Source organism: Gossypium hirsutum, chromosome A07 (genome assembly GCF_007990345.1).
Source record: "Gossypium hirsutum isolate 1008001.06 chromosome A07, Gossypium_hirsutum_v2.1, whole genome shotgun sequence".
Classification (NCBI taxonomy): domain Eukaryota; kingdom Viridiplantae; phylum Streptophyta; class Magnoliopsida; order Malvales; family Malvaceae; genus Gossypium; species Gossypium hirsutum.
In genome coordinates this window covers 94,318,505-94,388,771 of record NC_053430.1, presented here as the reverse complement: position 1 = coordinate 94,388,771, position 70,267 = coordinate 94,318,505, and the positions used below count along the sequence as shown (strand labels likewise).

Sequence of the window (70,267 nt, the reverse complement as noted above, 5' to 3'; positions counted from 1 at the left end):
CTTTAATCCCTCAATTTTATTAATACATCCTTCTTCTTTTTTCTTTTTTTTCTCTCTTTTTTTTAATTCTATTTATTTTTACTTAGGAATATATTGAACCTTTTGATGCGAAGAGAGATGACAGCCAAGCACCCCACCCCAGTTATTCAACCCAACACATTCCTAATTTTTATTTTCTTAAGAACATATCGAACCTTTTGACGCGAAGAGAGATGACACCAAGCACCTCACCCCGGTTACTCAGCCCAACACATTCTTAAAAATTAATTATGGTTAGTGGAGTTTTACCTAACACGTCTACAACCGTTTGATGCGAAATAGGATGACAACCCAAGCACCTTAGCCCGATTACTCAGCTAGTCACGTCTTAAGCTGCACTTATAACCACAGAAACATTATTATTATTAAACGAAATTTTAATTTTTGGAGGACTTAGGAGCAACAATCAAGTGTCAAAAATAAGTTTTAGCAACAACCTTAATAGTCATGAACATATTTTAAGCATGAAATTGTATTAAGTGTCATCTTTGTATTTAGACTTAATCAAATTTACTAAAAGTAAAATAGGGTTAACTCTATTAATCAAAATTATTCAACCTAAAAGAAATAAAACAATGGAGATGCAATCAAACAGGCAAAATCATAAATAATTCAGTAGACAAAAATCATGCGTGTAAGTCAAACAGGGGGCAATTCGTGGTCAAATTCTTGGGCATGAAAAGAGGCAGATATTCTTTAAAAAAAATTATATGGGCAGCAAAAACCAAATCATCATCTAAAATGACAGAAATAATGAGGAATGTCTCCCCCTACTTAAAACACATAGTCTTCAATATGGAATAAATAAAATAGGAGAAAAAAGTGTAGAGGAACTCCCCGTAATTAATGTCGTTCGCGTATGACTTCAATGAGATTCGGTAGTTGCTGTTTGGCTACAGGGTTGTCTCTCCCTATCTTCGTTTCGGTTACCTAAAAGAAGTGAATTTTATTAATATCTGAAAATAATAAATGATAACATAATAAGATAAAATAAAAGTAAAAATAAAAATTGGTTGCCTCCCAATAAACGCTTGTTTAATGTCGTTAGCTCGACGCCGTGAATGGTTCTATAGTGGCTCTAACTGAATCTTTTCTACCGTGTAGGCTTGAAAATTTTCGTAAAATGGCTTCAACCGTTAGCCATTGACTACGAACCGCTTCCCTGTTTCTTCACTCTCTATTTCAACTACACTATGTATGAATACTTGGGTCACAACAAAAAGTCCTTGCCACCGAGATCGAAGCTTACTTGGGAATAGCTTTAATACGGAGTTATAAAGCAAAACTATGACTCCCAACTTTTTTTGTTTTTTTTTCTGGGGCTCTATCCCATTGTTTGTCAATAAATAAAGTTGTGCTCCAGTTCTACTGGTAGATGAACCTTACAAAGTCAATAGTGGGATAATGGCCCCTTATCACTGGATCAAAAGGAGTCATTGGCGAGATATTTTGTTGGTGAAGTATTTTTTTTAAAATGATTGATTTGTTTCGAATTCTGCTAATGTTTTTTATGGTTTGTATACGATGATGAATTATTTTAATAAGTGCTCTATGATTGTTGCAAAATGGGTCAGATTGATCAAAGCTGATGTGTGAAAATAGAAAAAATTCGTTTCAGAAACTCCACAACAGTTTTAGCATTATCATTGCGAGTAGGCTTTGCTTCTATCCACTTAGAAACATAGTTTACTGCAAAAGTATATACGTTTCCACGAAGAAATAAAGGGGCCCATGAAATGATGCCATACATCAAAGCTCACATAATGAATTGGGGATAGAGGCATTTGTTTTTTTAGTGAGTTACCTGTATGTTGATTTATCGAAGACTTACAAAAGTTTATGCGTGCGAAAAATTGTGGGATATAGCACACACTCCAATACCTTGTGAGCTGTCCGTTTAGGGCCGAAGTGACCTTATAAGCTTCTGTATGACAAAAGTAAGGATAGAGGTTACCTCAGTTCTGGGAACACATCATCGTATTATCTGATTTGAATAGTGTTTCCACAGTATGGGTCGTCTCAAATGTAATACCGAGCTTCCCGTCTAAGCTTGTCCTTCACGGAACGTGCTAACTCAGTAGGTAACGATCCTGTGGTTAGAGATTAACTATATTCGCATACCATAGATAGTGAGCTCGATCGAAATAAGCTTTATCAGGGAACTCATCTTATAGAAATCACCAAATAGAGTTTTTATCTACTCAAGTGGTCAGCCACCAGGTTTTCACATCCCTTTTTGTCACGATTTCGATGTTAAATTCTTTAGCAGCAGAATCCATATATGACATTGGTTTCGCCTCATTCTTTGCGATCAAGTACTAAGAGCTGCATGGTCAGAAAAAATAATCACTTTAGATCCCATAAATAAGATTAAAATTTATCTAAAGCGAATACAACTACAATAGTTCTTTTTCCGTATGGTGCAGTTACTTTGTGCAGCATTAGGTTTTTGAGGCATGCAAATAACATGAGGCTTTTTGTCAATCTTTTTACCTAACACGGCCCCCACACTGCATTCTCTTGCGTCGCACATAATTTCAAAAGGGTAGTTCCAATTTGGTGCTTGCACTATAGGAGCGTCACCAACTTCTGCTTGAGTGTATCAAATTCCTTACATTTTGGGCCGAATTTATTTCTATCTTTCTGCAAGAATCGCATAATGGTTTAGCCACTTTTGAGAAGTTTTTATGAAACGCCTGTAAAATCCTGCATGGCCAAGAAAAGAACGAATTTCCTTACAGTGGGGGATATAGCAAAGAATTAATAATGTCAATTTTGGCCTTATCGACCTCAATTCCCTTGGCAAAACTATATGACCTAGAATTAGACCCTTGTTTTTTATAGTTCAGACAAGATTAAATCTATGCACCTATTAAAATGTCAGGTTTTTAAGCATTCATCAAAAAATTCTATATACAGTAAATCATCCATAAAACTTCATTATTTTTCCACATATGAGAAATATACTCATCATGCATCTTGGAATGTGGCTGGTGCGTTTCAAATTCAAATGACATATTTCTGTATGCAAAAGTACTGAATGGCATGTAAAAGTGGTCTTTTCATGATCTCTGGTCGACTGGAATTGGAGAATGGTATCCATCAAGCACAAAAGGAGTTTTATTATAAGCGTTCAGCTTTATCTATAAAGGATAGGAAATTTTTCTAGTGTAAGAGTTCAACTTCTGTATAATACAGCCACCATTTTGTATCGAGTTGTATAAGTCACCTGCATTTTTCTTTACTTTACACTCGTTTTTGGCACGACTTGACGGACTTACCATTGTTGTTAGAAGGGTAGATTTGTCAGTATCTAGCACTTGTTATTATTTTTTACTCCATCTATTCGAGTTTAATCGCTTTGACTCTCGCTTTTACGTTTTCCTCCAAGTAGATTCTGTGTGTGCATGTCAAGGGGCTTATTCCTTTCAAATCGGCATTATCCAACCAATCGCGTCCTTATGAGTTTTTAGTACCTGGATCAAACTTTCTTTTTGAGCTTAGAGAGTTTGTTGGAAACTATGATTGGTAGGGTATTACATTTCCCCAAAAACGCATACTTAAGATGTTCGAGAAGCGGTTTCAATTCCAATTCTGGAGCCTGCATAATAAAAGGTAAAGTTTAGTATTTGATGGAGACAATAACTCATTAACAGATTTATAGTCATCAGATATAAATTCAGATTTATCTCATAATCGACTCAAAGTCTCATCTACTAATGAGTCGATTATGTCGACACGATTTACGCTCAAATTTCGCTGGATGACTAATGACGTCATAAACATTAAACTTCATGATCTCTCCATCAAATTCTATCGTAAGACTTCTACTTCTACATCGATCTTAGTGCTAGCGGTACTAAGGAAAGGTCAGCCCAACAGAGGTCTGAAAATCCAGTAGTGTTATCCTCCTTCATCTTTATCACAGAAAATCTGCAGGGAAATAAGTTCGTTAACTTTACCAGTACGCCCTCAAGGACTCATTCGGGGTGTACAACGGACCTGTCTGCCAACTAAATTATAACACCTATTTTCTTCAAAAAAACCCGCGTCAAGTGATTCATAAATAGAATAAGGCATAACATTTATGGAGGCCCTAAACCACACATGGCCTTCTTGATCCCCAAATGGCCTATTTTGCATGGTATAACGAACATACCCCTATTTTTGTATTTTACCGGCATTTTCTGCTGTAGCACTGCGAATACATTCTCACCAACACTTACATTTTCGTTACTTGTTAGTTTTCGTTTGTTGGTGCAAGCTCCTTGAGGAACTTGTCATACAGCGAAATCTGTCGGATGGCATCCAGCAGTGGTAAATTGATCTCGCCATTCCTGAATGTTTCGAAGATCTCTTTGTATTCCTTACTTTTTCGACACAAATTTAATCATCCTAGGAATGAGGGTTGGATTTCGGTAATGGGGGTTTCGCTCGGATCTGTTTGTCTTTTTTGGATTTTTCTTAGGTGGTTTCTTGGCCAGGATTTCTGCCAGGAATTTATTCCAGTACCTTTCCACTTCGCAGCGTCACTACATTTGTGTTTTACCTCAGGTTTGGTTTTGTTTGTGATGGCAGCTTCCCTTGAGAGTTCAATCTCTCAATTTATGTGGTCCACTCTCTTATGGATGCCTCGGTTTTTTGTTGGAAATCCTTCGTCTCTCTTTGGAAATTAAGAGTTTGCTGTTGAAAATCAAGGACATTAGCTGTTAATTTATTGACCATTGGTTTCTAGAGATTTACCTGAATCTCGAGGCTATTTGGGGAACGATTTTGGTTTGACTAGTTAAATCGTAGGTTGGCCTCATAACTTAAGTTGGGATGATCCCTCCATCCTGGGTTGTAGGTATTAGCGTAAGGGTCGTATCGCCTTTGTAGTGGCCCAGGAAAATTTCCCACAGCATCTAAATGAGCCATAGCATCATCATTCAAACTGTGACATGTATCAGTTGTATGTTCAGGGATAGCACATATTCCGCATAACCGAGCTATCTTTGTTTTTTCTGCAACAAGAGAATTCAAAATATTAGCAATTCTATCAATCTTATCTTCTAAGTCGAATTACTTAGCTGGTGAACCTTTCTAGGGGGTTCAGGATTGGCCCGAAATTACTGAGATTTGCAGTCATTGTGGAGATTAAGTCTCATGCTTGTTGTGGAGTCATGTTGACCAACGCTCTTCCACTAGCGGCATCTACCATATTTAGCTCCATGGGTTTCAAGCCTTCATAAAAGTACTAGAATAAAGACTGTTCTGTTATACTATATTGTGGGCAACTTGCACACAACTTCTTAAATCGCTCCCAATAGTCGTACAGAGACTCTGCGTCTTTTTGCCTTATTCGCACGATTTCTTTTTTAACTCGGCTGCCTGGACGCTGGGAAAAACCTGTTGAGAAACAAACGAGACAATTCAGCCCAAGTCGTTACAGATCTAGGAGGTAAATAAAATAACCATTCCCTAGCAGAATCTGTAAGGAAAAAGGAAAGCACACAGTTTAATTTGATCCTCAATTACCCCTGAGTTTCATACTAAGGCAAACCATATGGAATTCTTTCAAATACTTGTGGGGATTTTCGTTCTGTAACCCCTGAAAGTTAACATTAGCTGGATTAAGCCTGAATTTAATTCAAAATTAGTATCCATAGTAGGATACACATGCATAATGGCGGTTCATCAACCCTAGCGTTAAACCTTCTTCTAGGAATTACTTTACATTTTCGCTTTCAAAATTTTGAGTAGGTTTTCATTAACCTAGACTCTGCTTCGTCGTCGATTCTGATTTCTGGCGGTGGATTACTTTGAGTCTTAACCACCGGTGACTGCTTTTTCTTTAGCTTTGTTTCCTTACAATTAGCTCTCGCAATCTTTTCGATTTCTGAATCAAACGCAAGAGTTCCTGGAGCAGATCTGGTCGTAAGAAACAAAAAACAAGATTAGTGTTTTACCGATCCCCGGCAACATCGCCAGAATTTGATGCGCGTTGAGAGCACCAAAATATCATATTCCCTGTAAAATAGTAAAAATAACAGTAAAGGGGAAGTAGGGTTTAATTCTTAGGGACCAGATTGTACAAATGCTCGTTTCTTGAAATCCTGGATAATTTCTTGGCCAAGAAAACCTGCGTTCCTGAAAAATAAAAAAATAGAATTAAGAATCTGAAAAAATAAAAACAAAATTTAAAGTGAATTGAAATTGCGAAATTAAATAGATTACAGAAATTAAAATGGAAAAAATAAACAAAGTTTGAAAATAGAGAAAGTTTCTTATGTGGCGAGATTCCAGCCTCTGGTTGTCTCGTTTCGCCTTGGGTTTTTAAGTAACTCTTCTCGAGTAGGATAAGCCAGTTATAGTGGAAGAGGACGCCTACGACCACTAGCTCCAAGGATTTAGACTTAAAATTTGGCAGAGCCTGACTCTAGCCAATAATCGCTTTTGTGGGACTATCTTCTGCTAGATCATCACTTCCCAACGGTGAATACTACGTCGTTTTGTGTCTTGGATTCGACAACATTTGATGCAGAAAGCCAATGAACCGACTGTGTAATCTACCCAAAACGTACAAAGCAGTCATTCCTTGCACAAGTTGAAAAGATCACCTATTAAGGGACATGGACGGAAGGTTAGGCCCATAATGCGGAGAAGTGATGAATACCTTGTTGAGAAGGCTAAGCGTGAGTTCTAAGCCTCATGAACCTTTTTGGGGAATTTTGACAACCTTCGGCTAAATTGGTTTAGTGGCTCATGATTTTTGGGAAATAAATAAATAAAATAGATATGGGATTTTTATTGAAGAAAATATGAAGAGAACAAAAGACAGAGTTTTTGGGAGAGGGAGTGGTTACAGAAAAAAGAGATGTCAAATATGTGCCACTCCATCCCCTATTTATAGTACTAGAAAATCTAGTCTATTCCTAATGAAATTCTAAAAGATAAATACAAATAAATAAAGATAATTAAAGATAAATGAAAATAAATCCTAGAATTAATCTAAATAAAAATCCTTAATAATTATCCTAATATAATTGAAATTAAAATAGAGTCTTGTGCTATAAATCTCTTCTTTTGCATTTTAGTCCTTGGTCTTCCATGTTTGCATTTTTGGCACCACTTCTTTCTTTCTTTGCATGCTGGCCCATTATATCTTCAATTTTGTAATTTTTGCCTTTAAATTTCTTCTTGCCTCCAATTTAGTCCTTAAAAGATAAAAGACCACAAATAATCCAAATTAGTATGATCATACTCAAAATAAGCATGCAATTAGCACGTAAAATATGTCGTTCTAGAGTATTATCAATATGATAAAGATAAAAGAGAGGTGAGAGCTGTTAGTGAATACTCAGGAAAAACAACTCAAAAAACACCAATAAAGCTTACTTTGAAGCAGATTTCCATCAAGATTGAAGATCTCTTTTTGATTTCTCTGAAGTTTATTATGAGTTTCTTTGTTTCTTGTAGTTATATTGTCTTTGGAATGTTTTTATTTACTAACATGAACTAATTTTTCAAATACCTAGAGAAATGAACCCTAGGATGGATTCTATTATTTGATTTCTATTTTTTACGTAATAAAAACTTAGATCTTGTTGTGAATTATGTGAGCTTAATTCTTGATTTGATATCTCTAGACTATTGATTCATGTTTGATGTGCTTAAACCAAATGAGGAATAGACCATGTTTAAGAGTAGATCTAACGTAATTGACTGGAGTTGCATACAATCCTAAAAATAGGACGACATAAATCTACTAGATTAGATTCAAATCTAATAGGGTAATCCATAGATCGAGTTAATGTGATAATAGGGGTTTTAATTATAAAGAAATTTCAATTAATCAACCTAGAGTCAGTTGCTCTTAGTCTGGAAGAGAGATATTAGCATAATTTAAGGATTTCTACATATTAAGATACCAAGTGAAGAAATTGCATAATTTAGATTGATAATGATAGATGAAGTCTAGGTGTATTCTTTCTTAGGTATTGTCTCACTTCTTTGTTGTTAATAGTTTATTTTCCTAATTTGTTATTTGACCTGTTCTTTAGTTGATTAATTTAGTTAGTTTTAGTTTTAACCAATCACTCCAATCTGTCGGTTAAATAATAGAAAGATGGTAATTACTAGTACTTTTAGTCATTGTGGGAACAATATCTTTGCTCACCCTAGCTATACTATTAATTGATAGGTGCACTTACCTTAGTCGAATTTTTAGTTGGTTTACGACTGCATCAACACAACAAGAGCTTTAGCCTTAGCATCCATAGAATATTACAATTGACTCTATTGCAACTCAACACAACATATTAGATTGATTGCAAGCACTTAATATGATAAGAAAATCAGCCCCGGATAATCCAAAGCGGCATGCAAAATTGGCAAAAGATTTAAACATCCACCAAACTAGAGAGAACTACAACAAAACCATCCCTAAAAGCACTTGTAAAGCAAGACTACTTGCATAAGCAAAACTAAAAAACGCGCTATAAGAGCAGCCAAAAATTTCTAAAAGTGAAAACTTATTAAACAATAAAACACAACAAAAAAATAAAACTTAAGACAGCATAAGTCCAAACCAACTTGTAAAATCATTTATTATTCTAAAATACTCTCAAACTTAAATAGAAGTAGATACTTTCATAATTTTACATGTTCATTCCATAGTTTCTTTAATAATTTTGGATACTCAACTATACTTTTTTATAATGATAGGGTTCAAAGTTCATTATATCTACATTACCACAAATTTTTAAAAAATAATTTACAAAATTCTAATAATATTATTACAATTTTTTATTACCAAATATTTATTTTCATAATAATTTTAAATATTAATTACAAAATTCTACTATAAACAGTGGTGGAGCCAAGGGCTGGTAGGGCTCGGCCTCCCTAAAATGAAAATTTTTCCATTTAAATCTTTTATAATTTGTAAAATTTTAAATCAATAATGATAAAATTGCACTTTAATCTCCCAAAAAGATAAGAATTTAATTTAGTCCTTTAAAAACTATAAAGATATAAACTATTAAAATGATGAAATTACATTTTTACTATCGTAAAAAATATATAATTTAATTCCGACTCCTAAGAAAAATTTTCTGACTTCGCCACTAACTATAAACCAACACTAATGGGATATTTTGTATACAATATAAAAGAAATTCTTAAGAAAACCCTAAAAAACTAGAAAATTCCAAAAAAAAAACAATAGAAGTTCATTCCGAAAATAATATTAGGGTTTACATCCAACAGTTTTCTGAAGAATTTGTTTCAAGTCGTGGAAGGCCTACTACTTTGGTTTTATTGAGTTTTTAGTACTTTTAAATTTTGTTTGGATTTATTTAAGCTTGTGTTTGCCATCACTAAGCAAAATTAAATTAACCAGCTCCGATCATGATTCAAAATTATCATGCTAATAATTGGCAATATATATATATATAGTTTTGAAGTCTTAAAAGGTTTTGAAAAAAAAATTAGATTAAGTTTGGATAAAATAGTAAGGTCCTTTGAAATATAGGTTAAGCTTAAGTTTCAATATTCAAGGCTCAAGTCTAATTTTACAGTGAGCAAAACTCCATTCGACTCGAAAAAATTGAAAAAAATTTGAATTTCAAGTTAATCGAATTGAATTATTTGAGTTATTCAGTTTTTTAAAGTCAACTCAAATATGTAGTTCAATTTTTCGGGTTTGAGTTAAGTTGAATTTTATAATTCGAATAACGCAAATGACAGATTGCTGTAAATACTCCTTTGCTCCATATTAATTTCGAAAATGAGCACATTGATTTTTTTCAACAAAAAATACATAAATAATTTTTAAAAATTCTAAATATTTATAAAAATTCCAAATTTTCAATTTTTTAAATTATAAAAACAAAAAATTCTAAAAATATGTGTAACAATGCTTAAAATTTGAGTAAAAAATTCCAAAATAATATTTTTGAGGACCTAAACAAATAAATTATCAATTCAAGCTTATCATATTAAAGTATCTTATTTTCTTTTTCAAATACATATGGTTTCATATTTATGTGATCTACCATAGAATTAATTATAACGTAACAATATTTTATTTTAACATTTTAATTTAACTCGAACAATGAATCTCGTTTCACTCAACTCGATTTGAAAAAATTTCAAATTAGTTGGAATGATAAAATAGGATTTGTTAACTCAACTAACTCGAATTTTTTTCACTCGATTTGATTGAACGCTCGCCAACTTGTTTTCAATATTGCAATATATTATTATTTTACTTTTGATAAATTATATCACATAATAAAATCTATAATAATATATAATACTATAATAAATTATGTTATTTATGTTTAAAAATATAATAAAAGAAAAGTTAAAATATGTTATAAGTCCATGTACTCTTTGTAATTTTAAAATTAGTCTCTCTACTTTTTAGATTTTAAAATTCAGGTCTAACTGTTAACACTATTAAAATTATTTTGTTAAATTTAGATTCGTTACGTTATTTTTTATTTACATTACTAACAAGTTAATTTTTTTTTAAATTTCAAAATGTTACAACAACAAATTTAATAATAACAAAAAGTGTTAACAAATTAGATCTGAAATTTGAAATCTGAACAATAGAAGGACTAAATTCCAAGAAATGAAAATGTAATGACTAAATTCCAAATTTGATACAAGTACAAAGACTTATGGCATATATTAAACTAAAAAATACATATATAAATTATTGAATGTTAAATTAAAATAACGTAATTTTTTAAGAAAAATATAAAAAAAAGTTGAATTAGATATTTATTAGTAAAATTAAACAAAATTTTTCTTTCTCAACATAATGATTTTTGTTGTGCTGGACCTGAAGGATTAATGCTTGAACTCAAGCTTTCCCATAGCAAGGCAATCGATCCCAATTCCAATCCCTTGCTAGATATTTGCCAGTTGGAGCTTGAGCTATCGGTTGAGCATCTTTTATTTTTTTTACACAGGCAAAAGCAACAGATCAAAGAAATACTAGTGCCAATCTGCAGCCGACGAATAATTCAACTTGAAATTAAATCACTTTTTAGAGTTTGGCAACTAGTATCATTTTGCCCAAGTTAAGCATTAGATTTGGCAATTATTTCTATATTGGGATCCAAATTTTTTTTGTCCAATTAAGTTAGAACTTGGCAATTATTCTCATATTGAGGCTTTAGGTCCAAGTTGGTCCTTGAATTTTCTTTAAAACCCTAAACTTTAGGTCCTAATATGAGAATAATTGTCGAGTTTTACCACTAATATAAAAGTAATTGTCAAGTTCAGAAACTAATTTAGACAAAAAAAAAGGGTTCAAGTTCTAATGTGAAACAATTGCTTCGTTTAGGTCCTTATGTTGGACAATTGCTAAGTTAGGTATAACTTGACTAAGGTCCTAATGTTGGAACAGTTGTCAAGTTAGGGTCTAACTAGGATAAAAATAGTTTAGGCTCCAATGTAAAAATAATTGTTCAGACTTCAAATAGTGATTTATTACATTAAGAAAACTTGATAGAGCTTTTTGAGTATCTAGTTCTAAGTGAGCTTGAATTTAGTTCCATTTTACACTTTCATCTGCATCAAATCTCTTTCATTATCAATTAAGTAATTTAGAGTAGTGGCAAAAGACTTGCATTGACTCAAGCCTCTTCATATTTAATCTTGAAGGTAAACCTTAAACATCTTTTACTCAACCCTTGATTAAAAAAAGAACATTATTTTCATTAAGTATATATTAGCATGGTTTTTTATCTATCTTACGCGTTGGGGTAATTATTTTGGACTAAATGGTTAAAATTTAAAGGTTTCAATATGCTTCCAAGTTTTCCTTCTTTATGTATATTTGGAATTTGTTATTTATTTTTTATATTTTTAAGAATTTAATCTTTCTATTTTTTGAATTTAAAGATTCAGATTCAATTTGTTAACACCTTATTAAATTTATTGGTGTGTTATCTTAAGATAGTATTTTAATGGATTTAAATTTAACAAAAAAAAATGAACAAGGTTAATAATTCTTTAAATTTAGTTTTATACAACTTCGTGATTTTTTTTATAGGATTAATATTTCAGTGGTTAGGCTTCATTCATATAAATTATATGTGTTAAATTTGTCGTAAATTAAAATATTTTAACTATTAATTTTAATAACCTCTGAATATATATTAATATAGACAATATTTTAAGTCATTATAAAAGAGGTATCAGATTAATTAAAAAAATTATTTGTATAATAAGTATAAATATATTGATAAATTCAACGGTTGAGTTGTTAAAATATTAATCATATAAAAAAAGTAATCGAACAGTTACAGTAATGTAAGTGGATTTTTCGTCATACATCTATACTATTACTTAAATTTTTTATTGACTTATTGTCACAAGTCAACCGAATATCGACTTGGTTGAGAAATTACAACATTACCCTTATATATTTAAAATAATTTATATTATTGTAATAACACTTATTTTTTTATATCTTTTTAATAAAATCAATATAAAATTTGAACTTTGAACTCATGCCACTATTATTTATAAAACAAATATATATACCTTATTTATTATTCTATTTGTTTATTGAATAACGTAATATCACTTCACTCGTAACAGAAAGGAAAATTGTACTACTGTCACAATACATCAATTAAAAATAATATGTATAGTTAGTTTTTTCTAAACTTGACATTTTTTTCTTAATTTCGTACTTAATTTTGATTTTTTTTTTAATTTAGCATCTAAATTTGACATTTTTTCTTAAGTTGATACTTAATCCTTTTCTGTCTAATTTAGTACCCAAACTTGACACTTTTTTGGTCCAATTTGGTACCTGAACTTAACCCTTTTTCCTAATCTGGTACTTAATCTTTTTTTGTTCCATTTGGGTCAAATGTTTTACAAATTATTCCAATATACTAACAATGTTATTTTTTACGAGGTAGCAAAAATAATCAGATGATATGATTTCTTTTTTTTTTTGTATTTTATATGTTCAATTTCTTTGAGTTTTAATTAATTATTTATTTATTTTATTAATTAAAAATAATGAATTTCTTTTAATTTGGGTTTTTAAAAATCTTATTTTTTTTCTTATTTAATATTAATTGGTTAAGCATAGCTCAATACCTTTTTTTTAAACAAAAATTTCCTTTAATACTAACAATATTTTTGTAGTATAACAAAAAAATTAACACTATTAATGTTTTATGTAATTTGTACAACATTTAATAAATTTAGGTACCAAATTAAACTTAAAAAAAGCTTAAGTACCGAATTAAAAAAATGTTAAATTCAAATACCAAATTGACCAAAAAAAATGTCAAATTAAAAAAATTATTGAATTCTGATACTAAATATTATATTAAACTTTTATTATTCTATTTGTTAATTGAACCACGTAATATGACTCCACTAGTAACAAACGGAAAAGTTGTACCACTTTCACAATACATCAATTAAGAATCACCCTAATCTCTCCTAATTCCTTAATTCAATGCCACGTGTACTCCACCCAATAATTCCATACTCAATTGCTCAAATCATGCATGCTAAGTAAGATTTGACATTTGACTGATCTCCCAATCATTTTGTTCCACCTCAAATCTCACACATATATATATGAAAGAAAAATATAAGAGTATATATTTTATTATTAATCACATCATATAATAATTTAATTTAAATTAATTTAAGAATTAAATATAAATATAATATTTACTTTTTATCGAATTCGTAGGACAAAAAATGAGAAAATAATGTCATCTTATTTTATTTATTTGTTATTATATATATAATAACATAAATACACATTATATATATAATAAAATCGAAATTTGAAATAATTTTAGTGATAGTTAGTTTTGAAGCAGTTTTAAAAATATTTGTCACCTATTATATAATGACACGTCAACATGATTTGATTTCGTAATCAATAATTATTAGTGAAACATTATAACAAGTTAAAAATATTTATAAAAATAATTAAGTGCATTTCAATTAATACATGCAATTGGCCCGTGCATTACACGAGTATGTAAACTAGTTTAATCTATATTCTATAATAGTGAAAAAAGTAAATGACATAATTACTTAATTGACCTTTTAACTATTTAAAAAAGTTATTTTAGCCCTTACACTTACGTTGTGTTAGAGTTTGTGTGACTTAAATCCCGTCACTTGTTGAAAAAATAAATACTGTGGCAAAATAAGGTGATCAGTATAGAACTACACTTCTTTTATTTGACATTGACTAGAATAGAGTTTTTCAACATTTAAATAGATATACAGGCGAAACTCCTCTTGTATCATTCAGTTTTCAATATGAGTGACTTTCTCTTCCTCTGCATGTGATTTTTCCCGAAAATGATTTCACGTAAAATCTATGTGTTTTATTTTCGCTTTCTTATTGTTTTGTGATCGTTCTATTGCCATTATCAATGTCTATTATAACACGTTGTTTGTTAAATCATCTCAAAATGGATGGAAAAGTTAATTTATATTAACTTTGTTGGTGTAGTATACACGCGGATGTCACGTGGCAATTAGTTATTTTTTTAGAATTTAATATTTTTTCGTTTTTAAATATTTTTATATGTTTTTTTAATTTTAAAAATAATTAATTACTACATAGTATACATGTGACAACCTACGTGGATTATCAATTCTTTCATTTATTTTAAGGTGATTTGATAAACAGTACAAATTTAAAAGCTAAAAAATGGTGGAAATTAAATAGAAAGCTAAAAATTTCTTTTTTTTTTTAATAAAATTAAAACACCAAATAAGTTTAATCTCAAAGTAAATGTTATGCTGTTAATCTCTTATTACACGGCTTTATCCTCACTGAGAACTACTTGGCTAATAAAACGGCAACGCATTTGTACTAGTCTCTCTCACCGCATGTCTTTTCAGTCAACGACGTGATAGTGGCCTTTTCTCTCCTTTGTATTGCCACGTGCAATCCCCGCACAAATTGTTAAAGCCTACACCCCCCCTACTATCTTCATCTTTCTTTTCCTTCCTATATATTCCCCCGCCATTACTAGAAAACTTCAACTTAACAAAGAAAAAGAAAACACAAAAGAATCAGAGTTAAGGGGAGGAGGATACCATCTTCATGGAGGCAAAGAAGGAGGTTCCGGTTCCAGTTATTGAGTTGGAGAGTGAAGAGTCATCGACGGAGGAGGCGGAGGTGGAGTCGCCGAGATCGGTGGTGGTGGAGATGAAGAAGAAAGTGGAGAGAGTTCATAGTCTGGTTTTGAGGATAAGAGAAGAGGAATCACATCTTGGCGAAGATCTTGTCAGCCGTGACAAAGAGAATGAGAATGACGTCGTCGTCGTAGTTCGTGGAGGTTTCTATGAAAAACGACGACGTGGTGTTAACGTGGTTCTTGCCTGCTCGCCTCTCAGCGGCAAGAACAATGTTAAAACGCCTTGCAGTAAAGCTACTTAAATCTATTACCTCCATCAATCAATCAAGGTTCGGTTTCTTTTTCGAATTATATTTCAACTTTTTCTTTCTTCTTGACCTGTTTGGATGTTGAGAAAACTAATTTTTATTTATTAATTAATTAATTTTAAATTATGGCAGGGAGTTTTTTGAGAAGGATTAGTTAAGGATATCAAGGGGAAGAGTCGCGGTTTTAACCTTAGATTGAGAAGTGTTTTAATCTTTAGATCATAATGTACAAAACAGTTTCAAATGTACAATGGAACCGTATCAACAGCTGAGCTCACGAAAATAGTTCGAAGTAATTTCTTTTCTTTTTTCTTTTGTAAATAATTTCGAAATTTCTCGTTCTTATCATAATAAAATAACCTAATCGTGGAATTCAAAATTTTAAATAAGCTTTATAAGGTTTAATCATCCAAAATCATTGATGAACTCTTTTTCTTTCTCTTACTGTTACTTTAAAACAAAAGTAATTGCTTATCTTGTTTTTCTATCTTCTTTTGGATTTATTTTTCTGTATTTCTCAACGTTTGTAGTTTTTCTACCTTCATAAATTGATTTTTTTTACAATTTTTTAGCTTTAAGGTAAAAAATTCATTAAATTTTATTGACAACTTTCATCTATTTGAATATTTATTGATTAAAAAATAAATTAAGTCTATATGTTAACGAAACTATATCATTAACATGATGATGTTAGAATAAATTTTAATTTTTATGATAATAAAAATATAATTTTAAATAGTTTATATTTTTATAATTTTTAAATAATTAAATTAACTTTTTATCATTTTAGGAGATAAAATATGATTTTATATTTGTTAATTTAAAATTTTAAAAAATTTAAAGAGTCTAAATAAAAAAAAAAATTATTAAGGAGGCCAAAGCCCCTGCTAGCCTCTCGGCTACACCCTTGATGTGGGTGAGAAAAATAATAAGAAGCTGTTACATGACATGTAATGTTGACATATATTTTAAAAATAAAAATATTAAACTTGTATGGAGCAATGGTTAAAGTTCTTGTTAGGCATATGTTTAGTACGAATTCAAACTGTGTTATCCTCACTCTGAATATAATATTAAAATTTTTATCTAAATTTAGACATATATTTATCCAAGTTTATCTTTGTTGTAAAATAATTTTATAATTTTTAAAAAACATAAATTTTCATTTTTAAAAATTTAAATTTATTTTCATGATTTATTTGATGATAAATTTCCTATTTTATAATTTTCTCACATGACTTATTGATTTTTGTGTTTTTAAAATTGGGGTAAATTATAAATTTTCGCCTCCAAATCTTTAGTGTGTTTTTTGAACTTGGGTAAATGATAATTTTCATGTTTTTGGTTGGTAGAGCATATAATTTTCTTGAATTATTGCAAAAAGAAAATGTTTGTTTTTTTTCTTTTATGCATTATATCATCTAAAACACGGAAGGGAAGGTGTTTGAATATGTTAGTATTTGGCATTGTATATGTCAACAACTTGATTTTATTAAGCTGATATTAACCAACCAAAAACAAGAAAATTATCATTTACCCAAGTTCAAAAAACACAAAAATCGTCTTGTCATGTTAGAAATTATAAATTAGCAAATTTCTAAAAAAAAATCATCAAAATAAATTTCAATTTTTAAAAAATCTTTGAGAATTTATTTTAAAAATATTATTTTCGAAATTATAATAATTATCTAAAATTATTTAAATAAATTACATCCAAAATAAATCTTGAAAAAACAATTCATCTCGCATTATTACTAATTTTTATAAATGTTATATTTTTTAAATATATGTTAATGTCTCACAACTATATATTTATTCATATCATATATAAATTTGTCTATGGGTTGGGTCAATTGGTTCGGCTCGAAGGCCCGTTCGAAAAGTGGGAAGGTTTAGGAAAAATATATAGGATTGAAAAATGAGCTTGGGCAAAAATAATGCCCATTTAGAAAACGGATTGAGCCTTTGGTAATGATTTCTTGGCCCGAGCCTAACCCGACCCAAATATGAAAAAAAACCTTGTTTTTTTTTCACTATTTTACTACTATTTCATAATTATGTTACTACTATTTTGTTGTTATTATTTGAATATTGTATAACTTTTATTTTATTGTTAATTTTGTTACTATTTTTCACATTTGCTTGTTAAGTTATATTTATCTTAGTGTTCTTTAAGTATACATATTTTTTAAATTTATTTTTAATTTTTTGGAAAATATTTATTTTAATATTTTTAGTATTTTTGATGTATTATATTTTTAAATAATATAAAAAATTAATATGGGTGAGTTAGGCTGGGCTCGAATTTTAGTATTTTATCCAAGATAGGCTTGTGCAAAAATTTTGGAACATTTTCAGGCCAGGACAGGCCTAGCAAATAGACTTAAATTTTTTGTTAGGTTCGGCCTCACCCATGTACACCTCTAATCGTATATCATACGTTAATTTTTTATCGTTTATCAGCATTCAGTAATAATCAAACTGATTAACAACAGTTTCCATTAGTAGACAAGCTTAATAATATTTTCCACGAAAACTCAATTAGATGGAAACTTTTGATAAGAGTTTTTTTTTTTTTAATACTTTTACCTTCTTCTTTTTTTTTTAATTCTTAAGCTTTTATGTAAGGTTTAATTCAACAGAAAGCATTTAAATTATTGAGTTTATCTGAATTAAATATTTAAACTATTATTTAGCTGATTTGGTTTAGATTCGGATACTAAAGTTGATGCTTCTCGTTAGTGTCAAATTAAACAAATTTAATCATGTGATTATAAAAATTTTATTTTGATATTGATATTAATATTAAATAATAATAAAATTATCTCCCCCACCCCGTCCATCGTCCCTCTCCCCTTTGGTAATATTTGTCTAAAATTTCTAACCAAATATCCTCGTGGAAAATGATTGAGTAGTGATTAAGTAGTTAGTTAAAACTCCGATTCAGAGGGAGAGGGACGAGGCTGACGGGAGGCGGTGGACAAGGTGGGGAAGGGAAGGCTAATTTTATTTGTTTATTTAATATTCATATAAAATTTTATTTAATTATATTTTAACGAGATTATAACATGATGAAATTTAATTGACTGACGTGTTTTTTTTAACGACACTAATGATCAATAATAACTTTAGTAAGAGAATCAAAATTTAGATGTTGTGATGAACCAAAAAATAATTTAAATACCTAACTCAAATAAATTTAATATTTTAAGTTGAATTAATAAAGTATATATATATAACTTACTACAATTACTTCTCTGATTTAGGTAAGGGGCTAAACTCCAGGTAATCTTTGTCTTAGCTTAAGGCTTTACTGGGCTGTAAATGGGCAACGTTTAACCAGAGGCTTTGAAAGGCCCAATATTATTATGAGATTTTGTCATGAGAGAAATAAATTACATTTAGAAATGCAAATAAATATTATTATACTTAAAAGGCGAAAATATGCTTGTAGCTTTTTTGAAATTTGACGTTTGATTTTTGAAATAAACAGGGAGTCGCCACCAATCCTTTTTCCTAGGTGTGATCGGACACCTATTAGATCTCTTATTAAAACAAATAAAAGGCTAAGTTTAGGTCTACGTTAAAATTCAGAGAAAATTTAGGGTTCGGGAGTCGGTTACGGGCGAGGAAGGTATTAGCACCCTCACGACGCCCAAAATTGGTATCTTATTAAACACATGTTGTCTTGATTTTCAAAAATACGAATTCAATTTGACATTTAAGTGTGATCCGATTGAAGGAAATGAGAAGTTGCAAGTTTTTTTGTTTTTTAGAAGGACGTCCCGTTTTTAACACGAGCCGATTAATTTCACCCAACATAGCGATGAAATCGATGACTTAATGTTAAAATTGGTACATTGCCTTATTCTTAAAATTAAAATGTAAAAAGTTTTTAAAATGATAGTAAAAAAAATCCAAGAATATTATTGTCAAAAAATGCGAATAATGATGGGAATAATAAAATATATAAAATATAAAATATTAAAATATCAAAATATTAGAATAATAATAATTAATATTGACAAATAAAAAATAAAATAGAAATAAAAAGATGTACATAATATATATATTAGAAATAATAATGATGTTAAAAAAAATACTATTAATAATACTACATCAATATGTACATATATAAAAAATAAATACATGATAATATTAAAAATATGTACATAATATAGTGTTAAAAATACATACATAATATAGTTAAGATATATACATAAGATAACATGTAGAAAAAAAATATATAAATAATATAATATTAAAGATATATAAATAAAATAGTATAAAATATATATATACGTAATATAAAATTTAAAATATACCTAATATATTAAAAGAATATATATAATATAATATTAAGAAATATAATAATAACAAAAAAAGAGAGGGAGAGGGTGGGTGATTTACGGCCACAAGGCCGGCCATCGTCCGGTCGCCGGACCGTCGCCGGCGCCACCGTACACGGCAGCCGGACCTCAAAAAAACTTTTTCGGTAAAAATGGGTAAGCTTCCTCCTTTTATTTTTTACTTTCGTATAAAAGAAACAAAATAAGATTGAAAGGAAAACAATAAGTAAACAAAGAACTTAAAATGAGAATAGACAAAGAAACCTCTTTTGCTTTGATTTTTGATTAATCTCCAAAAAAACTAGCTTCTCCAAAAACTAGCCTTCACAATAACTCTTCTCCTTGATTACTTTAAAAAGAAACCTCTCCAAAAATCTTTTACAATAACTTTCTCTCCCAAAAACTCTCCAAAAAAATCTTCCCCCCTCCTTTTACAAAATATGAGAAGGCTTATATAGCCATTTACAAAATATTTTTTTATTGTTTATGTCTTCATTTGTAGGTACAAGTGGTGGTGGAGCAAGTGTGGTTAGTGGAGTAGGTAATGGAGCAAGTATGGCTAGTGGATTTGGTGGTGGAGAAGGTGTGGCTAGTGGAGTTGGTGGTGGAAAAGGAGTGGCTAGTGGAGTTGGTGGTGGAAAAGGTGTGGCTAGTGGAGTTGGTGGTGGAAAAGGTGTGGCTAGTTGAGAAAAGTTTAAGTTGTGGGCTAGGTTTTTTTATTTTGATTTGGGCTTAGGGTTTGGGCCATTGGGGTTTTGATGTAAATTGGGCTTTGGGTAGTTAAGATTTTGGGTTTTGGGTTTAATTTTGGTGGGTTAGGTAAGGCTAAATTGGGTTTTGATGTAAATGGGCTAAAATTGGCCTACAACAGCTGCCCCTCTTTGCTTATTATCGTGTAACGAGAATAGAGCAAAGATATAAAGAAAGGCCAATTTTGCCCGGTCTTGCTAAGTATGGACTTCTTTGGTGCTCTTCTCATCCAGGTAGTCTCTTTCCAGTCCATCGCATCTTGTAGCTTTGGTTCAATCCACTGCAAATTCGGAGATATGCCTTGTAGCTTCAATCTGTTCCAATGTAATTCAATATGCTCTTCTATCGCTTCAGTGAGATAAGGTTTTGGGTCTTCTCTTCTGCCACTTTAGAAAGGCAAGATCTGATATCCTCGATTAACTCCACTGCAACTTCAGGGAGACAAAATATGGTGTCTTCAATCAGCTCTAATATTGATTCTTTACTCGGCATGTGATCCTGAGCTCAACTCATTTCTCGCAATATGAATTGACTCTGTAAAACTAGACATTAAAAACAGAAATTGAAAATAGCTCAGCACGTGAACCAAGGCTCAACTCACCTCTCGCAAAAATAGATTTTGAAAATACCTCGACATGTGAACCCAAGGCTCAACTCACATCTTGCAATATGAGTTGATTTTTGAAAAACAGAAATTTAAAAATACCTCAGCGTGTCCTGAGGCTCAACTCACCTCTCGCAATATGAGTTGATTTTTTTTAACAACAGAAATTGAAATTACCTCAGCGTGTCCTGAGGCTCAACTCACCTCTAGCAATATGAGTTGATTTTTTTTACTAACAGAAATTGAAGAACATAAATTGAAAAGACCCCAGCATGTGAGCCGAGGCTCAACTCACCTCTCGCAATATGAGTTGATTTTTGACAAACAGAAATTGAAATTACCTCAGCGTGTCCCGAGGCTCAACTCACCTCTCGCAATATGAGTCGATTTTTGAAAAACAGAAATTGAAAACCAGAAATTGAAAATACCTCAGCGTGTGAGCCAAGGCTCAACTCACCTCTTGCAATATGAGCTAATTTTTGATGAACATAAATTAAAACCACCTCAGCGTGTCCTGAGGCTCAACTCACCTCTCGCAATATGAGTTGATTTTTGACAAACAAAAATTGAAATTACCTCAGCGTCTTGAGGCTCAACTAATTTCTCGCAATATGAGTTGAATTTTTTGACAACAGAAATTGAAATTACCTCAGCGTGTCCTGAGGCTCAACTCACCTCTTGCAATATGAGTTGAATTTTTGACAATAGAAATTGAAATTACCTCAGCGTGTCCTGAGGCTCAACTGACCTCTCGCAATATGAGTTGAAATTAAAACACAAAAATTGAAAATACCTCAGCGTGACCTGAAGTTCGACTCACCTCTAGCAATATGAGTTGATTTTGAAAAACAAAAATAAAAAGGCTTAACTCACCTCTCGCAATATGAGTCAATTTAAAACTAAAAATACCTCAGCGTGCCCCGAGGCTCAACTCACTTCTCGCAATATGAGTTGATTTTGAAAAAAAAAATTAAAAATACCTCAACATGTCTTGAGGCTCAACTCATCTCTCGCAATATGAGTTGATTTTCCTTGGAAAGCATAAATATTAAACATCAAAATACCAAAACCGGTCCTTTGGTAGAACTCGGGTATCTTTTCCTTTGATTCAGTGCGACTCTCATTCAAGATTTCTTGCTTTACTGGATTACCTGTATATGCCATGTATGATGTCATCATGATATACACATGTTTGTCTTAAATGCCTCTATGCCTACATGATTATGCAGTGCTCCTTAAGCATATTGGTCGTATGTCATTTTTGCCATGATTGTTGAGGATCTGCGTTCATTGCTTTGATTCTCGACTTTCTCTTCAGGCCTCATACCTGTCTTCGAGCTTTACGAGTAATCGATGTTTCTCAGATATCACCCTTTTGCCCTTGGTTAAACTTTGTTCTTGCTTTGAAGATCTTGCACTTATCGAATTCTTATCCGGGTAATGCTTGACATTTCTTTTGTTTAGAGTATGTCATTTCACTATTTATCATTAAATAAACACATAATGAGATGCATGAAAATGGTCAGGTAGGGATAAAAAGGATATCTCATATTCCTTTATTTCAAATGTGGCAAACAAAGAAAGTTAACCAATGAGAGTAAAAAATGTCAAAAAGAAAGAAAAGGTCGTATTCAACGGATACAAATGCTCTAGATATTCAACACATGAACTCTTCCACACTCCTCAATCAATAATCTTTTCGAGCATGGCTTCTTGCATAGAAAATTTTGAGCTTTCAGAAGTGCTTCAAATACTGTAGTCTCACTACTTGACCTATCGTTCGACCGCCAGGTTTGTTTCATTAGGACGCCCTCTCGGGTTTTCATCCTAATCTTTTTGTACTAATCAAGACGCCCTTTTCGGGTTTTCGCCCTAATCCCTTTTTTTTTAAGATGCCCTTTTCGGGTTTTCATCTTAAGCATAATATTTCTTCACCGCATCTGAATTCACCGGATTCGGTAACTCCTTCCCATCCATATCGGTAAGGATTAAAGCTCCTCCTGAGAATGCCTTTTTTACAACGTATGGTCCTTCTCAATTTGGTGCCCATTTTCCTCGCAGGTCTTTTTGTATTGGGTGAATCTTTCTCAGAACGAGTTCTCCTTCATGGAACTCTCTTGGTCATACCTTCTTGTCATGGGCTGCGATCATTCTCTTTTGGTACATTTGCCCATGACAAATTGCCCTTAGACGTTTTTCTTCAATGAGGTTCAACTGATCATATCGAGCTCGAACCCATTCTGCTTCTTCTAACTTTGATTCCATCAATACTCGCAGAGAGGGGATCTCAACCTCGATAGGTAGCACAGCTTCCATTCCATAGACTAGAGAGAAAGGAGTTGCTCCCGTAGATGTTCGCACAGATGTGCGATATGCAAATAAAGCAAATGGAAGTTTCTCGTGCCAATCTTTATATGTCTCAGTCATTTTCCCAATGATCCTCTTATTGTTCTTGTTAGCTACTTCAACAGCCCCGTTCATCTTTGGGCAATAGGGCGAGGAATTATGATGTTTTATTTGGAACTGCTCGCACACTTCTTTCATCATCTTATTGTTCAGATTCGTGGCATTATCTGAGATGATTCTTTCAGGCAAACCATATCGGCAAATGATTTCCTTTTTCAAAAACTTGCACACTGCAGTCTTTGTCATATTGGCAAACGAAGCGGCTTCAATCCATTTTGTGAAGTAATCGATAACCACAAAAATGAATCGATGTCCATTTGAAGCTTTTGGAGAAATTGGCCCTATGACATCCATGCCCCACATAGAAAAAGGCCACGGAGAAGTCATGACATGAAGGGGTGAAGGGGCTACATGAATTTTATCGCCGTAGATTTGACATTTGTGGCATTTTCTGGCAAAATTGATGCAGTCACTTTCCATTGTCAGCCAATAATAACCGAGTCTCATGATCTTTCTGGCAATATTGAAACCATTGGCATGCATTCCGCAAATTCCCTCATGGACCTCTTCAAGTATTTTTCTGGCTTCAACATCATCCACACATCTCAAAAGCATCTGATCCTTTCCTCTTTTATACAGGATATCCCCATCAAGAACAAATCCCGCTGCCATTCTTCTAATTGTTCTTTTATCGTTCTCATTCGCTTGTTTGGGATACCTTTGATTCTTGGTATATTCTAAGATATCATGGAACCAAGGCCGTCCGTCTACTTCTTTCTTAATGCTACAACAGTGTGCAGGGACCTCGTATATGCTCATTTTGAGGGGCATTATTTCTGTTTCTCTACTTGCTTTGAACATTGAAGCCAAAGTGGCTAGGGCATCAGCCAGTTGGTTCTCTTCTCGTGGGAAGTAATGAAAAGTTATTTCTTTGAATTCCTTGATCAATCCAGCCACTAAATCACTGTACTTAATCAATTTTGAGTCCCTCACTTCCCATTCTCCACGGATTTGGTAAATCATTAGGGCTGAGTCCCCGTACACCTCCAAGATCTCGATGTTTCGTTCGATAGCTGCACGAAGCCCCATGATACAGGCCTCATATTCTGCGATATTATTGGTACAGAAGAAGTTCAGTCTTGCAGTGAACGGATAATGATTCCCGTCTGGTGATACCAGGATTGCTCCAATTCCATGCCCTAAAGCATTTGACGCACCATCAAAGCACATCTTCCATGACTTCTCTTTTGATGACTCGGATTCTATTTTTGTGATGCACATTAAGTCTTCGTCTGGGAAATCGAATCTTAAAGGCTCATATTCCTCTGTCGTTCGAGTTGCTAAGAAGTCAGCTATTGCGCTCCCTTTTATTGACTTCTGACTTACATAGGCAATGTCATATTCCGAAAGGAGGATCTGCCATCGTGTCATTCTTCCTGATAGTGCTGGCGATTCCATCATGTATTTTATTGGGTCCAGCTTTGAAATTAGCCATGTCGTGTGATACAACATATATTGTCTGAGTCTCCGAGCTACCCAAACCAGAGTGCAACAATATTTCTCAATGGACGAATATTTTGCCTCATATTCAGTGAACTTTTTGCTGAGGTAGTAGATCGCCTTTTCTTTTCTCCCTGACTCATCATGTTGCCCCAGTACGCAACCCATTGAGTTTTCAAACACGGTCAGGTACAAAATTAAGGATTTTCCAAGGGTCAGTGGTACTAGCACAGGAGGATTAGACAGATACCGTTTTATCTTATCGAAAGCCACTTGGCACTCCTCGTTCAATTCTCCCGGGTTATGTTTTTGAAGGAGTCGAAAAATTGGGTCGCATTGGTTGGTAAGTTGAGCAATGAATCGAGCAATGTAATTCAACCTCCCTAAAAATCCCTTGACTTCCTTTTGTGTGCGCGGGGGAGGTAATTCTTGGATGGCTTTTATTTTATCTAGATCAACTTCGATACCTTTTTCACTGACAATGAAGCCTAGCAATTTTCCCGAGGTAGCCCCGAATGTACATTTGGCTGGATTAAGCTTTAGCTGAAACTTTCTCAGCCTTTCGAACAACTTCTTGAGGTTCATTACATGTTCTTCTTCTCCTCGAGATTTAGCAATCATATCATCGACGTAGACCTCTATTTCCTTATGCATCATGTCATGGAATAATGTCACCATAGCCCTCTGATATGTTGCCCCAGCATTCTTTAAACCGAATGACATCACCTTGTAGCAGAACGTTCCCCACATTGTTATGAAGGTAGTTTTCTCCATATCCTCAGGGGCCATCTTGATCTGATTATACCCCGAGAATCCATCCATGAAAGAAAACAATGAATGTTTTGCTGTGTTGTCCACCAACGTGTCAATATGTGGCAAGGGAAAATTATCTTTTGGGCTTGCTCGATTCAGGTCACGGTAATCCACGCACATTCGTACTTTTCCATCTTTCTTTGGTACCGGGACTATGTTAGCCACCCATTCTGGATATTTAGAGGCTTGTAGGAAGCCAGCGTCAAATTGCTTCTTGACTTCCTCTTTTATTTTCAACAGCATTTCGGGCCTCATCCGTCTTAATTTTTGCTGGATGGGCTTACATTCTGGCTTTAATGGGAGCTTATGGACCACTAAATCTTCATCTAGCCCTGGCATGTCCTGGTATGACCACGCAAAAACATCTTTGTATTCGCGGAGTAAAGTGATCAAACTATGCCTGGTACTTTCTGAAATAGAAGTCCCAATATTCACTTCTTGTTTCCTCTCTTTAGTGCCCAAATTTATTGTTTCCACAGATTCTTCATGAGGCAGAACCTGTTTATCCTCTTGTTCCACCATTCTTAACAATTCAGGAGACGAGACATAATCTTCAGCATTTTCTTCGGCTTCAAATTCTCCTAAGCAAACAGCCTTCTCAAAATCAATTTCAAGATTCGTAACTGGCTTATTCATGTCGTCAATATCTGAGCACCTGAAAGTTGAATGGAAAAGGAAGCTATCGAGGGACATCCAAGTATTGGAAACAACAAACAAAATGTTATGTCATGGCAATGAGGCAAATGTAAGGATAGGCTATGAAATGAGAAAATGATTATGAAATTAGTGATAATGCAAAAAATCGTGACAAAATGCATCTTCATTGATATTCACTTAAATGATAAAGAGCGAATGCAAGCTCCTACAAAAGAATTCCATTATATCTAAGGACACAATAGAAGGTTAATGTTTAGCATTACTCTGAAGGCTTATAAACTACAAGAAGCTCCTCAGCAATCCAATTGTTCAACATGAAACCAGGAGGGCAAGGGCGTATCCTCGAGACATCTTTACTTGCACCAGCTTCTTTGTCAATGACATTTATACTGACATTCTGAAAATCCCTTTTAATTAATCCCAGCATGTTTCGTGGATCATCTTGTCCAGGGTACATCATTCCCGCAGATGTAAATGTTTTTGACAAAGGAGGGTACTCTATTGGTTCCCATTCTGGTTCTCGGCCCAAAGTTCTTGCAATTCTTCTCTCTTGATCCTTCTTCCACTGTCTTCTTCTTTGGCGCATGTCAGGCTGGAACCCCAAACCGTATCGGGCCTTGTGGTGCACTGGCTTTAAAGCCCTCACTATTCCTTGCAGATGTTTCCCTAAACCTCTTCTCGCACGAGCTCCCCTTTCTACGGTCAACTTGACACCCATTCTGGTATTTCTCGACAGTTTTGGCATCGGAATTCTATTTCCCTCAGCGACGAAAGTGGCATTGATGAATTCAAGGGATCGAAAGGAACATTCCACTGCGTCCTTGCTTACTTCCAGGTATGGCGCATCAGCAGAGATAGATGCGACGATGTCTTCTTCGCCCTCGAGTGTGACCAAACAGCCATCCATGATGAATTTCACCTTTTGATGGAGGGATGATGGGACTGCTCCAGCAGAATGAATCCAAGGTCTTCCTAAAAGGCAGTTATAAGAGGGTGTAATGTCCATGACTTGGAATTCGACCTCATAGATGTAGGGGCCCACTTCCAAAGGGATTTCGATCTTTCCCATGACTTCGCACTTCGTCCTATCGAATGCCCTTACCATGGAATGACAGGGCTTTAAGTAGGACAAATCCATCGGTATTCTGGAAAGCGTAGCCACTGGCATAACATTTAACGCTGACCCATTATCGATGAGTACGTTCGGTATTATGTAGCCCTTGCAGCGGGTCGTGATATGCAGCGCTTTCAGCGAACCTCTACCATTTAGCGGTATCTCATCATCACTAAAAGAGATGAAGTTGTCCACATTCAGATTGTTTACCCACCTATCAAGCTTTTCGACAGATATGTTGTTGGCCACGTAAGCTTGATTTAACACCTTCAATAAAGCGTTCCGGTATGGCTCTGAATTTAACAGTAGAGATAGAACTGAGATTCGTGCTGGCTGCTTGCTCAATTGTTCCACCACACTATATTCGCTGTGCTTAATAAATTTCAAGAATTCTTGAGCTTCTTCCTCATTCACAGGCTTTTTAGTTTCTTGCACGGGTGGAATTTCTTGCTCGACTTCGACCTCGTGCATCACTGCTTTCCCTTTTTGCTTCGAGTCGCTACTTTTCTTTACCGGTTCAACTTCTTTAGAATAGCATCATCCACTTCGAGTAAAATGACCTACCTCCCCAACATCTTCAATTATAGCTTTGGACTTTTCAACTTCCGGTGTAACGATATTAACATCATATCTCCACGGTACTGTTTTGTTGTCCTTATACGGGAAAGGAGATGGTACTTCAATTACCATCTGTGGTTTCAATGGCTCTCTCATCGCGTCGTAATAAATTATCAACGGTCGATCAGCACTATAAATTATCAATGATTGGCTATCAGAGACGCATACTTCTCTTTCGTTGGCATCTTCACTCTTGTTAAGGACCTTGATCTCCTTATTATCCATCCGGTCTTAAAGTAACCTTTTAAAGTCCTCACATGACTGAATGTCATGTCCAACAATCCCATGAAAATTGCAAAAACTTTGACCTTCTTCTCCAAAAATTCTATCAGAGTGACAGAGCAATCCTTTCTTAACCAATACCTCCTAGATTTTCTGCAGAGGCGTCCTTATTTCTGATACACATCTTCTGACCTTCCATTCATCCTCTTTCCTCACTGTGCTCACATTCCCTTCGGTATGGTTAGGGAACGGGTTCCCCGTGGCATTACTAGCACTATCGAATCGTAGGATACCCGCGTCAATGAGTCCTTGAACTATCCTTTTGAAAGCGAGACAGTTCTCAGTAGAGTGCCCTTGGTTCCCTGCGTGGTATACACAACTAGCGTTTGGATCGTACCACTTTGGGTATGGAGGTTTAAGGGGTACCATGTAATGGGGAGATATTAATTGCTTTTCCAGAAGTTTTGGGTACAGTTCCCCGTATGACACAGGAATAGGGGTGAATTGCTGTCTCTCGGGATTGGGCCTTGCTGGTTTTGGTTCATTTCTGGGTTGGCTTTGAGCGGGTATAGTGTTTTGTGGGAATAAGGTGATGGATCTTTGGTTTTTCGTGGCGTAAACGGGATAGGAAGGAGGTGGTGCTTGGTAGTAAGGGTTTTGAGGGGGATAATAGAAATTTGGATGTGGATAATTTTGAGGTTGGGGTTGGTTCAGATATGGATTAGAGGTATAACGGCTTCCTATTCCCACCATGTGGGCTTCTGGTTCTTTCTTCTTCATAGGTGCTACCCTTTTTGAACCTTCTGAGCCTTCTATTCTACCGCTCTTGACGACATTCTCTATGAGCTCACCAGATATTACAATATCCGCAAACTCTTTCGTGGCACTTCCCACTAATTTGTCATAAAATGGCGCATTTAAGGTGTTGATAAAGAGAACGGTTATCTCCGTTTTTGTTAGTGGGGGTTCCACTTGGGCTGAGACGTCTCTCCATCTCTGCGCATACTGTCTGAAGGTTTCTGATGGCTTTTTCTCCATCATTTGCAAGGTCATCTGGTCTGGCACCATATCCGACACATGCTTGTACTACTCGCAAAATGCTGACGCCAAGTCCTTCCAAGATCGAATCTTTTCTCTACTGAGTTGGTTGTACCACCGAAGAGCTGACCCTGTTAGACTATCTTGAAAGTAATGTATAAGTAGCTTATCCTCGTTCACATAACCGGTCATTTTTTGACAGAACATGATAAGATGTGCTTTTGGGCACCTTGTCCTATCATACTTTTCAAAATCAAGCGCCTTGAATTTCGGAGGCAATATTAGATCAGGTACCAAACTGAGTTCTTTGGCACCTAGTGCGGAGAAAACTTCAGTGCCTTCTATTGCTTTGAGTCTTTCCTCTAGACTTCTATATTTTGCATTATGATTATCCAATTTCAACTTGGCTACCTCTGCTGGGTCGTCAAGATCTGGAACTAGAGGATCAGCAGGGCTTGCCCCTGGGTTCGACACGAATATTCCTTGCCCTAGATTAATGGGTGGAGCAGGTGGCATAGGTCGTTGTTCCAAGACTGTGGGTTCCCCTTGAGTATACCCTCTTTGTGTTGTATATGCGGATGGTGGAGTGAATCCCGGGGGATAGAGTGGATCCTGATCGTGGTGAATTCTTGACTGAGGTTCCATAACATCGGGGCTCTACACGGGTCCTTTTCCTTTGACCAAAGTTGTCATCATCTCCATCATTTTGGCCATCTGATCTCTTTGCTCGAGTGATTCCTCTCGAGATCTCACCATTAGGTCTCTCGTTTCTTGTTGCGATTTGGCCAGTTGCTCTTGTAATTCCTTTTGAGCCCTTTCCATCCTTTCAATTCTCTCATTGAATTCAGCCTCCATTACTCTAGCTTGTCGGCGCGTTTTATACGGATGACGTGGTTCCAGTCTTGTGGTATTACAACTGCGAATTATATATTTTATCTTCAGCGACCGAGTATGGGATATGCAATGTATGAATGAATGCATGAATGTCAAATGAATGTCAGTCATGAATGAATATGCAAAAATTTGGTGTTAATTTCAAGATAGCCCCTATTTAGGCATTTCCTTAATCAAAGGAGTATTACACAACGTTTCGGTCACTCGTATAATTGACTCCTCCATTAGAAACCCATTTTTGGCAACCAATCTCTAATCAACACCTTCCTAACAAGATGCCTTCGATGCATGATGAAAAATAAAAATACAGACAAATGACCTTGGTTAGCGCAACACATATAAACAGAGAAAAACTGTTGAAAATCTAACAAATTAAGCTACTTGGTCCAGTGGACTCGATTCCCTTGCTTAGAAAGCACAAATGTAAAAGAAATAGAAGGTAAGATGTGCTTTTCCCGTGTACTTATTTCGGTGACTACTAAACGAGCGGAGGTTCGGCATGGCTCTAGTTGGATGGCTCGTATGGTTCACTATATGCGGTTTTGGTTCTAGATGGGTACTCGAATCGTCTGTACTGTCATCTACTAAGATTAGTACAGAGCCTCGGTCATGGCCCATCATAGGCTTACGAGATCAATTCGAGGGATTACATTTACTTATGCCTATACGGAGGGACGAGTTAACTCACGAAAGCATAAGTCATATGTAACCCGAAAGTATTCACTAGCCTATGCGGAGGAACGAGTTAACTCACGAAGGCGTAGCGTTTACTTTCACTTAACAGGGACAGAGCCCGGGTATAGAGCTCATGTTATGCAACAAAAATGCATGTGCACGGTGTGTGGGGAGAAACTTGCAAACCTTTTCTCTTTATTTAAAACTAAAAACTAGAATCGTAAAAACTTAGAGCTGAAAAATGGATGATAAACAAGTTAGGAAAATATTTACAACACGATACAAATGATTCTTCGAAATTTAAAATTTTAAGGATCACGACTAAATATGTTTTTGGACAATGAATTTTTGCAAATTTTAACAACATATGCTTAACTCGACTCGACTCTCAAAAAGTGTCCCCAGTGGAGTCACCAGCTGTAGCGACGTAAAAATTTTAGCTTAGCTTGGTCGCTAATTGTGGCGACTCCCTGTTTATTTCAAAAATCAAACGTCAAATTTCAAACTTTTTTTCAATAAATCGCCACAATTAGCGACCAAGCTAAGCTAAAATTTTTACGTCGCTACAATGCTTTTAAATAAATTTATTAATTAAGTTGATGTCAAGTTGACTTTTAACACCAACTTAATTAACCATGTATATAAATATTAGATTATGTATGTATTTATGTACGTATAAAAAGGTAAAATTTGTTTATGAATCGTGTTATACATCAGTAATCACCAACCCAAGCCCTACTAGGGATTTGGGTATTCGACCCATGACCTGAATATGTCCCACTAGAAGATTGAATGCGAAGCAAGCTACGAGAAGATAGAAAAGCAAGTTTGCAAACTCAACTCATAATGCAATGCCATAAATCCAACTCACAATGATTCAGGGAGCTTGTAGAAAGGGCCGCATGCTCCACAGGCAACAAGTACGGAGCCCACCCAGAATGTTAATACTGGGAACAAAAAGAATCGCGTGCTCCGTAAACACGTGCCTAGCATGTTTGGAGTTCCCAAAGAATGCCAATACTAAGGACAAAGAATATCAATATTAGAGGCAGTGGAGTCAATACAAAATAGTGGGACCCTATCATGAGCTGTAATAGTATATGTAGCAACATGTATAAATACTTAAATACTCTCATCAATAATATACGAGAAAATATTACTCAACAAGTCGTATTCAAACTTATTGTCAACTGAAGATTTAAATACAATAAAAAATTATTATTATTATTTATTTTTTTCTCGAATAAATTCTTTAACTTTTTTAACTCATACTCCAATAAGCTCCTACCATTTTTAATTAATATCTAAATAAACTCTCGACATAAATAAACATTTCACTAGCTTTAGGTACAAATCAAATAATAATGATTTATCTTGCTACGACTTGTTTGATAAGTTATTAAAGAATAAATTAATTGAAAATATTGATTTAATTGTTTAAAAACGTTTAATATTTCATAATAAAAACATGATAGAATTTTTTTATAAAATTATTTTCAATTAATTTATTTTTATCTCTTTTAACCTTATATTATCATTTAAATATTTTATGTTTAAAACTTGATTTTATTTAGAATAATACGAAATTTTGTTAAAAATAAGAAAAAAAATTGAAATAAAAGTTTTGGTAAATTGCATTTGTACTCATTTAAATATTAACGTGCTTCTGTTTTTGTCGTTCATTGTTATAATAATATTAAAATTAAAAAAAATTATTTAAATTACTAATATTATCAACGTTCGATATTTTGATCACTACTTTATTAAATCATTAACAAAAAGTTGATGTGATATTTTTCATGAGTATAATAACAAAATTAACTCTACAATATTTATAGATTTGATTAATATAATCTTAATTCTAAAATATTCAACAAATTTAACCCTTAGCTTTATATATTCTATTAATTTAGCTCTAATTAAAAAAAATTAAAATAAAAATAAAAAAGTTAAAATAATGTTTAATAGAGGCATGGCCGCTATAAAGTAATTATTAATCCAAATAATTGAAAAGAATTAAAAAAAACTATAAATTCAAAAAATTGTATAAAACTATATAAAATTAAAAACTATAAAAATATGAAGAAAAATATCATTTTTAAATTTTTTAAATTTCATATTGTTTCTAATTTAGAAATTGTCTAATTTTTATCGTATATAAAAAGTATTTAAAATTAAAAAAATATATAAATTTTTTTAGAATTTACTAAAAATTATAATCTTCCATACTATATTTTATTGATTAAAATTAAAATTAGAATTTTAAATGTATATTATTTTTGGAATTAAAAAATAATTTTCCATTTTCATAGTATTTTTTAGTTTTTAGATTTCAAATTTTAGATTCAATTGTTATCACTTTTATTTTTTTTGTTAAATTTGTTGACTTGACATTTTAAAATAAAAACAATACTTGCTCAGTAGTCATGTAACAAAAGATATGATAAAGAAATCTAAATTCAACAAATTAATTTTAATAGTGTTAACAGTTAAATATTAATTTTAAAATGGCTTAATTCACGATTTAGCTCATGAAGTATATTTATTTTTTCACTTTGGTACCTTTTTTTTTTTGTCTCAAATTGATACCTCACTTCCCAGTTTTGTATATAAAGTATACCTCAGTGATATTTTTTAGTCTATTTATTGATAAGTGTTAAAAAAATCTTATAGCCGCGTACAAAGCGCCACGTGGCATCTTTATGTAAAAAAAACAAATATTTTCTTTTATTAAATGTATATACACATTAAAAATATAAAAAATAGAAATAAATATAGAAAAATTCATAAATATATAATATAGGAAAAACATATAAATTATAAAAATAAAATTTACAAAAAACATACAAATTAATAATTTTATTACAAAAATGTAAAAGAATTATAAAAAAATTGTAATTTTTTTTAAATTTTAAAAATAAATTGGTATGCTTTAGGTATCAAATTAGGACAAAAAAAGTTTAAATACCAAAGTAGGAAAATTGATATATTTTAAGGGCTAAATTATAGATCAAACCTTTTGAATCTAAAAAATAGAAAGACTAAATTTAAAAAAAAAATAAAGAGACTAAATTTTAAATTTACAAAAGTAAAGAAAGTTACAACATATTTTAATAAAAAAATTGAGTGAGTATTGTATTTATTAAACTTTGTATCGGATTTAATTGGGATAATATAGCAAAAGAAAAGAAAAAGTAGCAAAATCCTTTGTATTTAACCCTGTTTTCCTATTTAGGTATTATAATATTATTTCATTAAGGATATGTTTGAATGAGCGATGCATTTACTTACAATTAATGTAAAAATAATAGTGATAATAAAATTACACACTATAATAATATTATAATATAAAACAAAAAATAAAACTAAATGCACCGCATCATATTCGATTGCTCATCCAAATCTACCGTAAGACTGTGGAAATTGAAAAGTGCTCACAAACATAAATTCCTTTTTTTTTTTTAAGAAATTCGGCTAGCTTTTTATTAAAATTAAGAAATAGAAACCTGCAATAGGTCATAAACAGGGCTTAGGCCTATAGGAATTAGGCATGTATTCAGCCTACCTACTACAAAACAAAAGCAAAATTCAAAAACAACTTTAAAAGACAACAATAAATGCTGCAAAAAGGACACCTAAAGCATTAATACTAGTCGAATCAACAACAGCCGGACGTATCTTTCCATAGTCTTGTCCCATCGTCTATCCCTTCTGTTCAGATGGTAGCCGTTCCATATTTTTCTTTACATGTTACCCATATCATTTCCTCATTCACACTGCACTTTTCAATCTGGATCTCTTCTCCACCGCTCTTCCGGAAAATCGTCACTCTCTTTCACCAGGTATGTTTCTTCCTCTTTCTTTAAAGCTTCTTCTGCAATCTTATGGGCAAAAGCATTTTCTGTTCTGTTTATAAACTGGAAGCTAATATATTCAAAACTAGTCATCTTACTATGGATGTCTTTAATAATCGCCCCTATGACTGATTTATCGTTCTTCATGGCTTGACATTTCTTGATGATTGTGCGAGAATCCCCCATGATCGTTACTGAGGGAAAATCCATTGCAATTCCTAGTTTTAACGCCTGTAGACCTGCAAAAGCTTCTGCAGCAAATGGAAACGGGACATTCCTGTGTAGCTGAGTCTTCATAGCCGTAAGTCTCCCTGACCAGCCCCAAACCGCCAGTCTCGATGCCTATTTAGAGTTCCTTTTATCAAAAGTTGCATCGAACTGAATCGTCACTTTGGTATAAACCTCCTGATGCCTGTAACTGCTACTCGTATTTAAGGTACTTGCTCTTTCCCGCAACCCTTCAAGTTTGGCTATGTACTTTTGAACATTGAGTGTTAACTCCCTCCCTGTCTCTGCTTTCTGTTCATGTATAAATTTATTCCTTAAGCTCCAAATAAACCACATACCGCAATAGAATATCTTGCACTGCTCAGACGTACTCAATCTGAAAACCTAGGTAATCCACTCCCAGAATCCCTGAATCGTACTCTCACTAATCCAAGACAGGTCTAACAATTGCCATACTTCAACTGTAACAGGACATTGTCGAAAGATGTGGGTGATGTCTTCTTCCTCTCTTCCACAACGAGGACATACCGCGTTATTAGTAACCCGTTTGAATTTTAAATTAACAAGAGTTGGGATCTAGTTCCATGATATTCTCCATGTTGTAATTGCAATCTTGGAAGGTAGTTGTAGATTCCATAGATTATTGTAGAAATCTTTTAGATCGGCTTGTATTAAATAAAAATTAGGATCCAAGCAAGCATCTTTAAATAGTTTGTAGGCGCTCCTCAATGAAAGTTCACCAGATTGTTCTTTCCATACTCGAAAATCCTCGTGAGGTGTTTCTGTTAGAGGGATCTGCGAAATTTTTTGAGCAACATCTGCTTGGAAGGTACTATAATTCAGTCTTCCATGTTCTGTCTGTGTCTTGAATTAAATATGCAACTAACTTAACATCATTGTCATTTCTATAGCCCCATTCGCTTGGATCAAAATCTCGGGATCCAACAATCATCCCATACTGATATTCTATTTCCTCGGCCAACTCTCCAGCACATCCCGTCCTGTAGCAAACGCTTAGCAACCCAAACACTTTTCCAGGTAAGCGAAGGTAGGTTACCTAATCGAGCATTAAGAAAATCTGAAAAATATTTAACTTTGAGAACCCTCGCTAATAATGAATACAAAAGAAGTCGCCATCCTTGCTTAGCTAAAAGTGCAATATTAAATTGGCAAAGATTACGAAATTTGAAACCCCCTTCCTCCTTTAAAAGACAAAAGATTTCTCCACGTACTCCAATGAATTCCCCTTTTGCGATGACCTTTTTGTCACAAAAAATTAGCTATGATGCTTTTTAACTCCAAACATAACGATTTCGGTAGTAAAAAAAAGGCCATTGAATAGGTGGGGATGGCTTGAAGAATAACCTTGATAAATACTTCCTTTCCCCCTTGAGAGAGGTGCCTAGTACTCCAATTGTCAATCTGCTTCTTTATCCTCTTTTAGATTCTGGAACGACTCATTCTTCTTTCTTCTTACGAAGTTCGGCAAATCGAGATAACGCTCTGTGTCATTTGAACTTTGAACCCCCAAAATGCTTACAACCGCTTCTTTGGCCTCCTCTGTCATGTTTTTGCTAAAGAACACCATAGATTTATCAAAATAAACACATTGACCCGAGCAGCTTCTATATTCCCTTAGGATTCTCTTCAATATAATGGTCCCTTACCAGTCGCCTTACTTGTAACAGCTCGAATTTGACCCTAATCGGAACGGTGGTTTTGAGATCACGAATCAGAGTCAGAAAAATATTTAAATATCATTTTCTATGTTTTGAATGTATGAATTTAGGTGTGCTAAATTTTCGTGTTTAGATTCAATGATTTGAGTGCTTGATTATTAAAAAGGATTAAATTGCATCAATTGATTAATAAATATTGAGGATTTGAATGGCAATTATATCATTAATAAATATATGGACATTAATGGCTTAATGCATGATGTCTTTATATGTTTATTTTAAAGTTATTTGTGAGATAATTATTTTATAAGTATTATAAAACAAAAAATGGAAAGCCATGCATGTTTGTATCTTTAGGGCTTAATTGAAGTTGTTTTTGTAAGTTGGAGTATTTGTGATGATATTCAACCTTAGACAATTGATATGGACGGCATGGGACATAAAAAAATAAAGCTATGTTATTCTTTTCAAAGGTTAAACTAGTAAATTATTATTAAGTGAAGTTTTAATAAAACAAAGCATAAAAAAAAAAAGAACATGCATGTAGTTCATCTTGGACGCCGAACAAAGGAGAAAGAAAATAAAATTTGTGGCTTTGAAGTTTCGGCCATTTGAAAGCAAAAATTCAAGGTTAAATTCATGTTGTTTTTGTTAATTTTTAGTATCATTGAATTCCTTGCTTAATTTTCTCTAAAACCCATGAGTTAATTTTTGTTTTGGTGAATAATTGATGTTCGACCATGAGTTGATAAGCTAAGAAATTTGAGTTTGATGTTAGAAATTAAAAATCAAATGTTAGATGAATGCTTTTTGTGTTACGATTTTATGTGATTTTGAGTTTAAGATTAATTTGTGAAAATTTTTTAATAGGAGGGTTAAATGGTTAAATAAATGAAATATGAGAATTGATATTTGAATAAGACATATTCGGTTTTAGTGTGCCATGGGAAGAATTTAATTATTTTGATGTATTAAGGATGCTTGAACAGAAATGTCAAAGCCTAATTTTAAAAGGGGTATTATTTAAATTATTATATTATATGATTTTTGAGTGAAAATAAAATGGTTAATTAATTAAATAAGTTTAAATTTCTTTTAACTAGCTCATGATCAAAAGAGAGCTGATTTGGATCGGGGGAAGTCGAAGCTAGTCGAGTAATCGTTTTTATCAAAAGTTAATACCCGAGGTAAGTTTTTAAGCAATTAAGTCAAATTGAATTTATCGTTAAATGAGGTTTATGAATTTATTGAAAGTATATATATAAATGCTATTATTATAGTCGAATGTGATATTTAGGTGAATGTCTTATAATCGAATGTGATAGATACTTGGATTGGTATAGTTGAATATGATATATATGTATGTTTTGACATAACTAAGTGTGTATATATGTGTAGTTGGATAAAGTTGAATGTCTATATATGCGTGAAACTGAATATGTATCTAGGTGTAGTTTGATATAGCCGATTGAGATGTGTACATATATATATATGTGAGTTTAATATATCCGAATGAGATATTGAATAGGGAGATGAATAAGTTAATATGTGGTTGATGTTTAAGCTTATTGTGTATATGTATAAATGAGTAATAAGTTTGAGGGATGCACTAAGTGTGTGAATTTGATACTGAGCACTAAGTGTGCGAGTTGGATTTAAGCACTATGTGTATGAATTAATTTCTGTGCACTAAGTGTGCGAAATCAGTTATTGAGCATTAAGGGAGCAAATTAATTTCATGCTAAAAAAATTGAGTTTGGTAAGTCCTTAAGCTAAGTTATGTACTAAATTTAAATAAATGTTAAATATAAGTGCCGAATTGAATTGTTAGAAATTGTTATACCACTGCCGAATGATTTTGTAAGGTGAATGATATTATTATGGTGTAAAAGTGAATGTCGAAGGTGATCTAAAGTGATGAATGGTTTTAATGAATGTATATTGAGGATGTCAAATATGATTTATAATGTGAATAATATATATGCTATGTTTCAATGTGAAAGTCGAATGTGTCTTATGATATGAAGGATATTTGTTATGTTTCTATGTGAATGCCGAATGTGATTTATAAGGGTAAATAATATTGTGATGAGTTAAATGTGATGGCATGATGTGATTTTGAGTTGGAAATGATAATTCAAAGACTTTGATAGTGTTCTGTTAATGATCGGTAGCGTAAGACGTGATTGAGATATTCGGGCTCTGAGCTTAGCACGCCTTGTGTCGGTGGATTCATTCAGGCTAAAAGCCTAGCAAGTCTTGTGTTGTTAAGTTTATTCGGGCTTTATGCCTAGCAGGTCTATTGCCGGTGATTAAATATCAGACCTTGAGTCTAGTAGGCCTAGTGTCAGTGTAAGATTTTAGGTTATAATCCTAGTAGGCTTCGTGCTAGTGAATAAAATTGGGCTTTGTGTCTAGCAGGCCTTGAGCCGGTGAATTGTATTAAGTTATAAGTCTAGAAGGCTATACACCGATGTGAGATCAAATGCGGTAAACGAGCCCTAAAGATTTGGAGAAATTGGATTATTAATTATTTGAAATAATGTACGTATGTGTTTCGATATTTATTGTCAAAATGTGTATATCTGTGAAATAATTATGTATACGAATTCGATTGTCAATGAACATTTGGTATAATTGGTTATATGTGAATTTTAAAGTGATTTGGCATATGTGATTAGGTATGAACTTATAATGAAGCGTATTCGATTGTATATATATATACATGAGATTATACAGGGTTTGTATATTCAGCCTTGTGAAATAATCTATTGAAGTGAATTATTAAATGTCAATGTGATGATATATTGAATTCGTACATGGATAACTACTCATCATTTCGGGATATAAACAATGTAGTGAATTTTATACATTTGATCTTATGAGTAAGAAATCATGTGATGTTGAAATTAGCAAAGTAGATTCAGCCAAGTTCACTTAGCTAAGATAAAGTATGTTCCCAATGGTATTTTTCGGCCAATTAAGTGATGCTTATATATGAAGTTAAATCTTGTCTTGTGAGCTTGCATAAATGAGTGGAATTATAGTTGAATGTATAATGACATTTACATGATTTGGTATCATTGGCCATGTAGGCTATGTATACATATGAGTGATATTATACTATGAATTTTGGATTTGTTAATATGGATAAATGTATGTATGATGATTATGATTATTTGGATTGGAAGTGGATATGATTATGATCTGATAATATATGGTCTATGTGAAAATGAGATGTGATTAACGGCAAGTGACTATAATCAAATAAATTATATAGGAAACGTGATATGGTAACCGCGTTCGTAAATATATGATTCTTGTACATGTGAATTATCTTTGAAACTCAGAAATGTTAAGTGATTATGTATTTAATAATGATATGTGAAACATGTTACCTTGAATGAATGGAAGGTACGCATATGAATATATGATATATGTGCATGCTATATGGCCTTGTGGTCCGATGATTTGAACAAGTGAAATATGAAATAAGAAAAATGGAATTATAATTATCATTGAAATGATTTATTTGCTTATGGCTTATTAAGCTTTCAAAGCTTATTCTGTGTGTTTTTTTTATGTCTATAGAGATTTGCTTGGGTTGGAAATTTGGGAGACGTCTTTTTATATGGCATGTATAGGCTAGTTTTGATACGATTCAATTTGATTTATACACATATAAGCCATGCGAAAATGGCTTGTTTATTATGTCAAATTAGTTTATTACTTTGATTAAATGAGGTTACACATGTTGAAGAATCAATCAAAGTATATTATAAGCCTGGACTATGCTTGATATGTTGCTTGTGGTTTTGATGTTTTGGATATTTCAAGTAATAATGTTCATGTGCCGGGTTAGATAAATATGATGCATATTCAATTATGTATGTTTTTATAAGATTCATTAATGAGATCTTTAATCGATTTAAGAGTTTAAGAAAATGACTACTTATGATTGATATGAATATATGTGTATTTCCGATAATGCCTCGTAATCCTTCCGGCAAAGGATTCGGGTTAGGGGTGTTGCATCACTAAACAAGATACAATCGTCTGCAAAAAGCAAGTGTGATATCTGTGGTCCACTTTTGCTAGCTTTCACGCCTTTTAATAATTATTCTTTAGTTGCAAGGCGTATTAAACTAGATAAACAAACGAACTCAATTGGTCTTTTTGACGAAGTCCCCTTTCTGGATGAAAACTTTTTGCTGTGTATCCATTAACCATAATCGAATAGGAAACAGAAGTTAAGCACTTCATAATAGTATCCACCCAATTTCTAACAAACCTCATTCGAACCATTATATCTTTTATGAAATTCTATTTTACTTTATCGAATGTTTTGCTCATGTCAAGCTTCATATCCATAAATTTTTTTCCCCAGCCTCTTCAGCTTCAGTGTATGAAGAATTTCATGAGCCAGTAATATATTGTCCGATATCAATTTTTCTGGTACAAAAGCACTTTAGGCCAAATCAATATATTTCTCAATTACTCTCTTGAGCTTGTTTGTTATAACTTTTGCTAAAATTTTATAAATCACATTGCATAGACTAACTGTTTCATATCGCATGGATTGGAAATTTTTGGAATAAGTATTATATAAGTATGATTAATTTGTTTAATCTCCTTACCTTTGTTAAGAATCTATAGACAAAAATTGGTGACTTCATTTCCAACAATATGTCAGCACTTTTGATAAAATAAACCGGAAATCCATCTTAACTGGGGGGGTTTTTGTAGGTCCTATCTCAAACACTGCTTCACGAATCGCTTTCGGTATATAAGGTGCTGCAAGCCTTTGGTTATCTTCCTCTGAGATGCATCTATCTATTCATGACAGCAAATGATCAGCTCCTCCTCTTGTTTCTGCCGTAAGAAGATTTTGAAAATATGATCGTGCAATCCCTTCCATTTCCTGAATGACTTCATTTTCATTCCCTTCATCGTCTTTCAATTTCTGAATGTAATTTCTTCTTCGCCGCTATGACGCTTAGCTATGAAAAAATGTTGTATTTCTATCTCCAAATTTTAACCAGTTTATACGAGCTATCTGTTCCCAATAACGTTCGTCTTTTTCAATTTCGAAATTCAGTTGAATCTTAGTGTCAATCATCTCTGCCAGATTAGCGTCATCTCTATCAGCTTCTGCCAATTCCAATAGCTTTGCTATAAGGAGATCTTTGCGCCTTCTCCTGTCAATTCGAATTCTCCTCGCGCAGTTCGCCAAGCCTCTTAAATTCCCTGAAGACGACTCTTAAATATTTTTGACCTCATCACCAAATGAATGCTTCATAATCCACCAAGCTTCAAATGTAAACAGTTTCTTGGTCAGCCATTTATCAGCTTTTTCCGTATTGATTAAAAGAGGACAGTGATAAAAAAGAGTGAATAAGATGAGAGATCCTAGCTTCAATGAACATATTCATCCATTCTTCATTTGTAAGTCCTCTATCTAATCATTCTCAAATATTTGTTTCGAGTAAATTTTCCCTTTCCCATGTGAACCAGTTGTCTGAGAACCCTACATCCATCAATTGACAATTCGCTAAAGCATTATGGAAAGTTTCCATTCTCCTTTCATCTTGTGGTAGTCCTCCATTTTTTCAAAACCATATATGATTTCATTAAAGTCCCCACTCACCAACCAAGGGGTTTCCACAGCAGTATACAAATTCCTCAACGCAGCCTAAGAATCATCCCTGTCTTGTGCAAAAAGAGATCCATAAAAGCCCGTAAATCTCCACTTACTTCTCGCTTCACAATCATCTATCATAACATCAATATGTCTTTTAGAAAAGCTTTGAAGCGTGACACAAATCCCATTTCTCCATGCCAAACATAACCCTCATCTTGTTCCATCCTGGTCAACGTCAATCCCATGTGTATAACCATAACTATAACGAACTCTTTCTATTTTTCTTTTGCATAACTTCGTCTCCATAAAGAAGACTATTTGGGGATTTTTTGTCTTCAGCATGTACCAAAGTCATTATACAGTCCGTGGACTCCCCAATCCACGGACATTCCAACTTAGGATTTTTATTGTGTTCGGTCAGCTTGTCTTTTGGCAGCCGTTGATGATAAATGGTTGACCTCTATCAATCTCCTACTTCTTGGCGTTGAGGTGTGAATCTCTCAATTCTCTACTGCTGCCTCCAACTCGCCTCTAGCTCTCTTTTTCCCTTTCTCACCAATGAGAACCCCCTCTTCCAAATCATGTTCCATATCAGATAACATTGGAATAGTTATTAACTTTTCCCCCCTTGGATTCAAGAATGCCGTATTACCTACCAAGCTAATTCCCAAAACTGGATCAATGGACCCCCCACAGCCTGAGTTTCTATTTCCAGCCATCTACGAGGAATTTTCTTCCATATAATTAACTTGTCTATTCCCCTTAATTCTCCCTTTTCTCTCCTCTCTTAACCAAACACTGTTCATTGATAGAGCCATCTGAGACTGAGCTCGTAATGATAGATCCCATCCCAACTCAGCAATTTCTATACCCAACGCCATATTTGCTTCAAAATACGAATCATTATGACCTAAACGTCCACAATAAAAACAAAATAGAGACAACCTTTCGTATTTAAATTTCACATATGTGCAGCTTCCACGATACATAATCTAATTTTTCCTTTTTAACGGGTGTCGAAACCATTTTAAATTTGAAAAATGGGAGTCGACTTAAAAACAAAAATGGAGTCGCCACCAATCTTTTCCAATGTGAGATTGGGCCACCTTAAAATCAATCGTTTTAATAAAACATCTGGGCCTATTAAAACAATAATGTGAGTCGGTTACGTACGAGAAAATCAGACCTAGTAAGTTAGGGTTTAACATTTCAGACCTTCGGGACTAAGTTGGTTTTTGATTTTTAAAATTCATGTATGAAGGTTAAAGAGAAGGATATTCGGTCCTCCGGGACTCATGAAAAATTAGAACTCAGTAAGTTAGAGTTCAATCTCTCAAAACTCCCAAATGTCGAAGGTTGCCTTGATTTTGGAAATCACTATCCTCAATAGAACGCGATGCCGCACCCAGAAAGTTAGGATGCAACGTCCCGAATTTCAAGAATAGGTTTTTATTTGAACCTCATACAATTAGATTTAAGAAGGATACTCAAATATTTAGGTTCAACAAGGAAAATTGGAACCCAGTAAGTTAGGGCACAATCCTCCCGAGGATCCTAAATATCGAATATTGCCTTTATTTTGAAAACAATCGAGGATAATCTTTGAATAAAAATGAATTTGGGGCGGTTGAAACTTAACAAAAAAATGATAACATGCAAAATAGCAATATAATAATAAACTTGACAGTGTATATATTAATATCCGGAATATAGTAAATATAAGGAAAATCAACAATAATTATAGCAATAGTAATAAATATAATAACATAACAAACATAGCAATAAAGATATTAACGATACGAAAATGCATAAAAGAAGTGAAAATGATATGTTGAATGATGATGTATATATATAGTGATAATAGTAAAGTTAAATTAACAATGCTAAATTAGTGAAAGTGAAAAGTAATAAATAGTAATAATTTAGTATAAAAAATATTCGATAAAAAAAACTATGGTATATAAAAATAATAAAAAATAATATAGTAGGTTTATTAATAATTATATTGAAAAACTTTAGCGAAAAATATATACATGTAAAAATTATAAATAATAATAGTAAAATAATAGTAAACGGTAAAAAAAAGGATAAATAAAATATAATAACTATAATAAACTATATTTAAAATTATTATAAAATATGTATATAAAAAGAAATAGTACAGAAAAAATGATTATTAGTAAAAACAAAAATAATATAACAAGTAATGTAATACATATAATGACAATTTATACATAAAAAATTAGTTTTATTTTAAATATATATATAACAAACATACAAATAAATAAATAATATAATAATGTGAAAAATAACTCCAATTGATTAAATTAAACGAAAATAAATAAAAAAATAACGAAAATGATATAATAAGTATAATAAATAATAGTGTAAAAAAATATAATAAATAATAAGAAAATAATTTAAAAAATGATAGTAAAAAAAATAAAATAGTAATAATAGATTAATAATAATACCAAAAAAAATAATTTTGTGATAAAAGTGTCTAAAATAAACAAAATAAGGCTTAATTGAATTAAAAAAAACTCTGGGGTGAAAACAGAACAAAAGGAGACAAGGGGACCAAAATGCACACGTGGGTAAGGAGGGAGGGGTCTGGGCGCAAATTTTCGGGGTAATTTGAAAGCACTTAAAGAAAACAAAAAAAAAGGATTTGATTGAATGTAGGCGCAGAGGACAGGGACTAGTCGCGAAAATTTCCCATTTAAAAGACATATGCACATTTCTATGCCTTTAATGCACGGCCAGCTTTTCCCCTTCCCCAGGCTCTACTTTTGAGGGGAAAAAAATAAAACAAATGATGCCTTTTTTAAATAAAAAAAGACATTGAACCACCCTTTTTGAAAACCCAAAAATATATCCATCTATCTCTTTTATTTTTCTTAAAAAAAACAGAGAGAAAGCTCCCAATTTTCACTTAGACCCGCGCCACCTTCATCGGAGATCCGGTGCGCCGAGGCCGCCGACGTCGAGAGTTCGTCGGTAAGTCCCCTCTCTCCCTCTCTTGTTTTTTTAAAAACCGTTTGAAAAAAATTGAAAAGGAAACAGAACAAACGAAATCCAAATCAAGAGAAAAATGAAAAAAAAATGAAAAAATCACCTTTCAAAACTTAGTTCCGATTCTTGATTTACTCTTAACCTTTCTATATTCTCTCCCTCTATTATCTCCGAAAAAAAAATCCCCCCCTTTTACATATGATTTTCGGCTTTATATAACCTTTGTTTACAATGCTTTTTGTTACTTGTTTTGCAAATCTGTGCGAGAATCTCGGAGCCGTGATGGAGTGGGACGTCGACGTGGCATGGTGGAGCGATGTGCGGTACGCGGTAAGAGACATACGGCGTGGAAACTATTTGGGGCTGCTGTTCTTATTTTTGTTGCTAGGGTTTTTGGGTAGTTTAGTTTAGTTGGTCTGAGTAAAATTGGGCTGGGTTTTGTTTTAGTGGTTAATTTGTTTAGGCCTAGGTTTGGGTTTGTTTAAAAATTTGGTCCTACAGCTGCCCCTCTTTGCTCATTGTCGTGTAATGATAATAGAGCAAAGATTTTTTTAGGAGGACCAAATTTGCTTGGGCTGGCTGAGTCTTGTCTTTTTTGCCACAGCCCACCGCACTTTATTGCTTCAAAAATGCTCCTTTGCTGCTTCATGTAAATGAGATTTGCTGAAATTTGATCTGCTCCGCTCCTGCTCAGCGAAGATAAGATCCGCTGTATCTGACCTGCTCCACTCTTGTTAAGCGGAGATAAGATCTGATATATTTAGCCTGCCTCACTCCTGCTCAGTGAAGATAAGGCTGATGATTTGAATCTGCTCCATTGCCGACACAGGGAGATAAGATTCACCAAAATTCGATCTGCTCCGCTCCTGCTCAGCGAAGACAATATATGCTATATTTAGCCTGCTTCACTCCTGCTCAGTAAAGATAAGGCTGATGATTGGAATCTGCTCCATCGCCAGTACGTGGAGATAAGATTCACCAAAATTCGATCTGCTCCGCTCCTGCTCAACGAAGATAAGATCTGCTATACTTAGCCTGCTTCACTCCTGCTCAGTGAAGATAAGGCTGATGATTGGAATCTGCTCCATCACCAGTACGTGGAGATAAGATTCACCAAAATTCGATCTGCTCCACTCCTGGTCAGCGAAGATAAGATCTGTTATATTTAACCTGCTTTACTATTACTCAGTGAAGTTAAGGCTGATGATATCTGTAATCTTGATCAATCTTGCTACATTGTCCACTGGGGAATCCATCTGTCGAAGAGTGATCTGTTTATGCTAGATGATTAGGATGACATGATTAATATGAATCAAATGCTCCTAACTACATGTATTATGGATGTTAAATGCACAAAATGCAAAATGTCATGAGAACGATCCATTTTTATTTTTTGGGTTGTCATCGCTTATTGTTTACTAAGGTAACATCCCTGACATATGCCTTCTTGTTCAACTCGGTAGACGAGGACTTGGAGATGCGGTTAATTCATTATTTCTCACACGTTTCTAGCCCTTTTAAGCTCAGCAAGTTCTAAATAATTGTCCTGTTTCAGGTTATTGTATTGTTTAGAAACCTTTTAGAGAAATATGCAAAACCTTCTTTTGAAAGCATTATTAGTTCATTAATCATCATTTCAATAAAAATACTCGAAAAAGATTATAATGATAGGTAGAACTGAAATTTATTCGAGTCAAAATTTGCGAAAGATGTATCTACAAAGAAAGCAGACGTTGTCTGAGATACAAAAACGGATAAAAAAGAACAGAATAGGTGCCTCAGATTTCACAGTTTAAGCTTTCCTGTACGAACTCCTCGAAAACCCTTTTAAACATGGCACGCGCTCAAGGGATCTATAGCATTTTGTTGATGCCCCAAGATGTAGCTTATCTCTTCTTTGTCGATTCAAGTGTAGTGACACTGCCGCTTGCCCCAGTTCGGATCAAAATTTGAATTGCCCTTTGCGGGTTTTCAATTCAAAACCCATTTGGTCTCAAGGTGCCCTTTTACGGGTTTTCACCTTGGCCTCTCCTTTTTTTTTTGCGCTCTTTACAGGTTTTCACCTCAACTGCTTCAAGTAAAATATCTTTTGACAGAATCTGAATTTATCAGGTTAGGCAAGCTCTTGCTATCCATCTCTGCTAGTATCAATGCCCCTTTAGAGAAAGCCTTTTTTACCACATAGGGTCCTTCCCAATTTGGCATCCATTTCCCCTTGAAATCTTTTTGCATAAAGAGAATCATTTTCAATACTAAGTCCCCCTCATGGAACACCCTGGGGCGAACTTTTTAGTTGTAGGCTCGCATCATTCTCCTCTGGTACATTTGACCATGACGAATAGCCCTCAGCCTTCTCTCTTCAATCAAGTTTAGTTGATCGTAACGAGATTGGACCCATTCTACTTCGTCAAACTTTAACACCGATAAAACTCGGAGAGAAGGGATTTCGACCTCAATAGGTAAAACTGTCTCCATCCCATAAACCAATGAGAAAGGTGTTGCCCCGGTAGAAGTTCTGACAGATGTTCGATAAGCATAAAGGGCAAATGGGAGCTTTTCATGCCAATCTTTGTAAGTCTCTGCCATATTCCCCACAATCTTCTTGATATTCTTATTAACTGCCTCAACCACCCTATTCATTTTCGGGCGGTATAGTGACGAGTTGTGATGCTTAATGTTGAACCGACTGCAGACTTCTGCTATTGCTCTATTGTTCAGATTCAACGCATTGTCAGATACAATTCTTTCTGGCATACCATAACGACATATAATCTCTTTCTTCAGGAACTTACTGATCACTGACTTTGTGACATTGGCGTACGAAGCAGCCTCTACCCATTTGGTAAAGTAGTTAATGACCACAAAGATGAATCGATGCCCATTAGAAGCCTTCGGTGAAATCGGCCCAATAACGTCCATGCCCCACATTGAGAAAGGCCACGGAGAAGTCATAACATGAAGGGGTGAAGGAGGCACATGGATCTTGTCTCCATAAATTTGGCACTTATGGCACTTCTTAGCGTAATTGATGCAATCTCATTTCATTGTAGACCAGTAATATTCGAATCTCATGATTTGTCGAGCTATTGTGAAACCATTGGCATGTGTCCCACAGACACCATCATGGACTTCCTCTAGAATTTTCTTTGCCTCAACAGCGTCGACACATCTTAACAACATCTGATCCTTTCTCTTCTTATATAGGACCTCACCATCTAGGACATAGTCGCTGGTTAACCTCCTCAATGTTCTTTTATCGTTTTCGGTTGCTTGATCTGAGTACGCACGGCTCTTCACATATTGTAAGATATCATAATACCAAAAATGATCATCTCTCTCTTCCTATTCATCGACATTACAGCAGTGAGCTGGAGCCTCACAAATACTCATCTGATTTAGCTTCATATCCTCCTCTTCATTTACTTTGATCATGGAAGCTAGTGTAGCCAAGGCATCGGCAATCTGATTCTTGTCTCGCGGGAGGTAATGAAAGGTAATATCATCAAACTCTTTAATTAACTCCAGGATTAGCTTTCGATAACTGATCAATTTGGGATCTTTCGTTTCCCACTCGCCTTTAAGCTGATAAATTACCAATGCAGAATCTCCATACACTTCTAATACTTTGATTTCACGGTCTATAGCTGCCCGAATTCCCATGATACATGCCTCGTATTCTGCCATATTGTTTGTGCAGTCAAAATCTAATTTGGAAGTGAATGGATAATGATATTCATTTTGGGATATCAGTACTGCCCCAACTCCATTTCCAACAACATTTGATGCTCCGTCAAAATTTAATTTTCAAGAATGATCTTCAGGCATGTCTCATTCAGCGACTGCTACATACATTAGATCTTCATTGGGGAAGCTGAAATTCAAAGGTTCATAGTCCTCCAAAGCTCTACTGGCTAGGAAGTCTGCTATTGCACTCCCCTTCACAGCTTTTTGGTTTACATAGACTATGTCAAATTCAGATAGCAGAATCTGTCATCGGGCCATCCTTCTATTTAAAGCGGTTGACTCCATCATGTATTTGAGAGAGTCTAGCTTTGAGATTAGCCAAGTTGTATGGTACAACATGTATTGCATCAATCTTCGTATTGTTCAAACCAAAGCACAACATAGCTTCTCAATTGGCGGATACCTCATTTCACATTCAGTGAATTTTTTACTGAGGTAATATATCGCTTTTTCTTTTCTCCCAATCTCATCGTGTTGGCCAAGCACACACCCCATCGAATTATCAAATATTGTTAAGTACAGTATTAATAGTTTACCAAGACTTGGTGGTGTTAGCACTGGGGACTGGACAAATATTGTTTAACATTTTCAAAGGTTTTTTGGCATTCATCATCCCATACCCCAGGATTGTGCTTTTTAAGAAGACGGAATATAGGGTCACACTTCTCCGTCAGTTGCGAAATAAATCATGCGATGTAGTTTAGTCTCCCTAGGAAACCCCAGACTTCTTTCTGAGTTCGTGGCGGAGGCAGCTCCTGTATAGTCTTGACTTTGTCAGGGTCTACTTCTATTCCCTTCTTACTGATTACGAAGACGAGTAACTTTTTGAACCTAGCTCCGAAGGTGCATTTTGACGGATTGAGCTTTAATTGGAATTTTCTTACCCTCGGGAACAATTTTCTCAACACCCGCACATGCTCCTCTTTAGTTCGGGTTTTTGCAATCATGTTGTCAACATAGACCTCAATTTCTTTGTGCATCATATCATGGAACAAGGTTACCATGGCTCTTTGGGATGTAGCTCCTGCATTTTTTAACCCGAAGGGCATCACCTTGTAGCAAAACGTTCCCCATAAAGTTATGAACGTGGTTTTTTCTATGTCTCAGGATGCATATTGATCTGATTGTACCCGGAGAACCCATCCATGAAGGAGAATAATGAATAGCCTGCCGTATTATCCGCTAGAGTGTCTATGTGAGGCAATGGAAAGTTATCCTTTAGGCTGGCCTTGTTTAAATCTCTGTAATCTATACACATCCGCACTTTCCCATCTTTCTTAGGGACAGGGATGACGTTAGCCACCCACTCTGAGTAATTAACCACCTGTAAGAAGCCAGCATCAAACTGCTTTTTGACTTCTTTATTTTCATTGCTACATCGGGTCTCATTCTTCGGAGCTTCTGCTGAATTGGCTTGCACCCTTATTTTGTGGGGACACGATGTACTACGATATCGGTACTTAAACTAGGTATATCCTGGTGTGACCATGCAAAGACATCTTTGAATTCTTGCAACAATTCAATGAGGTCCTGTTTTGTCCTCTTACTCACGCAAGTGCCAACTTTCACCTCCTTCCCTTCTTCGAAGGTCACATTTTCGATAGTTTCCTTGTGAGGCAGAATCTGTTTCTCTTCCCGCTCCACCATCCTCAACAAGTCCGGAGATAAACCACAATCCCCGTTATCTTCAAAATCCTGAGATCCCTCAAAGTACATGTCTCGCTCAAAAAGAGATTCTGGACTCGTATCAGCATTGCTCATGATGTTGACATTCGGAGGCCTATTATGGGTGCAAGAAAAATACCCAAAGAAAACAAAATGAATAATTATTTTGTATGGTATGATTGTGTATGGAATGAAAGGAATAAAGAATAATTGCTCGAACTAATATATGAGAATGCATTTTTTATTAAAAATAATAATGTCTGAACATGAGCCTATTTCACAAAAGATTCTTATTGTCCTTAGGCTAGAAGACAACAAGTGGGTTTTGAATATTACTCTGTGTTATCTCTAAAGATTACAGGAATTTCTTCCTCAGTCCAGTTATCCAAAACACTCCCAGGCTCATACGGGAAAATGTTCCAAATTCTCATCACATCCTCGACCATTCCTTCTTGTATCCTCTCCTGTGCAGAATGAATAAACCCTCCAAATACAAATGTTTGGAAAATGTGAGGGAAGCTCATCGGTTCCCACCTGACTTCTATCCCACTCAATCTCGCTCTCTGCTGTTCTTGTTTCCTTTCAATTTCCTTCTTTACTTGGCTTGCATCTGGCATGAATCCCAAACCGAAACGATCCCACTTGCCAACCAAGACTGGTACTCTAACTTGTCCACGGAGGTGCCTCCCGAGTCCTCTGTCAGGTAACGCCCCTTTCTCAATTGTCAGTTGCAAGCTCATTTTCGTAGCCCCTGATATCTTAGGTATTGGAATCCTACTTCCTTCAGTTACAAACGTTGCATTTACAAACTCTAACGATCGAAATAAACATTCAATTGCTTCGTTGTCATTCTCTACGTAGGGTGCATCACTGGTAATTGACGCAATAATGTCCTCCTCCACATTTATTATTATTAGCTGACCCTCAATAACCATCTTTAGCTTCTGGTGCAGCAAGGATGGCACTGCCCCAGCTGAGTGAATCCAAGGTCTTCCTAATAGACAGTTATAAGAAGGCTTAATATCCATCACGAGGAAATCTACCTCGTACGTGTTTGGGCCAATTTAGAGAGGTATCTCTATCCTTCCCATTACTTTCCTTTCTGTGCCGTCAAACACTCTCATTATGTTCTGACATGTCTTCATGTCAGAGCTATCTATAGGAAAACGGTTTAATGTAGACCAAGGCAATACATTTAATTCGGACCCATTATTGACCAATATTTCAGGTAGTATATACCCCTTGCAACGTGTAGTGACGTGTAGAGCCTTAGTAGACCCCCTTCCCCCTAGAGGTATCTCATCATCGCTGAAGGAGATGAAATTGTCAGCGCTTATGTTGCCGACGAGGCGGTCTAATTTGTCAACCGAAATGTCATCCGCAACATAGGTTTCGTTCAACACTTTCATCAATGCATTGCGGTGGACCTCCGAATTTAACAGCAGAGCCAATACCGATATGCGATCTGGTTGTTGGTGTAATTGTTCCACAACACTATACTCGCTGTGTCTTAGGAATTTCAAGAACTCATTAGCTTCATTTTCCATTACTGGCTCATTAACCAGTGGTTCTGATGTCTCGACTTCTTGCTTGAGCATGACGAGTTTCCCTTTTACTGGTTCGGCTTCTGTGTTTAGCGTGTCAATCGAACCATCCTTCTCTGAAACTGCTATACTACAATTATAATTCTAAAGCACCCTACGGCTATTTTTACAAGGGGGAGCTGTTGGCTTCTGGATTATAACTCTTTGTGTGATTCTTGCTTCTACTTCATTAACTCTAGGCTTTGAAATAATTATCACTGGACTGCTGGCTCTGCAGCTTTCTTCACTTGACTCTCCTCCTAGAGAGCATACATCCTCCTCTTCGACAGACTCGAGGAACTTCAATTCCTTATTATCCATTAGACCCTGTACTAGGGCTTTGAACTCAATACAATTCTGGATTTCGTGATCTTTCTCAAAATGGAACTCATAGTAGTTTCGTGTATCTTGGATTTTATTCCCCAACCCTTGCGGGACTAAACCTCTCTTCTGCATTTCTTTCCAAACTAGCTTCAATGGGGTTTTCACCTCCGCGATATTCAGCTTGGCTTTCCTCCTCACATTCTCAACTATCGCGTTTACCCCTTTATCAGTGTGACTGGGCAACGGATTTCCCGTACTAGGTGTATCATCGAATTTTACAACACTTGATTTGATAAGCCTTTTTACGCACCTTTTGAACAAGGTACAGTTTTCTATCGAGTGGCCTATAATCTCTGCGTGGTATTCGCACTGAGCATTTCCATCATACCATTTAGGGTATGGGGATTGTAACAATTCTAAGTGGAAAGGGGCCACTACGCTTGCATCGAACAGTTTTTTGTACAGCTCCATATACGTCACTAGTATAAGAGTGAACTGGAACCTCTCTGTATTCTGCATTGAGTTAGGCTTTCGCCTTGGTATGGCCTGCTGGCCTGTGACTATCATTCCTGATTGATTAACGGTGACAAGTTTTGAATAGCCTGAGCTCACGTTGCTTACCTCGTTTTCCTTTTTCTTCGGGGCTGACCTTCTCGTGCTTTCCCCCGTTTCTATCTTCCTGCACCTTATTGCATTTTCTATCATTTCGCCAAACATCACTATGTCTGCGAAACTCTTAGTTGCGCTCCCTAACATATGATTATTGAAAGGTGCCTTCAATGTATTAGTGAAGAGCATGGTTGTTTCTTTTTCCAACAACGGTGGTTGGACCTGTGTAGCGACCTCTCTCTATCTCTGAGCATACCGCCGGAAGCTTGCACTTGGCTTCTTCTCTAAATTCTGGAGTGTGATCCGGTTAGGTGCTATATCCGTTATATGGTCGTACTGCTTCATGAAAGCCTGAGCTAGGTCTTTCCACGACTTGACTTGGGTCATACTCAATTGATTGTACCATTTCGTTGCAGCCCCACTCAAACTATCCTGAAAACAATGGATAACAGTTGATCATTGTTGACATACCCCGTCATCATTCGACAAAATATCGTAATGTGAGCCTCAGGGCAATTGGTTCCGTTATATCTTCAAACTCCGACATTTTAAACTTCGAGGGAAGTACTAAGTCCGGGACCAAACTTAGTTCCTTTGCATTGATTTCGCAGTAATGATCAGCATCCTCTAACTCCTTGAACTTTTCCTCCAACCATTTGTATCGATCCTCAAATCGTTTTGGGACCTCAGCCTTTGTGTTTTCCACCTCTGCTGCGCCGTCGAAGTCAGAGACCTGAGGGTTTGCCAGATTATCTCCAGGGTTAGTGCTCGATCCTGCTGGGAAGTTTACTGGTGCCGAGGTACCAGTTTGATAGAGAAGCTGGACATTAACAGACTCCCTTGGTGGTTGTGTTTGTATGTTCACTAGCACAAACTTGTAGGACAAGCGGAATCCTCATTGTCATTCCCAATATCACCCATAGGGCTTTTCCTTTTGTCAGACCCGCCTTTCAGCAGCTGTGTCAGCTGGCTTATCATGTTGTTCTGTGATCCAGCATGTTTTTCTGGGACTCCAGCATTTGATCCCTCACCTCCTGCTGGATCCTAGCCAGCTATTCTTGCATCTGAGCTTGTAGTTACTCCTGCATCTCCTTTTGCATTTGTTCTAATTTCTCTAACCTCTGATCCATATCCCTTGTTTTCCTCCGTGTATAGTAGCAATGTTCCAGGGTAACTAGATAAATTATTACTAATTAATAGGGTTCTTTTGTGTAACTTAATGTTTATGATGCTATGCAATGCAAATGCAAAAATATGTCAATCTGATTCAATTTTATTTAGAATAACTTTACTAAAAGACAAAATCCTTTACATAAAAAATAGACTACATATACGGCCTAGCCCTTATGCCCAGAGTTCTAACTTTTTTAAGAAGTTCAGCCAGCTCTTGGCCTCGGTTCGATACTGACTCATATTTTACACTTAATACATTAGCTTGGCCTGCCAGGATTTGTAAATGTTCTGCTCCTTCTCGAATCTGAACTATAGCTTCTCCCATGAGGTGATCTCTATCTCGAACCTTATTCTGAGACCAGTGAAGTTGCTCCGCCAGTTGTTCACTATTTACTTCTAGTGATTCAATTCGGTGTTCACAATTCTGTAGCGCAGCATCAATTTCTTCTATTTTCCCCTTTAGATTCTCGATCTCACTTAAGCTAGCCTTTAATTCCATTATAGAGTTGCGACTACGATACTGATGCAATGTATTTTCTAACTCTGTTATACGAGATCTTAACGTCTTATTTTTGCTTTGGCTCTCTGATGTAGTTCTTTTCAGGGCTTCCTCTCGTGCTCGAGCATCACAAAACTTCCTCTTCCATTGGTCGGCCTGAGACTTTTCTTCTTGGATTTCTCGTTGCCATTGCTTCGATGTTTTTCCCAACCCGGCAGTTCTCATCGACATATGCAGTTCATTGTAATCATTCTTCAGACTGTCCGAGTCTTCTTCAGCTTTCTTTTTCCCCTTTCTCAGTTTCTCGGCGTCTAATTTCTGGACGTCAATGTCCAATTTTAGATATACCTTCACCACTTCGAGTTGCTCTATCTTTTTCCCCAACTCTGAACTTTTCTTCTCAAAATCCTATTTTATAATTTCCAATTCGGAGGGAACTACTCGCAAATACTCCTCTATCGGTTGAGCACCCTCTAAACTCGACCCAGAGATATTGTCGTTAACTCGTCTACTCAACCATCCATCATACTCAGGGGTCGTCATCGGATCTGCAGCCAACCCTTCCATTCGACGAATCTGGTTTCAAGCATTAGAAATCTCTTTAACCCTTTTCTTGTAGTCTCTCTTATACGAAAATTCGCATTGAGCAAGCCCATGGGTTACCGGTATGAACTGTCTTGTTGCATATTGCCTAAGCACGAGTAAGGAAGCATATCCAATGGCTCCCCAGATCCCAAGCAAAGGGACCCAATCGAAACTTCCACATCGAAAGAGAATTTTGTTAGGCATCCACCAAGGTGCTTTCCATTCAATGTCCTATCCTTAGAGATTTCGCATGAGCGCGATCCAGTTTTCTTTCGATATGTCACCTATTCTGGATGTAGCTGCTATCTCCTTTAATGAGGAATAATCTCCAAAGAAAGCTCGATAATGACCTTTATCTATCTTCCAAAAATGACTGTGAAACCATACTAACAATAACTGTGCACACCCTATAAATCTGCCCTCGCCAGTCCTTCTACACGCATTCAAGGATCTGAATGTCTTAGCTAAAATTGCAGGAACTGGTGTGACTCCCTTATCTAGTCGGCTGAATAAATCCGTGACCGCCTCATCAACATATCCCAATGCCCTAGGGAAGAGCATCAACCCGTAGATACTCAAGGCAAAGACGTCAACTTTCTTCTTTATATCAGGATGTGTTAGGATCAAATCTTGCAAATTCTTCCATGGGATACACTTACACTCCCCTTTCTGCTTGATCCTTGCCATAACCCACTGTTCGCTCATTTCAATAATATTCATTAGTTTTTTCGAAAACGCCGGAACATAAGCAGCTCTCGAATAGGCCTTATTGACTTGTACCTTCAGACAATTTAATAAAGCTGTATACTCCTCCACCGTGGGTACTAAATCCACTCTCCCAAACGTGAAGCAGCTATATGCAGGGTTCCAATACTGAGCAAGGGCCCGGAACAAGTGTTCGTCTATTTTGATACCAAGTAGGTACGGTAAATCTCCATAGTTGCAGTAGAATAATTGTTTAGCCTCATCATCCCACTGATCCCATATCTCATTCAATTCTTGATGATTATTTTGAGTCACGCTAATGCGAGTATAATCTCATAACTCAGATTTGTATCCCTTAGCTAGGCTGTCTCCCTTCTCTAATTGTGTTATCTCTGACCATTTACGGACATCCGCATTATTTTTTATCTTATCAAGAAATTTGTTCCCCATGACGAGCTTTCTAATTCAGAAAATTGAACACGAATTGACACCTTTCAAATGTGGAATGACATGCAAATATGGCAAAACAACACAGCAAGTTAGTATCATATATCAGAAACATAACTCAAAGTAAAGAAAATAGAAATAAGCACCTATTGGGGGTAATCACTAGGGTTTAGCGTAGTTCTTCCAAAGGTGGGCCCTTAGGGTTCCTCTATATGTGGTTTGGTTCTAGAGTTGAGGCACCTGAACCAGCAGATTCCTCGATCCTCACCCATTATAGGCTCATATAGACCGAGTTTGGTTCAGGGGGATACATTTCCCTATGGTTGCACGGAGGTGAAAACCTCACGAAGGAAATAGCTTCTCACTCCTACTTAAGAGGTATGACCACAGCGGTCATGCAATGCCATGACAGAATATATAAAAGAACTTAAAAAAAATGCCGGAAAAACATAACACCAAACAGATGAAATGCAATAAGAGGATCGTAGACTCAAAACCAGATTCAACTTTCGACAAAAGACAAAAAGTAATCAAATTGCGGCTTAACTCTCTTATAGGTCCCCAGCGGAGTCGCCAAGCTGTCGAAACCATTTTAAATTTGAAAAACGGGAGTCGACTTAAAAACAAAAATGGACTCGCCACCAATCTTTTCCAAGGTAAGATTGGGCCACCTTAAAATCAATCATTTTAATAAAACATCTGGTTAAAACAATAATTCTTTTTGGTCTGCTAAGTTTGAGAAAATGGGCTCGGGAGTCGGTTACGTACGAGGAAGGATTAGCACCCTCGTAACGCCCAGAAATTGGTACCTATTTGATTAGTTGATGTCTTGATGTCGAAATTTGAAAAGATTTTAGAGTACAATCCTTTTATTTGAAAGAAAATCGGGATTATTCGAATAAAATGTAAATACCTGCTCATTTCGAAGGAAAGAATGCCATACCCAGTAAGTTAGGGTCCAACATTTCAGACCTTCGGAATTAAGTTGGTCTTCGATTTTACAATTCATGTAAGGAGGTTCAAGAGAAGGGTATTCGGTCATCCGAGCCTTGTGAAAAATTGATGCTCAGTAAATTAGAACGCAATCTCTCAGAACTCCCAAATACTGAATATTTCCTTGATTTTGGAAATCATTATCCTCAATATAATGCCACGCCACACCCAGTGAGTTAGGGTGTAACATCCCGAATTTTTAAGAATAGGTTTTTTATTCGAACCTCATACAATTAAATTTGAGAAGGGTACTCGGTTATTTAGATTCAACGAGGAAAATTAGAACCCAGTAAGTTAGGGCACAATCCTCCCGTGGATCCTAAATATCGAACATTGCCTTTATTTTGAAAACAATCAAGGATAAATCTTTGAATAAAATGAATTTGGGTGGCTGAAACTTAAAAAAATGATAACATGCAATATGAAAATAGCAATATAATAACCCTAATAAAATATATTAATACCTAAAATATAGCAAGCATAAAGAAAATTAAGAACAGTAGTAATAACAGAAGTGATGAATGTAATAACAGTACAAAACTAGTTAATATAGTGCCATTATAATAAAAAAAAATAATAAAAATAACAATATGTTACTAATAATAAATAAATAAATAATGGTAATAAATATATATAAAATAATAGTAAAAGTAATAAAATAATAATAATAATAATAATAATAATAATAATAATAATAATAATAATAATACTCTCCCCCTCCCATCTAAATCCGGCCATCAGTTCGACCTTGCTCCGGTCATCAGACCCCCATGAGCCACTATTGGCGCCACCGTACACGGCAACCGAACCTCAAAAAAACCCTTTTTCGGTAATTTTAGAATGGGTAAGCTTATTCTCTTTATTTTTACTTTCGTATAAAAAATAAAATAAAATTGAAATGAAAAAATAGACAAACAAAGAACTTAAAACGAGAATAGACAAAAAAAAACCTCTTTTGCTTTGATCTTTGATTAATCTCAAAAAACCAACCCCATTTACAATAGTTTTGAATGGCTTTTATAGCCAAATTTTACAATTGATTGCCTCCTTCCATGGTGACAAATAGGGTAATGGAGTTAGTGGGGTGGCTTAATGGGGTGATGGAGTTAGTGGGGTAGTTTAGGAGTTAGTGGTCAGTTTAGTGGATGCTAATTGGATGGTTGGTGTTCTGAGCTCTGCTTATTGGTCCCGAGCATAAATTTGGTCCTACAACGAGTACCGAACATCAATCTAGACTCTAACTCTCATATAGTTTTTATTTTCTTTCCCCAGATTCAAACCATCATATTCAATAAAGCTCCCTACAAAATTATCCAATTGCATTGCCAAATATTCAAAAAATAGGCCAACAGGAACATCATGAATCTGTACCCAAAAAGGCGTTAGGAATAATGGTACTTTTAAAGGGTCCTCCCCCTACTATAATTTGTGTAACATAAGTAGGTGATAATTAAATGTCCAAGGCGCCCCTTTCAAAACCCTATCCATATCTATAACATGATAAAATTGGAACAAGAAATGCTTTTCTCTCAAATTTAGAATTTGAACATCCCGAACGGGATGCTAAATATTTGCCATAGTACTTTTCATAGCTAGAAAGTGAATGATACTAGCTATTAAGAAACAACCCACTAACTTGAATATTTCCTCATCTCCATCTGAAATCATCTCATCTTGAATTTGTAAGATTACCTCCTCATCTTCATTAATTGTTAACCTCGCCAACCCAGTTTCCATTGATTGCAGACAAGGGAATCAAGCCAGAGTACCACGTGATGATGTAAAATCACTAGAAAGTGAAGCAGTTGCCATCTATCAAATAAGAAAACAAAAGACAGAAGAAAAACCTAAAAACTTGCCAAAGCGTCAAACTTCTCTCGTGCTAGGGTAACAGACTTTTTTTTGTTTTGAACACGATTTGAATTCAATGTAGTCCATAGACATAGATTTCTAAAATTGAAAAATAAAAGTAAATAAATAAATTCGCGGGAAATGTGAGGAATCCTTTCAAAATCAATGACGAAAGCGCGGGAGATCATTAACACAGAAAAGAAAAAAAAAACGCGGGGGAACTTCAAAAGCATAAACCCATTCAGTTCCGCCAACTACAAATCTCAAAGGCCGCCTTTGTCTTACCTGACAAATCTCAGCCGTCCACGTGTAAACATATCCACCCACATCAATCAGATGCGAAAGGTCTCTCTGTCGTTTAGAGCTTCCTCTATAAACGTATTAACCAATCCCAACCCTGAAAACCCCTCGCTTTCCTTTTTTATTTTATTTTAATTCACTCTCAGAAGAGAGCATTTTGGGGTTTAGTTTTAGAGTTCTCAAAGAATGAGCTTTTCGACTAAGCAGAATAATAGCAGAGCCATGAATCCTTGGGTTCTTCATCTCCAAAAACTGGGTCTCGAGCTTAAGTGTCCTCTCTGGTTCGTGTTATGTTATTTTTGCCCTTTTTTTTTTGAGTTTCGGAATTTGGATTTATTATCATTTTAAATTCTGGTTTTTTTTTTTTGCAGTTTGAACTTGTTTAAGCGGCCATTGTTGCTCCCATGTGATCATTTGTTCTGCGAGTTACTGTCTTTTCCTTCTCCATCTCAATTTCGAGTTTTGATTATTCATTGCTTGGGTTTAATTTTTTCTCTTTCCGAAAATATTGCAGTTCGTGCGTCGCAAGAACTGAGTTTGGTTCAGAGTGCCCTATTTGCAAAGTTCAATGCGCAAATCGAGGTACATTTCATTTATTTACTTTGATTTTTCATTTCCGAAAAAAGGCGGCGGAGCTAAAGAAGGTTAATATTTAGGTTTATCTTATTTCTGGACTTATTGAGTTGACGGATTTAGTTTGAGTCCATTTGTGGTTTAAAATTTTTGGATTAATATCGGTTTTCATGTTTTGGATTATTTTTGGTTTAGTTAATTTGAGTTTAATTTTTAGTCTATTAATTTTAAAACCAAATTAAATTAAATTTTAAGTAGATAATACTTAATTTTATTGGTAGGTATTAGGATGAACGTCTCTCTGCTTTTCCATGATTATTTGGAAATTGTTTTTTGTTTTGTATTATGAGTTTCATTTTATGGATGAAAAATGGCTGTGTTGGCTGCAGATCTAAGGCCTTTGACCTTCATGGAAAATATAGTAGGAATCTATAGAAGTTTGGATTCTGCATTTTCTGCCAACCTTTCTCATTCCATTGAAGATGGGGTTGGCAAAAATGAAAAATTTGATAAGTGCAGCATGCAAAGGCGTGCTACAGATGTAGGATACGAGACTCCTAACAAAGATGGAGTTGATTTGTTACGATCAGTTTCCAATAAACAAATAGGGGCATCTCAAGAGTCTAGGAATAGGCAGATCATCATGAGCCAAGCTGATCAAGCATCCCTCAGCCCGCCTTCCTATGGTGATACAAAGGTCTCTGACAATGATAGCGAGCATGTAAGAATTCACCTTTCCTACATTATGTTATGGCTGGATGCATAAATTCTTTAACTTTGTTTATACCATTTATGTTTGTAGCTGTGTAACACTACCCTCGGTCTTTAGACTGCTTATGTTTATACTATTTCTTGTGGAGCATTTTGAATTTTGTTGCATCTGTTTGTTTATAATTTTACTTGCTCACAGTCTCTCAATGATTTCTCAGAGTCCTGAAAACTTTCCAGCCAAGGGAGCGGGGAAGAGAAATTTTGATGATATGGTAAGTCTGAAGCAGAATGATTCTGTTTTAGGGATTGATGGTCATTTAAGTGATTCCAAGAGACAAAAGAGGTTGAACTATGGGACAGTAGATGGGGGTGCAAAAACCATGGATCATTGTCAATCAGATCCGCAAGCTCAAAACATTGTGACTTCTGATTGTCAATTAAGATCTCAAAATGGAGCATCTCTTGCTGGTACTGGTTTGCTTGTGACATCAGAGAACATGAATGGAAATAGGGCTATTTGTGAATTTTGCCAGTCCTCTAAAATCTCTGAGGTAAGGTCCTGTTGAACATTACTTGATTCTCCCTTTTATTAAAATTTATCTTGAAGATAATATTTTGAAATTTTTTGACTTTCCTCATATAAGGAAGTTACCAGAGCTTGTATTCTTATAAATTTCCCAGGCCACTGGAATGATGTTACATTATATCAATGGAAAACCAGTAACAGGAGATGCATCATTTGGCTCAAATGTTATACATGTTCACAGCTCGTGTATTGAATGGTATTTTATTGGAAACTTTGAATTGTATAATGTTTAAGTGAAAGGGAAATTATGGGTTTTTGTTGGGGAAGATGGTATTTTCAGTGTAACTTGTTTATATATTATGGTAATGTTTTATTTTGACACGGTTAGCCTTTTCTTTTTGTTGTAGCTTTCTTGCTGCTAGAAATACACTTATATTGTCTTCAAATGCAGGGCACCTCAAGTGTATTTTGTTGGTGACAATGTTAAGAACCTTAAACCAGAACTGGCAAGGGGTGCAAAGCTGAAGTGCAGCAGATGTGGACTAAAGGGTGCAGCACTTGGCTGTTATGTGAAGTCTTGCCGCAGAAGCTATCATTTCCCTTGTGCAAAAGAGATTCCAAAATGTCGATGGGACTATGTAATTCTGCTGTACCATATTTTATATGAGATATGCTTTGATTCTTTGATGTTTTGCTTTTCCTTTTGTATGCTTTGCAATTTCTATTTTTTGCTTACAAGTTTTTTCGTCTCTTATAGGAGGACTTTCTTGTGCTTTGTCCTGCCCATTCTTCAGTCAAGTTTCCAAGTGAGAAGTCTAGAAAGGCCCATTCTGCAGCCAAGTTCCCAAATGAGAAGCCTGGAAACTGTCTATCTGCTGATGATAAAGTGCCAATTGAAAGGTAATTAATCAATTAAGATATCTTAGATGTCTTATGCAGGTGTATAACTCCTTTGCATGCTTTTTGAGGGACTTAACTATTTTATTTTTCATTTACTTTCTCTTAAGAAGAAAGAAATGGCAAAAAAAGCCAAACTATTTGAAGTTTCCAGTTATGGAATCTTAAACTGGTTATTGAATTGTCTGGAGAGTAAACTGATTGCGGTTCTGCATGCAGTGGCCAGCTGAAATCCAACACTTTTTGGGGCCAGCCAGAGAATAAAAAAGATTGGGTTTTCTGTGGATCTGCTTTGTCTCCTGAGGAGAAGGTTAGATTAGATGAAACCCATTTTACTGTTGGGTAGTTGTCTTTTTTAATAATTATATCTTTGACTTGCGTATGTGTTTTATTGTGCTGAAAGGTAAACTCGTATACTGATGATATTTTTGCAAGTACTGAAATTTCTCTTTAATTGATTCTTTTTGGTGTTAAAAGTTTCATGATTGATGAAATGGATACGCAAAATCTAATTTGGAAATTCTTTCATTGATAGAATACCCTTAATGGGCTTTTCTTTTCCCAGCAATTTACTCTCATGTGGTATTTATTTAGTTATTTGTTGTTTTATTTTATTGCAGTTTCTTCTGGTCAAGTTTGCAAAAATGATTGGTGTAACTGTATCCAAGTTTTGGAGGCCGGATGTCACTCATGTGATTGCCTCTACAGATGAGAATGGTGCATGCACTAGGACACTTAAAGTTCTCATGGCCATTTCAAACGGGAAGTGGGTTCTTAAATTAAATTGTGAGTGAGTTGTTCTTTTTCCACTCTATCCATGGGCCTCATTTTTCTTTTCCTTTGTTCCATTTGTGCTTAGTTAAAGTTCAATCACTATCCAAAAATTGATATGCAAGCTTGACTTTACAGGGATAAAGGAATGTGTGAAAGCAATCTATCCTTTGAATGAAGAACCTTATGAAGTTAGTCTTGACAACCATGGGTGTTGTGATGGTCCTAAAACTGGCAGACTCAGGGTATTGGATAATGTGAGTCTTACTCTTATGAGCTCAAGTGTGCTAGTTTTTCAAGTTGGTGATGTTACTTTTGCAAATAATTAACTTCTTTCTATTGCAGGCACCAAAGCTCTTTGATGGCTTTAGCTTTTATTTTGTGGGTGACTTTGTGTCTGGTTACAAGGAAGATCTTCAAAATCTAGTTGTCACTGCAGGGGGTATTGTTTTGAGAAGAATGGAGGAACTAGTGGCACACAAAAATGGTGAACAGACAGCTCAAACAAAGATGGTTGTTGTGTATAACCTGGATGCACCTCAAGGATCTGAGTTAGGAGAAGAAGTAACAATTATTTGGCAGAGGGTTAGTGAAGCACAGGATATAGCCACAAAATTAGGTGGACAAGTCATTGGTCATACATGGCTTTTAGAATCAATTGCAGCATGTAAGTTGCAGCCTTTTGTCAACTAACTAAATAATGATGATTGAATTTTTTTAGCTGAAGAATGACCAATAACTTAATAGACTAGTCCTGTTTTAGAAGGTAGAACTTGCTCTTTCTCTGTATATCTGTATTGTAATAGTCATATGAGCTCTTTTGAGTTTGGCAGCAACTAATTGAACTTGGATGGGGCATTTTCATCATTACATGAGCAAAGTTATTTTTGACTTGTACAATACCATTATAACAGCCATGAACTGGAATTACATGTGATATTAGTAACTTGTACCAGCCCTTAAGGCTTCGACTTTACTTGAAGCTTTGTTCTGTGAAGCATCCGTGGCTTCCTGCAATCCTGTGTTGGATTCTTTCACATCAGCATTATAAACAAAAAGTTTGGCCACAGCCAAGAAGAAGAGGAAGTTTAAGAAGCCTAGTGCAGCCAAGAAGGCAAAATAATAGTCCAGGTGAGAGGTGTTGAGGTTGTCCAATATCCATCCTCTATGACCATGCCTCTTAGTCATATCAGAAACTGTCGTCAAAATAAAACTACCAAGGAAATGCCCGATCCCAATGCTGCTAGTGAAATAAGAGGTTCCGAGGCTTTTCATCCCCTCTGGTGCTTGGTCATAGAAGAATTCTAGCTTTGCAACTTCCACAAATGCATCAGCCACCCCTACCAAGGCAAACTGGGGTAGAAGTATGAAAATACTGAGAGGAATAGAATCATATGCACCCAGTTTCTGATGCTCTCGAGCTACACTGAGTCTTTTCCTTTCAGCAAAGCAAGCAATTATCATAACGATGATCTGCAAGATAATGCCGATTCCCATTCTTTGAAGCAAGGTGATGCCTCTGGGATTTTTGGTGTAACGCCTCACTATTGGAACAAAGTACCGGTCATATAGAACAATGCTGATCAACATGAAGATCGTAACAAACGCTGTGAGACAAGCTGGGGGGATTTGGAAATGAGGACCCATGCTACGATCGAGGGTGGTTCCTTGTTTGATAAACAATGTTCCCATCTGAGCTACTAGAGTGCTTGGAATGAATGTTGCTACCAAAATGGGGACCATTTTTACCATCTGCTTAGTTTCTTCGACTTGAGTCACCGGACACAGCTTCCATACTGAGTTTGGCCCAGTCTTTACAGCTGCTTTGTCAAGGAATCTACAGAGAAAATACAGTTATAATCAGTCAAACCTTAATGAAGTTCTTAATAAGCTGCTAAAAACAGAGAGAACCAACCTTAAAGAAGGGGTGTAATCAATTCTGAATTGCTTAGACTTCGAGTACTCTTCCAAGCTAAGCTCATGAAGCTCTTTTGGGTCGGTCGGGACCGGCATGTTCCACTTCCTAACTGCAGCCACAAGCACTTGGAAAATCCTGGTAAACGGACTGCCCAAAGGCAATTTGTGTCTGTAGAATGGAGTTCCCACTAAGAACACCAAGACAGAGACCAAGAGACCAATTGTTGGAATGCCATAACCCAAACTCCACCCCACATTGTCTTGTATGTAGATCAAGAAAGTGTTGGAAAAGAGGGTGCCAAAGAAAATGCTAAACATCCACCAGTTAAAGAAAGACAGCTTTTGAACCCTTTCCTTAGGCTCGAAGTCATCGAACTGGTCGGCACCCATGGTGGAAATATTAGGCTTGGTTCCACCGGTTCCTACTGCGATTATGTATAGTGCACAGTAGAATATGCCTTTTTGGAAACCCGAGGCTCTCTTGTTGCAGTTTATTGCTTTGTAGCCATGACCACATGATGGAGGCCTCAAGGCAGGCACTGAAACTACTAGGGTTAAGAGGCACATTCCCTGTTTATTTTCCCATACATGTTTAAACAAAATTATTATCATTATCCCATCTAAAATGAAAATGAAAATTCATCAGTGCAAGCATGGCATTGGATCGAACACGAGAATGGTGTGTATACGCACATGTAAATGCTTTCTTTATGTCTCACTGTTTGGGTTTGAAACTTACAGATTACTTGGGAAAGAGGTAACTGAAATGACATCAAAAGATTCATCTATGGGGATGGGAAGGGACATGGGGGAAGACATGTCAAGTCAACTGCATTAAACTGATAATCAAACATTGTCTGGTTTCACAATTAAAATTTAAAATCAACCATGTCTTAGTCTCATTAAATAGTTCTTCCCCACAACCCATGATCTCAGGAATTCATGTCGCCAATCATGCATGGATCGAGCTTAGCCATTGGCCAACAACACTCCACTACGATATAAATATCGGATGTAAATATATTTATTTAAGTACAAAAATATGTATAAAAGAACACTTAGCAATTTCTCTTTTTATGTTGATTAAATTATCTTTGCACATTTTTTAACAATAATTTAGCAATTTCATAATAGGAACAAAACTATCTTATCTTGAATTAACATGAATGAGAAAATTTCATCACTTTATAACAAGTCTAGATTCTTTTTTTTTTAATTTTTAAATATCATAATAATGAAAGTAAAATGGATGGACAACCAATGCCAATCACTAAGGTCATAGTTTTTTTCTTCTTCACTTACAAATAAATGATACAGATTTAAGGAAATTAGGAATTTTGTGTTGGGTGACTGATATAAAATTATAAATTTTGAGGGTAAAAATAAAAAAATTTATGTTAAAAAAGTTTAAATTGAATTATTAATTGTGAGTGCTAAAATTATAATTTTCCTTTTAGTCAAAGAGCTACAAAAGGATTTAATTAATGTTTGAGAGTGATTAAAGTATTGTTTGATAAATCAAAAAATTACGTATAAAAACAACTTGTTATATTAATAAAAATTAATGATAATAAATTTTAATTTTTATAAAGTTAAATTTATTAATATAATAATTTAAATATTTTATTTCTTTTAATATAATAAAAGATTAATCATGAATTGTACTCTATTTTTGTGAGTAGGGATTGAACCCTCAACTTTATAAGTAAAGAATGAGACAAACAACCATTTATCAATTGCACCCTAAATTACAATTTTTCATGTGGCAAAGGACCTACCCACCTAGGCTTCACCTAGTAGCCTAAACTTCCAATTAAACTATGAATTCCTCTTAAAAAAATTAAAACCATGAATTTGAAATTTTTTAAAAAAAAATTGGAATCAAAACCGTGGTCGAATCAATTATATTATTGATACTTTATTTTATCAGTTCAAATCAAATAAATTATTAAAAATTTATAAAAAAAGTATTAAAAATATTCGGTTTAACTAGTTTTGTCAGTTCAATTAATTTGTACCAATTTATGAATCAACCAATTCGACCGACCGATTCGATTATGAAAATATTGGTCACAAAGACATTAAACATAGAAAAAACTTACTTTTCAATGCTATCAGTTGATATGAAAAAACCAGATATACTTAATTTATGTTATAAACAAATGAGCAAGATCAATGAACTTCGATTTGATTTAATTATACGAATTTGGATTCAATTATATATTCATTTAAAGAAATAAATATATTAATTTATTTTTATATTAGATAAAAATAATTATATCCGTATGGATATATAAACATAAAATGATTTTATATCAATACTTATGTTAATTATTTGTAAGATTTGGATCAAATTAATATTTATTTTAATTTTATTTAGTAAATATATGAAATTTATTTTGAGGGGATGAAGATGAACTAAATTTTATATTTTAGTATACAAATAGATACATATAAATATTCATAGTTAGTGAGTGTTTAAAAGAAATATATAGGAGCTGGTTGAATCTTTGCTCGATTGACGCGGGTTTAAGAGCGCTGAAACTTATTATTCTCTTATTTATGGGTTGGGGAGGGTTTTGTATAAATAAAAATACTATGCATTTCAATATTAATTCTAGGTATTGTGTAAGAAAAGGAGAGAAAGAAGCTACCGAGAGATAAATGGCAGAGGCAATAAGGAAAGTCCAGTAACGACCCAGATGAGCATCCGCAATATAAGCCCCTAAAACTGGTGTAATCCACACTGTTCCAACCCAGTTATTAACATTGTTCGAAGATTTCACTGTTCCTTCATGCAGCTCCCTCGTCAAATACACCACTAGGTTTGATGCTATTCCATAATATGCCATCCTCTCAAACACTTCATATCCTGCAAATACATACATAGCTTTCTGGGTTTCTCTCAAACACTGTATATGCATTGGTTTTTATAATACTTACCCACAATGAAAGAACAAGCTTTCCATCTTCCAGTTATAGATCTCAACACAGGCCTGCCTTTAAGATCCACACTTCCATCTTCAGTATAGTCATCATCTCTTCCATTTGCTGGTCCTTTTTCTTCTGCTAATACCTTTGCCATTACCAAAAGATATTATTAAGTACTGTCCTTTGTGACAACCCTTCACTTTATATAAAGGTTCTTTTGAGGGGACAGTTAATTAGCTGAGGGGAGATGGTTCAACAACCTCAAACTTACTATGTGTAATTGCCAACCTAACAACGTTATCAGTAGTAATGGATTTTAAAACTATTATTTTTCACCAATCTCCATCTTGGTTGAGAGCACTGTGGTAGTGACACTGACATGGCCGAATGGATCTTAGATTAGACACCAAAAATAACCTAAGAGAAATCTTATATTATGATATTTATATTTATTCTTTCTTAATCACTTCTTTTCACCGAGTCTTCATTTTTGGTAAAGTTTATGACATCTCCTTTTTCTTTATTTAATTTTTTTAATGATGTTGGCCAGATCAGTTCGGAGAATAAAATTAAATTAACTGGCTCGAAAATTAGTATAAACCAATTGAATTTATAGTTGAACTAATTTTTTAAATTTTTAATGATTTTTTAATTAAATCAATCTAACTCTACTATAATTTAAATGTGACTTTTCAATAGTGAAACCAATTTTTTCAATGTGAGTTTTGTTTGTCAAAATAATTTTATGTACATTTGATGATGTGGCATATACATCGTACCATTTTTATTAGAGTTGGATAAATATTATACAATTTTTTTCCTTTTTCATGTTAAAAAAAATTGTTTTATTATATAAAAAATGTGAAGGTATATAAATGTCATGGGCTCCTATGTTTAAAAGGAACAAAATATTTTACAAGTTATGAGAAAAGGTTTATTTAGAACCGAAAAAGTTGATAGAATTGTAATACTATCACACACGTATATGCATATAAAAATCATGTATTTAGAATATATGTGTGTGTTTAAAAATAATATACAATAAATAAATAAACATATGATTTGAAAATTAATAATAATAACAAAATATATGCAAAATATATAAAATTAGAGTAAACCTAATTAGTTTAAAAAAAATGAAAATGGCACCGTAATAATATAATTCATTTAAAATGTATAAAGTTATATTCCAGATTTCCTCATTTAAGTTATTCTCACTTTTGTCTCGTGACATCAAACTTAATTAAGAAGTTAATAATAATTATAAAATAAGATACATATTTTGGAAAATAATAAAACTAGAAATAACCCAATTATAGAAAATTAACATTAAACCCTTCAAGAATGCAACTTTATATAAAATTTGATCCTTCATTTTCATTTATTTATTATATTCAACATGGTTCATTGAGAAACAATGAAGAGGCACTTGGATAAAAAAACTACTGTGTAAATATCAATTTTGCATGGATTTTTCCATTTGATTTCATCCCCTTGTCCTTGAACAACCTTGTAAAATTCCAATCTAAGCTTATAATTTAATAAAAAAAAATTATCCGTAAAGATTTTTTTTAACACAATATCTAGAATTACTCATAATTTTTTCTCAATCCATAAATAGGAAGATAATATATTTCAACGCATTCAAACTTATATTCTCTTACATTAACAATAATATCCATATTAATGGAGTTAAGACTCAATCGACAATATAAAAATTATTGGGAGAGACAAAGGGTGGCAACTAGGATATGAACAAACAAAAATAGAAGGGCAATGAATGAGTCAGTGACAAAGACAAATGCTTTAGGGTTAAGACAAAAGTATTATGAATGGAATCAAAAGAAAGGAAAAATTCCACCCTCGAATTTTAGTTTGATGATACCAGTTAGGGGACATTCATGTAAAACCACACATGT

At 34.5% G+C, this 70,267-nt stretch overlaps 3 protein-coding genes across 4 annotated transcripts; 2 read left to right on the top strand and 1 right to left on the bottom strand.

The window, feature by feature from the left end:
• The first annotated feature begins 14,958 nt into the window (after window positions 1–14,958).
• LOC107956879 (uncharacterized) lies at window positions 14,959–15,866 on the top strand. Its single transcript, XM_016892366.2, has 2 exons — window positions 14,959–15,508; window positions 15,620–15,866. The coding sequence occupies exon 1, from the start codon at window positions 15,146–15,148 to the stop codon at window positions 15,479–15,481; it is 336 nt and encodes a 111-aa protein (XP_016747855.1). The 5' UTR covers window positions 14,959–15,145; the 3' UTR covers window positions 15,482–15,508; window positions 15,620–15,866.
• Window positions 15,867–60,113: 44,247 nt separating this feature from the next.
• Window positions 60,114–64,367, top strand: LOC107937661 (BRCA1-associated RING domain protein 1). The gene is made up of 12 exons (XM_016870595.2): window positions 60,114–60,303; window positions 60,394–60,447; window positions 60,537–60,604; window positions 60,985–61,316; window positions 61,525–61,857; window positions 61,988–62,088; window positions 62,284–62,470; window positions 62,590–62,732; window positions 62,949–63,039; window positions 63,350–63,515; window positions 63,639–63,757; window positions 63,846–64,367. Exons 1-12 carry the CDS (start codon window positions 60,209–60,211, stop codon window positions 64,191–64,193), a joined length of 2,037 nt encoding a protein of 678 aa, XP_016726084.2. The 5' UTR covers window positions 60,114–60,208; the 3' UTR covers window positions 64,194–64,367.
• LOC121231855 (protein NRT1/ PTR FAMILY 5.2) lies at window positions 64,341–68,619 on the bottom strand. 2 transcript variants are annotated; one of them, XM_041116749.1, is made up of 4 exons: window positions 68,361–68,619; window positions 68,072–68,289; window positions 65,416–65,987; window positions 64,341–65,337 (listed from the first exon to the last, which is right to left on the bottom strand). In XM_041116749.1, exons 1-4 carry the CDS (start codon window positions 68,500–68,502, stop codon window positions 64,440–64,442), a joined length of 1,830 nt encoding a protein of 609 aa, XP_040972683.1. In that variant the 5' UTR covers window positions 68,503–68,619; the 3' UTR covers window positions 64,341–64,439. The 2 variants fall into 2 exon arrangements, with proteins under 2 accessions (XP_040972683.1, XP_040972684.1); XM_041116750.1 differs by having other exon boundaries at window positions 68,072–68,311; window positions 68,361–68,501.
• Window positions 68,620–70,267: the final 1,648 nt, after the last annotated feature.

What these genes read in the sequence shown, in the direction of transcription:
- LOC107956879 (XM_016892366.2), top strand. Translation starts at nt 15,146, where the DNA reads ATGGAGGCAAAGAAGGAGGTTCCGGTTCCAGTTATTGAGTTGGAGAGT.
- LOC107937661 (XM_016870595.2), top strand. Translation starts at nt 60,209, where the DNA reads ATGAGCTTTTCGACTAAGCAGAATAATAGCAGAGCCATGAATCCTTGG. An exon ending in GATAAAGTGCCAATTGAAAG is followed by an intron (nt 62,733 to 62,948) that starts GTAATTAATCAA and finishes TTCTGCATGCAG; the next exon opens with TGGCCAGCTGAAATCCAACA. An exon ending in GACTCAGGGTATTGGATAAT is followed by an intron (nt 63,758 to 63,845) that starts GTGAGTCTTACT and finishes TTTCTATTGCAG; the next exon opens with GCACCAAAGCTCTTTGATGG.
- LOC121231855 (XM_041116749.1), bottom strand. Translation starts at nt 68,502, where the DNA reads ATGGCAAAGGTATTAGCAGAAGAAAAAGGACCAGCAAATGGAAGAGAT. An exon ending in AGCTTGTTCTTTCATTGTGG is followed by an intron (nt 68,290 to 68,360) that starts GTAAGTATTATA and finishes ATGTATTTGCAG; the next exon opens with GATATGAAGTGTTTGAGAGG. An exon ending in CCTCTGCCATTTATCTCTCG is followed by an intron (nt 65,988 to 68,071) that starts GTAGCTTCTTTC and finishes GAAAATAAACAG; the next exon opens with GGAATGTGCCTCTTAACCCT.